A 72089-nucleotide genomic window follows, 5' to 3' on the forward strand; every position below is an offset into this window, starting at 1 on the left:
GATAGAATAATACCTCTGACAAGTTATGATTCCACATAAATTCAAAATACAAAAGCCTTAGTAACTATTTTACACTGAAACTTTAGCACAATTGTCTGTATTTGTTGTCTTTGTAAAACCTTAGCCTCTTGGTAAATGCGCAACTTTATATCGTAAGCCTCCCTGAAGTTCATAAACCTACAATCAAAGTTTTGTCCACAAAGAGCTAAGTGAGCCAAATGAACACCACTGTGTTTACTCTGCTAAACTTGATGGTATCCTATGATTTATATTGGCACAGCAGCAATTGGAACCATGGGTTCTCCCAGGCCCGTTCCAGCATCATTATGTGCCAGCATGTTTCTTCATCCATAGTATTGCCCTTGTATCTGCATTTCTAGGCATAAACATGGGCAATAATATCAGGCATAATCATACTGGATCTCTTTATCCACAAACAAACACAATCACAGCTGGAACCAAAGTGGTATTGGTCAAAGATCATCAATCAATATTCATATTTACAAGCAAGGAACTCCACTTAATTTTTTTTCTTTGACAATAACACTTTTAATTTCCACTGAAATAATTTTGACTGAGGCATGTTCAACACATTTCTTTGGTCCAGTTTGGTCTATTATTTGATTTGTCATATCATCATCATCATCATCATATTTAATTATTTATTTATCGCCCTCCATCCGAGAATGCTCTAGACGATTTACAGCTAAATTGTAAAAGATAAAATACATATATACAGAAATTAAAAATTAACAGAGATCGAATGCTCTAGTAAAAAAGCCAGGTCTTAAGTGCGAGAGTAAAAGGTCCTAAGTCACGCATGGCTCTCATATAGGGTGGCAAGGAATTCCATATGGCAGAGGCAGAAATAGAAAAAGCCCTGCGTCTGGTACTTTCCAAGTGCACTTCTCTAGGACCCAGTATATAGAGTAAGTGACACTGAAAACTATACATTTTTTTCTAGAATGTGATTGACAATAGAATGTATATATTTTAAATCATGGATGCTGATGTTTCCATGCATATACTAGAGTTGGTTAGATCCAATCTGCTTCTAGTGGAATTTTTGGAAATTTCTTCTACCTGTTGCCTTCATTACTCCATTGGAAAATCTGCTCTAGGGAACTTCTTAAGTAACACAAGGGCATATTTGAGGATATAGAATAAAGCATAGTTGAGAGATGGGAATTATTCTTTGTTCCAATTGATTTTGTTGTTTCAATAGCAATTTTTTATTCTTGGATCCAGTCCTCTGTAAATGATTTTGAAATATTTTCAGGATCACATGTATTTCTGGAACATCTGAATCTTGATTGAACATAACATTTAAATCTGTAGAAATTACAACGTTGTCTTCCATCCAAGAATTATATTTTGAGATTAAAATTCTATAGAATTTGGTTTGTCCTAAGTTAGTATTAAAGAAGTTTTGACATGGGTCAGATGGTAAACTCCACTGAAACTTGGGCCAGAAGAATGATCATGAGCAGTCACACAATGTGTACATTTTTCTACCCTCAGACACTTGTTTCAACATTCTTCTCAGTTAATTCCCAGCCTTGACATTTAAACTAAAATTGTAGGTGAATCTAAATATGTGTGGACTATTGCCTGCATTTTTGAATAGATCTGAGTATTTACTAGGATCAAAAATATGGAACTCTGCCCAGAAGCTAAAATTAGTCAATAACATTTCAATCAGAAATCATAATAAAATGTATACACAATGTATATTCTAAGCAAGAAAATTGTATTTTACAGCCCATCGCTGAGAAATCTGACCATTCCCACAGTTGTATGTGTGTGTTTTGGGGAGTGGGGTGGGCAGGAAATCACCCACAGCCTCAGGGATAACAGCTTTTTTGAGCTTCAGTCCCTGTGAGAATTAATTAAATTGATTTAAGAAGGCCTTGTTTTATAATTTCCTGATTTTTATTAGTCTATATTCTACAATTTAGCATTAAATCTATTTTTAGCCTTGTAACATAAATTAATACACGTATATCACAAGACCTAATTTAATGCATCTGTAATGTGCATACATTCCTCACACCATAAGGTATTTCAATTTCACATTCATCAGTGCAGTATAATGCATCTGACAGAAAAATTCATTCTTGACAAGTTAAGGTTTTCTTAGACAAGATCCCCCTTTCCTAGAAACATGTTGTAACTGATTTATGTCTCAGCATATTTTGAAAATGGTACCTCTCTCAGAACCTTCTTAAATATATTGCTGCAATCTAGAGTGTTATTCCAGATGGTTATATCATAAACAAAATGAGATCGGAGAGTTTGGGCCCTATATCATTGAAGCCCTCTATAAATGGGACATGTTCCATAGGCCAGAGTTTCTCAATTTGTACTACTCCAGATGTTTTCAACTTCAGTTCCCACCATTCCTAACAGCTGGTAAGCTAGCTGGGAGTCCTGGGAGTTGAAGTCCAAAACATCCGGAGAAGCAGAGTTTGAGAAATACTGCCATAGGCCATTGCTCAAGAGATCACAAGCAACTCATGGCTTTCTTCCCCATCCCGTTCTTTTTTGTGAAATCTAACAGAGTAATACTACAACCTATTTCTCATGCTAGCTATGATAATAGTTCCAAACTTCCTTGTAGGCCAAGCTGAATAATCCTTGCAGATCCTGCAGGCAATTTCCTACTCCAGGATTCTCCACATATTCTCCAACTGTCCCCATGAAATATTTAGAGCAGAGGTTCTCAACTTATGCATCCCCAGATGTTTTGGCCTTCAACTCCCAGAAATCTTAACAGCTGGTAAACTGGCTAGGATTTATGGGAGTTGCAGGCCAAAACACCCTGCGACCCTCAGGTTGAGAGTCACTGATTTAGAGGTTTTCTCTCCAGAGACTTCACAACCTGACAAAAATGAACAAACAAAACCAGCAATGACCAATAGGCCATGGGCACATCTGCATTAACCACTTAGACCAGTGTGAAACTGGCCAAGAAGGAAGTAATTTACTGTGAAAATTGTTTCATGCGAATTCTAGGAACCAGTTTGAGGCCTGGATGATGTTTATATGTGCACTGCAGAGGCTAGCCTCAAACCAGTTCCAGGATCTATAGCATCTATAGCAGCTTTGCAGTTGGGGAGGAATTTGGGGGGCGGGGGCACCTTTTTCTTGCTGCAATGTGCATGTGTGGGTTATCAAAGCACCTATCCCTTAGTTGGGTTGCCATGTGAGGTTCTGTAGCCTAAGGTGTACTGATGTGCATCATGTGCTCCATGTAAGAGTATCAATTTTGCTTATCCCTTTTAAATCCTTTAATGTGCATTGCTGCCCATGTTCATGGCATGCATCATCCAAATACTGCACTGTCAACCTGGTCAGTGTAGATGTGCCCTGAATTTGTATTGAAAAATATATTTTGAGGTTAAATAATAAATGAGGGGGCAGCCTATTTAAGGGTCCTTCTATACTGATGTAGGCCTGATCTGGCATTGCAGACATCAGATAGGGCCCACATGGAGTCTTGAAAGGACCTCCCAAAAGTGCTTCAAATGTGGGAGGGAGTCTCTAATGCTCAGACACACCTAACACGGTGTGCTTGGGCATTAAAGACTCCAACCCTTCATGTTGCACCAGTTTCCAGATCTGACATGCCACCAACCTTATCATTGGTGCTCTGGTTGATATTAGCCAGAATGCCACCATGCTAATTGAGCTGGGAGATCTTCTCCTTCCATCACCCTTGGCATGGTGGAGAAGTGAGGCACCGCCAAGAAGCAGATAGTAGTGGGGTACCACCATGAAATGGGAGGACAGCAAGAGACTGCCATCCCATATCTCCAGGTCTCCTGAGACCAGGGACCGTAGTATGTCGGATAAAACTATTACAGCCGGTTCTGCTTGAGAACTGGTCCAGCTGTCCCCAATAGCCCTAAGTCAGGGAAAACCCAAATTCTGGTAACACACTGACCTGTTATGGTCAATTTAGTTGAGCACTAAAAGATGGATTGCTCTTTCTTGATTCTACCAGGAGAGGCCATTTTCTCTTCATTTCAGCCAAAAAAAGGCCAACCAAGGAGTCAACAGCAGCGAAAGGCCATAAAAACAACCCTGGGGAAAATCCCAAGAAAATATCTTGTCCATCCCTGCTGAAAACCCAAACATGGTGACCACTTCAATGTGTCGATCAGTGATCTCTTAATGTTAGAGGAGAACTGTTACTCATCTGGGAAGAACTGTTGCATAGGAACACACTATTGTACTATGAGAACAGCACACAAAAAATCCACATCAAGATATTTCTGTGATTAAGTAGGAACTATTTCTGTCTTACAACATTCTGGAATGCCCAGGACAAATCCTAGGAGTGATTCAATCAAACAAAAAAAATTCCTATCCCAGATCTAAGCCTAATGGACTCACTGACCTTGAAAAGAGGAAGCAACAATTGCTGCCTTTACTATTTGTATTGAGTCCAAGTTTTGTAAAACTGCTTGAACTCAGTACTGCTGGCATGATGCACACCGTTAAAAAATCAGTAAAATACATACCTAACATGGTGGAACATGCTCACTAAACATTCACAGTAGAGAGCCCACTTTGGCTTAGCATATTAGTCAGTACTCAATACACAATAAATGCAGTCTTCCTATAACTCAAAGTCCAAGCAATTGATATTACTTTTTACCTAATTTGCTAATCCTCTTCCTGACCAAATTTTGTGCAACTTCAATTTTAAAAAATCCATATAATTGATATCATTTTTAAATTTATTATGAATGTCCTGGCACATATATGGGATATGAAATTAGAGCACAACAAATGTATAAGTTCTGAACAGTTACCTTCAATAAATATATGAAATTTAAAATATAATTTGCCACAGACAGTGTCATTCCTGTCTAGTTAATGCAAGTTGTACATATTAGCACCATAGTGAACAATACTTCACCTATCTCAGAGATTACTATTTCATGCTCCAAAAGGTTAAGGAGTATGAACTGCTGGTAGAACTTGGATTTTTGTGTCAGTTTTTATTCTCAGCAATTTCTTTTCAGCAATAAATACACCAGAAATACATACAAACACACTGACAAGGCCATGTATTATACTGTATAAGAAACATATGTCTAATTGGATAAGCCTAGCAGAGTTGGCTGACACGGGAGTTGGCTGACATGGGGATGTTGGCAATGGAGACTCACCTGGTTTCCAGAAAAGGGTTTACACCAGCAAACACAGATTCCAGGAGGGAATTTCTCCTCTTAACACTAACTCACCTGATAGAGCTTCCATCTCAAGACAATAAAAGTGTTTGTTCTCAGTTTGGCTATGGTGCTGGCTTGTGAATCAATACAGAAACTTGTCCTTAACAGCGCTGGGGAAAAATACTTTTTGTAATACAACTTCCAGAATACCTCAGCCAACAGGGCCACTGCTCATGGATTCTGGGAACTGTAGCCAAAAATTAAGCTTTCAAAGTTTTACTACTTGGCAAGCACAATGTAAATACCACGTTACTATTAAAGAGAACAAATCTAGACCTTTGGCCATCAGCCTTTTGTACATTTATCCAACCATAGGTATTCCAATCTATTTGTCATCCATGGTTGGCCATTGAATTTGACCTGAATGCATCATTTGAGATTGTCACTACAGCCAAGGTGCAAATCTAAAATACTGCTTGAATCTCCTCAAAAAGTAATCCCAGTTCATTTGATCAGAGCAAGTAAATGTACAACCAAATTATATCGTTCCACTTTATTGTAGAATCAATGGATACTAACATAAATAGTCATCCCCATAGCAATTCATTGTTTTATTTTTATCATATCTTTCTCTCAAGTAGGGATACGAGGCAGCTGGAAATATAAATTGATATTAAGGACAGTAAGACCCTCTGATCTATGGCTTCATTTTCTGTGGGTTTCAGTTAACCATAGCCACCACTACTTGAACTGTTTGTAGTTTGTAGTCTTCCAGTGCAATTCTGTGGCATGCTTCTGCCTTTATCTTGTGCATCTGTTGAGGAAGTGATAAGAGAAAGGTTGAGAGTGGGTCGATTCCCTGTTGGAGCAGCGGAGACTCCTCCTGGCCATGGGAACTGAAAATATAGGCATTTGGTATGAGCATCCGTAGGGACTATTGAAACATATTTCTCATAGGTAAGACAGTGTAATGACCTCATCAGATGGAGCATACATCAGTTCAGCCATAGTTTATCCACAGAGCCTGCCAGCTCCAATCCCGCGATGCAGAGGAACTTCTGAAGGGGCACTGTGGGCAAATTATAACGGAACTGGCATTTTTCATTGCAGTGGCAACACAGGAGGCTTCCTATGTTGTACTAGAAGTGATGGCAGGAAGCCGCACAGTTGATGCCTCCAGCCATGGAATTGGCATGCTGGAACGCCAGGTGGTGGGTTCCCCATGCCCCCCGATGGGCACCGGCAGCCATTATGATAAGGTGCTGTTCAGCCATTATGATAAGGTGCTGTGGCGATTCTGGCAGCCATTATGATAAGGTGCTGTTCAGCTAAAAACTTACCATATTAGCAACAAAAATGTAATCCTTCACTCTATGCTTAACTGCTTTAAAAATTCTGACACTTTGTGCCCTTAACCTTATATCCTCACACAATAGCAAAGGTCAGCGGCCAGATTGTTAACTGGAGCAAGCTACAGGGAGTAGTCAAGCCCCCAGTTTAAACAGCTCAACTGGCTGTCAGTAAGTTTCTGGTCCCAATTCAAGGTGAAGGTTATCACCTATAAAGCTCTAAATAGTTCAGGGCCTGCCTATCTTTGTGACCATATCTTCCCCTATGAGCCCACGTGGTTTCTAAGATCTTCTGGGGAGATTCTTCTCTCGCTCCCACCCCTCTTTCAGGTGCGGTTGGTGGGGATGAGGGAAAGGGCATTCTCGGTGGTGGCCCCTCATCTCTGGAACTCCCTCCCCAGGGAGATCAGGCTGGCACCCTCCCTATCCACATTCCATAAGGAATTGAAGACATGGATGTTCCGTTGTGCATTCAATTGATGATTCCTTTGATAGATGGTGCCTAACCATGACCTAAATTCAAGTTCCTGTATCTGATTACTACACTTTTAAGTTAAGTTAAAATGATCCTGTCATAACTGCTCTATTCCTATGCTGCTATATGTTCTACCCACCTTATTGACCAGCCTATCCTCTAACTTGTTTGCACACTGACCCCCCCCCCATGAAACTAGAAGTATTTCTATTGTTGCTTATGATGTTTGTTTATTATTGTTTATGATGCTGTTTTTTATTCTGTTTTAATATTTTATTTGTTTTGTTTTAAACTGTATGTTACTTTGGGCTTGGCCCCGTATAAGCCGCCCCAAGTCCCTTCGGGGAGAGGGAGGTGGGTATAAAGATAACCTCCTTCTTCTTATACCACCTTACCTCATGATAACAACCCACAATATCATATTATTTCAGGGATTTAGGTTGTGTCAAACAGGGAGGGGGTCAGGTGACTGCTTGCTAGGGAAGAAGGGCTTTAGCTACCATATCATTCTAACCTAGCAGTCTGAATCACAACTATGGGAAAATTCAGAAGTTTGGAAATTATGACTTGGCACTTTGTATGTTTTTAATCTGTATTGCTGTTTTATTTTTCTTAACTGTTTTTATTTTTTAAACTGTTTTATAAATTTATATGATATGATATGTTCATTGTTATGTGCGCAATGTGGCATTTAATTTTTGACATAGTTGGTAAGCCACCCTGAGTCCACTTCAAGGTGAGAAGGCCAGGGTAGAAATATAGTAAATAAATAAATAAATAATCCCCATCAAATAGTACAATGATGATGGGGGGCATATGTTCCACCACCTCAGATATCTTGGACTGGCCCTAGTGTGTGTGTCTTCGTGCATGTGTGTGTGACTTCAAGTTGCCTGTTGACCTATGGTGACCTCATAGGGCAGTGGTTCTCAACCTGTGGTTCTCCAGATGTTTTGGCCTACAACTCCCAGAAATCCCAGCTAGTTTACCAACTGTTAGGACTTCTGGAAGTTGAAGGCCAAAACACCTGGGGACCCATAGGTTGAGAACCACTGCCATAGGGTGTTCTTGGGCAAGTAATACTCAGAGGTAATTGTATCAATTCCTTCATCTGCAATACAGCCTAACATTCATTGGTGATCTCCTATACAAGTACTAACCTAGATTGACTCTGCTTAGCTTCCAAGTTCAAATGGGACTTGGTGCCTTTAGGGTATTTAAGTAACTAATATTCTTTACTGGTAAAAGTGCAGGGTTCATGGAAAATTAAACTAAACCCCTTCCAGATCAAATAGCTTGTGAGTAAGGATTTGTCTATTTGTTCCATTAATATTGTCCAAAAAGAGCTGTCGTTTTTATATACAATGTACACAATAAAACTTGTTTATGAGCTGTCTTTTCAGAATAATTGCACATTGTTTTATTAAATACATGATATGGATTTTAAACAACGAACTATACATGACTCTCATCTCAAAAGCCATAGCTGCTTAGCCCAAATAAAAAGTAATTTGAATAATAGCTGACTGGGGGGATTTACATTTACAGCTACCCAATGGCTTATATAAAGCTTGCATTAAACATTATGCATCTGAACATTTGACCTATTGCATGCCATCTATAAATAGAAATGAAATAGATTTAAAGGTTTAAACCCAATTAACCCTGTATTATCACCAGGAAGAGAAAAAAGGCCTAACATATAAGACAGCAAAGAAGGCACTATAATTTCGTGGTCAGCAGTGAACAACCTGAGTTATGTTAATCCGTTCTACAAGCAGCAGGAAAATACATGTTGCCTATTTGATGCATTCCTTTTTGATTAAAGCGTATTGGGATAACTTAGCTATTCATTATCCCTCTAACAAATTGTTCTCATTCCAAAGCAAAATGATAACCTCATTGCCCAGAAAGGGATTAATGCTTACTTTTTGCCTCCTAGAAGTCAACAAACCATTTCTGCTATTTTCAGCTGAATAGCATAGCAAGCAATATCTTATTCATATGTTTTATGTTCAATTGCCACTTCATTGATTGACCATTAATGACTGGAAATGTTAACATGGAATAATGACATTCTCCAACTTGATCAATAATGTGCATTTTAAAAGATTAACTTGAGTGTATTTTCCCCTTGTTGAACATTAATTGCCCCGGGGATCTTAAAAGCTTAATGTCTAGGGTGCTGTTTGGGCAATCTGCATTAATTCCCAGTTGGCTTCACAAACCAGAGAAATTCTGTTCCTCGTGTTGAATTCAAATGTCAAAGAAAGAAGATCACTGAGCTCATGGGATCTACTAGGCCATCCTCCTCATGCAACCCCTCACATTTGTTGGGCTACAACACCTGTCTTACCAACCAACATGGTCAATTGATTTTCATTAGGTTTTTAATAATAATATTTATTTCTTTTCATCCTTCCTCTCTCTCAACTGGGAACCAATATGATTTCAAAGAAAGCTAAAACAAAATAAAACTAGATGCTTTCTGATAAAAAAATAAACACTATCATATGAAAATAGCATTAGTTTTTAAAATATGGCTGAGATTCTAGATTTTCAAAGGAATCATCTACATAGGCCATATACCCTGAAATGGGCGAGAATCTACTCCATGACATTTACATAACACACAGGGCCATCTTACCATGTATGCAGGAGCGGCTCAACCCATTACGCAAAGTAAGCATTTGCAGTATAGCTGATTTTGCCCAGGGGCACTCTTGGGGGAAAATAGACCTTGACATATGTGAGTTGTAGTTACTTGGATGTATAGTTCACCTACAATCAAAGAGCATTCTGAACTCCACTAATGATGGAATTGATCCAAATATGGCACACAGAATTCCCACGATGAACAGAAAATATATATCAGTGATTGGCTGGAGGGAAGGGCACCAAAATACTGTTTGCTTACCATTGAAAATTACCTAGGGCCACCTCTGCCTGTATGTGGGGCACAACCACTTAATGCAGTTGGTTTTGCACTTTGAGATGTTGTGAACAGGCACTGGTTCCAGTTTAGAACAAGGCTCAGTGCTCACATGAGCCAGTCCTGCCATCCCACTTTCCCCATTCTCCCCACATGAGAAAAACAAAGTGACACTTACCTGTGTCACCTTTCTTTCGTCATGGAGTTCCCAAGCTGTCATCAAAGGCACTCATACAACTTGGAGAGGGAAGGGAAATTGCAACAAAGGTTGAAAGGAATCAAATAGATTTCTCTAAGGGTGGTTCCAGACAGTGGAAAAGTCCATGCTGACCCAGGTTTCAAGAAGGCATAATTTGAAACCGAAATTCAAATTAATTTGCCAAAAAGCAGGGTTTTTCTGCTTTGTAATGAATGCAGTTATTTTTACATGGGGTGTCGCACTTCTAAGGGGCTGCCTGGATGGGTCCCAAGAAACCTTTTTTGTCTGCAAAACACAAATGCCTTAAGTTAGGCAGATGAGGACCAACTATGGTATTATTGGAGTAAACAAGAGTAAACAAAAGCAACAGCTCAGGAAGGTCAGCTATGCTGTGTAGGAGTTAATTATCCAAAGATCAGAGCACACAGAAGGACATCAAATAACACTCAATTTACAAAGTGTTTCAATCAATTCATATTGGACCACTAGGAACATCCTGTAAGAGGCCTGCTTTTAGATTGCGTGACAAGTCATTTTTAAAGAAAGGATTACTGGATGTCAGATGAGTAGCAGTTTCTTTGTTTTGAACTCTTTGACAGTCTTTGAGGCAAATGTGGTTTTAACAACCAGAGTGGACAAAGAGCTTCAAATATATTTGCACCAATTATATCCCAGCATTAACTTCCAATCAGAATGGGTGTTCTTAGCTCACTGATTAAATTGTACATTTTATTTGTTTCCCATCAGTATCCAAAAGATATGGCTAGATGTCCTACTCAAAGTGCCTTGTTCAAAGATCAATAGAATGAATTCAGAAAGGTTTGCAATATTCTCATTCAATGTAGTGCTGAAAAGCAGATGGTGTGGGCAGAAATGCTGAGCAAAGTAAACTGATTCACACTGAATACAGGAGCATGTGTTTATATGATCAGAAGAAGCTGAGCTCCATTAATGATGGATGTCACAGCAGGATAGGGTCACTCACTGGATTGACACAAATTCACCACCCAGTTCATTTCCACCAGATGGTCCAAGTGGCCTCGTTAAAGTCACATATCTCCACCACTGCCAAACTTTAAAAAAAAAACTGATTGTCTTCAAAATACTACAAAAGAAAAAGAACTATAACAACTTCCCACAGGATTGGGCAATCAACAAATAATCACAGTCAGAAAACAAATAAATTCAACTCATATCAATATATGGTAAAGTGAAAAAATGTATTTGCAGTGAATCCACATAGGAAGTCAATGATTTATAATAAATACTTGATGCATACAATGTGTAATAACAGTAAAGGCACACTACTATTCATAAAAGGTCAGATTATCATAAATCTTTGCACAGGTAGAAAACTGATGACCTTTGGTGTAAACAAAGGCTAGATGCTTTTGACACAACTGGCTTCCCCACTGGCCTTTATTTCCAAAAGTCATTTATTTCCAGAAACCTTCTAATTCTTTTCTCAAAACAGGAAAACATTGATCTGAAACTTATTGCATAACAGGACTAAGACCATCAACAGGCCCAACTTTTAGATCAAGCCAGTCATTTTCTGCCAGACACAACCAAACACGGTGAAGACATCTGCTCTTGCGCTTGGCTACTCTGCTGCTGAATACGTATGCCCAGTGTGGAATACATCTCATCATGTTAAAACACTGGATATGGTGCTTAATGAAACATGCTGCATTACCACAGGATTTCTATGCCCTACACCACTGGAGAAATTATACTGTTTAGCGGTAGCCAGTATTGCACCATCTGACATTCGTCAGGAAGTAGCAGCCTGTAATGAAAGAACCAAGGCATTGACATCTCCTGCCGATCCTCTGTTCGGATATCAACCAACAAGCCAACCCCCTAGATCAAGAAATAGCTTTCTAAGATCTGTGGAGATATTTGCAGGATATCTGCACAACACCTCAGCAAGTGAGAGTTCAAAAGTGGCATCTTAAATCCCAGAACCTCAATCAGTGGCTGATACTGGATGAGACACTTCCTCCTGGGCACACAGAAAACTAGGAGATTTGGAAGGCGCTGAACAGACTGTGCTCTGGCGCCACGAGATGCCAGAGCACAGTCTGTTTCCTTCAGAAATGGGACTACAAAATGAAGTCCGCAACATGTGAATGTGAAGAGCAAACCACAGATCACTTACTACAATGAAGTCTGAGCCCTGCCACCTGCACAATGGAGGACCTTCTTACAGCAACAGAATAGGAATCCCCATCCCAAGTCCTAGATGCACTTTAGCACAACTATTGTTGCTGCACACCGCACTTTTAATCTTATGTTCCTCCTCCCATCTCAGCACTTTTAACCCTGAACCCCATTGCGCTGGCCGAACCAGTTTTAATAGTGTTTTGATGTATTGTCATTGTGGTTATTTTGCTTGATTGTTTGATTTGCTTTGTTTATTGTTGTGTTATGTTTCTATTGTATTGTATTTGAGGCTTCGGCCCGTGTAAGCCGCATCGAGTCCTTCGGGAGATGCTAGCGGGGTACAAATAAAGTTAATAATAATAATAATAATAATAACACAGAGGCACTCAAAGTGGGCAGTTTCTGGTCAAAGGAAATTTATTATAATGGCAAGTTTTAAACTTTGTGTTTTTTCTATACATTATAGCTGTATTCTCAATTTACTTCTGACATGATAAATAAATAAATTTGCAACTCATTTAATAATCAACACTTGCACTAAATAATGAGCTCTTTCACTTAATCTACTGCATACTATCCATCTTCCTTCAAAGGTGTTTCCATTCTAAACAAGTTGACTATAGAGTCAAGCCAGAGATTTCTTGAGAAGTGTTCTCTCAGTTAAAAAAGAAAATTGCATTTTTGGGGGCTTTTTTATTTTTGTAAAAAAAAACCTCAGAAAAAGTGGAGGGCCTATTGCACTGGTATTTTTGGCTGCCTCACTATATGATCTCAAGAAGAAAGAATGCTTGCCTAACATTCTCAGCTGAGATGGTCTCTATGCTATGTACATTGGCTTTTGCTGGCCAAGGCTTTACTGGCCAATCGCCTCCCTTCTCCATGCCAATGCAAATCATAAAATGCTAGTAGTGAGGCTGCTGCACTGCAGATACAAGAGAAGGTGCCTCTCCCTGTTCCCACAGAAAGTAATAGCAAATAAATACAGAAATTTAAGTGCACCAGCCAGATTTGAACCATGCTTGCTTTATTTCCTCTAGCAGTGTGTGTCAAGAACAGTTTAAAGGCTACAGCGTTGTTGTGACAGATTAAACAAAATAAGACAAGGGCATTTGGTATATGGGATTGTTGGATCTGTCCAGACCTATTATTGTAGTAATGGACAATATGGGTTTGTTAATAAAATCTTCAACTTGGGTGCACAATCCTATCTGAACAACAAAAAACAGCTGTTACAATATCCTTTCCCAGGCGAACCAGATGTCCAAGACAGTCTGGGAAATGGGATATATTGTCCCATCTGCTCTCTTCTCTTAACATTGCCCTGTCTCTACAAAATATGTCTTGAACTTCACACTTTCTTATTTTGTTTCTAAACATTAGAGATATGGTTCTCAGGTAGAGGGTTAGTGATACCAGACTTCTTGTATGTGAATATAGTAAGGATTCTTGAATTTGCTATCAATACTAATCTTGAGCTGATTTATACCAAGTGAGAGAGATGCCATAGAACAGGGGTCGGGACCCTTGGGGGGAGAGGCATGAGGTGGTGTCACAGGGGTTGCCAAAGACCATCAGAAAATGCAGTATTTTCTGTTGGTCATGCAGATTCTGTGAGGGATGTTTGGCCCAATTCTATCATCAGTGGGGTTCAGAACACTCCATCATTGTAGGTGAACTATAAATCCCAGCAATGTCAAGGTCTATTTTCTCCAAACTCCATCCGTGATCACATTTGGGCATATTGAGTATTTGTGCCAAGTTTGGTCCAGATCCATCATTGTTTGAATTCTCTGGATGTAGATGAACTACAACTCCAAAACTCAAGGTCAATGCCCACCAAACCCTTCAAGTATTTTCTGTTGGTCTTGGGAGTTTTGTGTGCCAAGTTTGGTTCAGTTCCATCATTGGTGGAGTTTAGAATGCTCTTTTATTTTAGGTGAAGTATAAATGCCAACAACTACTACTCCCAAATGAGAAAATCTCTGCCAAATTTGGTCCAGTGAATGAAAATACATTCTGCATATCATATATTTACATTATGATTCATAACAGTAGCAAAATTACAGTTAGGAAGTAGGAATGAAAATAATGTTTTGTTTGTGGGTCACCACAACATGAGGGACTGTATTAAGGGGTTGCGGCATTAGGAAGTTGAGAACTTCTGGAATAATCACCCCTGGTTAAGGCACATTTCAAATTGAGGACTTATTAGACAAACTACAGCTCTCATGATTCCATAGCACTGAGCCATACCAATTAAAGTGGTATCAAACTGCATTAATTCCACAGTGTATATGCACTCGAGGTTTTGATTTACTAAGCTATTAATTGTTTACACTGCTCTGTCCCGACTAACAATCCAAAATCAGGACTAGCACCAATTTTTCTGCTCCATTTAACAGAGATAATATGCTCACCAGAATACCCTTTATGATGATTATTATTGAAATTAACATTTGACTTGTCAGAAACAATCTAATATTAAAGCAATTAATATTAAGAATGAAGAGCAAGCAACAGCCCTTTCCCTTATTCTGACCATTCTTTAATTCCAGTAATGTTGATTTGTAAAAGCATTAATGTTGCAATCTGAATGTAGACCCTTAATTTCTGTACTCTGGCAGAATGTGTTCTTATTAGCTATTACTGGCCCAAAGAAAGTTAAGGATTTGGAAAATGGCATGAAAGAACATATTTTGGTTGGCAAAAGAAATAATGTGGTATACAAAGTTATTATAAGTGGGCATTGGGTTTACCGAATATAAATCTAGCTATAACACAGTAATCAGAAATATTTTCTCCTTTAGTTTTCCAATACAAAAATTTAAGTTCAAATTCTTAGGCTCAGCATTAGTGGTTAACACATTGAGGAAACTGACTGCCACCAATGGTCTTAGAAAAGGCTAGTCTTAGAGATACCTAAAATGGTGGGAAGCAGGCAGGAGTCAAGCACCAATATGGCTATTTCCTTAAAGCTCTGCTAGAGAAAGAACGACTCATTCTTTCATCACTCTGAAAAGCTTCTCCAGGAGTTAGGGAGCATCAGTGTTTTTGAACAGAAGTCAATCTGGCCCTTCAAACTGGGCATCTTAGATCAACCAAAACATAAAGACTTTGATGGTGGGAGATAGGCAGTAGCATCACCGCATCCAAGAGCTTCTGAAGTTTGCAACCAGCCCTGGCCATCTTTCAACCATTTGCTTGACATTGTTGTGGAACTAAAAACATGGTTGTTCCAATGTGCTTTTGAGTAATTGGTTCACTAAATTAATCAGCCTTTCTAACCATAATTCCCAACCTTTCTAGCCATAACCCATTCTCAACTCTTTCACTTTACTATTGTCCCTGCCCTTGAGTTGTACTGTATTAATCTGACTTGACCTTTTCAGCCTTAATTGATCACCTATCTCTCATACTTTACCATCAGCCCTTGTTTGGGCAGTCATATTGCACAAGCCTTCCCTTGCCCCTCAACTTGGGGACATCCATTGTGCTCAGCTTCCGGTTGTTGTATGGTGAATTATGTTTTCAATTATGTGTTATAACGTCTGTATATGTATTTTATTTTGTATATTTTAACTCTCTTTGACTGGGCTTAGACCCTATGTGAGCCACCCTGAGTCCCTTCGGGGAGATGGTGGCAGGATACAAAAATAAAGTTGTTGTTGTTGTTGCACACTAGGGATTCAACTGATCAGAGCATCATGCTAAAACTGTTTGATTGGATGATGCTGATAATGTTGATTTAAAATGAACCAAATTGGTACCATACACTTTACAGCACATACCCAGTTATTTAAAACAATATATAAATAAATAACAAAACATAGCAATATCAGTCAAGACATGTAAGAGATTATTAATTTCTTGTAGGGGCCCCCTCCCTCTATTTCCCCACCCAAAAAAAAAACTCAAGAGATTGAAATAATCTGTGCACAGACATCAGTCTGCCACCAAATTCCAGCTGTTCGAAAGGAAGATTAAGAGAGATACTAGTGCTATTTAATAACTGTCACTGTTGGTGGCATAACAATGCACATATTTAAGTACAATATCAAGTGTATTGACCTTGTCCCAGCATCCCTGGGACTTGGGAAGCAATATGTAAATGTATATATCAGTGTTTCTTGTGAGAGAAACACCAAACCACTGAAATCTTTTGTTAGATAATGCGCCCTCCATTTTCACTTTAACCTGGTTTTTCAACTTGGGGAGGGGAAGAGAAAACAAAATCTGACCAATGTAAATTGAGAACAAGTAAAAATGAACTATAGACCCCTTTAGTCATGAACATATTTAGGATATTCCAGCTGATCTGGGCTCTTCCAACTGATCAGTGTAGACATTTTCCAAATTAAGCTGAAAGAGTCAGAGACTGTTTTTCCATATGCCCCTCGATATTTGTCTATTGTCTCTGCATGGAAAGGAAAGGTCAGTAGGTGTAAATGAGATGGAAAATGGGGTTGGCTGTTATGAAGCACAGCTCTGTATATAATGTTATAATGTTAGGACCAGCAACTGAATATTTTTAATGCTGTGTTGAAATTCTGCATCCTTGAAATTGCTTGTTCTTAGTTTCTTGCTAGGCCATGATGGCTTTTCCTGTTAAGGTTCATCCTGCTTTGCGGAATGTTTTTTAAACATGTGTGCATAAGGACGCTTACTTACATTTTGTTGTTGGTTATTAGTAGCCTGGTCTCACTGCAGAGTTTGGAAAAGTTATGTTTTGGATGATAGCTCCCACTGACCATGCAGGCTAGGGATTAAAGGGAGTTAATTTTTCCGAACTCTGCCTCATTGTGCCTGAAATAATAGAAAAAGTTTCCTGCAAAACAATAGAAACAGAATAGGGAGGGAGATAGATAAGGATGAATGTGAATAAATCTGGCTACACAGATCTAGGTTTCGCTGTAATTAGGTAAGAAAATTAAGAATATGCTAGGAAATGTGGCATCAAAAACACATCTACACTGACCATATAATTCAGTTTGAAGTCAGTGTCAAACTGTGGTGGCTACAAAGCACACGTTGTCAAAGCACACTGTGGTGCAAATTTAAGTTTTTTAAAGCTCATCAAGCAAAATTGGAGAGGAAGTCTGAACAAAGCCCCTTACTGCATTTTGATCAGGCCCAAATGTGAACCACATTGCACAACAAAATTGGTTGTGCAGAATGCAAAGTGCATTGTAGACACCAGCCCATGTGGAAGTGCATCAGGGGGCTAGTTGACCTTCTGAGACAGGTAATTGATTATCTCCACTACTAACCGCCACTACCCACACCTCATATGCATCCAGAGCACTGGTGTGCATCTTAACAAGGAAATGGAAAAAACTGCTATCAAGCAAAATATACTGTGTATTCTGAAACCAATTTGAGGTCATTCAAGGTTATGTAAATCACCTTCCTGGCCTCAAACCTGTTACAGACATGTCAATTTAATCACCCAAACAACAAAATCAGTTTCTGCCAAATCAGCTCCAAACTGACCTGAGTGATCATGTAAATGAGCCCAAAATGACAGTGATTGGTCAGAATCCAATAGGGCACAGCTGACCATACAATGCCCCCTGGCTTTTTGTAGAGTCAACACAGCCCCCATTTACTGCCATTCTGTGCCAGTTGGAAAGCAAAGGGAAAGTAGAAAAGCATTGACTGTGTCCCTATAGCAAGACATTAAATTCCTCACTCATTCACTAGCATCCACTCATCTCCCCTGGAGTTTTCAGCAGATGAGATAATAATTTCATATTTCATTACAGGGATATAGTTTTTCCATAACAAAACAACAAGGGGTGCAGGAAAACACCAGAGTGGCTGTTGATGCAGCAGAGCTTTGGGGCATAGCCACATTGGTGCTTGATTCCCCTTCATGCCTGCTTCCCACCATTTTAGGTATATTGGTAAAGCCCATTGGTTCCAATCAGTTTGTCATTTGTTGTTGTTTATTCATTCAGTTGCTTCATCCATCTTGCCCTTGGTCGGCCCCTCTCCCTTTTTCCTTCCATTTTCCCCAGCATCATTGTTTTCTCTAAGCTTTCCTGTCTTCTCATTATGTGGCCAAAGTACTTCATCTTGGCCTCTAATATCCTTCCCTCCAATGAGTAGTCGGACTTTATTTCCTGAAGTATGGACTAATTGGATCTTCTTGCGGTCCAAGACATTCTCAGAATTTTTCTCCAGCACCACAGTTCAAAAGCGTCTATCTTCCTTCGCTCAGCCTCAGCGCTCACTTCCTTCGTTTCCCTTTATTGTCCAGCTCTCACATCCATAGGTTACTATGGGGAATACCATTGTTTTAACTATGTGGATCTTCATTGTCAGTGTGATGTCTCTACTCTTCACTATTCATCAAGCTTGGTCATTGCTCTTCTCCCAAGAGGTAAACATATTCTGATTTCCTGGCTGCAGTCTGCATCTGCAGTAATCTTTGCATCTAGAAATACAAAGTCTGTCACTGCCTCCATGTTTTCTCCCTCTATTTGCCAGTTATCAGTAACTCTTGTTGACATAATCTTGGGTTTTTTTATGTTTAACTGCAACCAGTTTTTACACTTTCTTCTTTCATCTTGGTTAGAAGACTCCTCAGCTCCTCCTTGCTTTTGGCCATAAAAGTGGTATTATCTGCATATCTAAGGTTGTTAATGTTTCTTCCAGCAATTTTAACTCCACCCTTGGATTCATCAAGCCCCACACATCGCATGATGTGTTCTGCATACAGGTCTAATAGATTGGGTGAGAGTATACAACCCTGCCATATGCTTTTCCCATCTTGAAACAGCCTGTTGTTTCGTGGTCAGCTCTTACTGTTGTTACTTGGTCATTATACAGATTCCTCAGGAGACAGACAAAGTGATTTGGTATCCCCCATACCACCAAGAACTTGCCACAATTTGTTATGATCCATGTAACAGAGCAAGGTTATTGCTTTTAAAAAAATATTCTTTATTGAGATTTTAATAAAAAGACACCAACAATGCAAAAGGAAAAAAAGAAAAGAAGAGGGGGAAAAAAGAAAAAAAAAGAGACATAAAAATACTAAAAGTTGACCTCCTGGTATCCTTTTATGCATGCTCACACTGGTCATTTTGAGACGTGTGTGAGCCAATCCTAACTATGGCATTCTACGGGCCTATACTTTTTGCTCTCAGTCATACTCATGTTTCATTAAAATTACCTCATTTTACAGACGATGAAGCAGTGTGTTATAAAAGGTGCAGAGGTTTTCATGTCTCCAGAGAAGCATGTTATCTACTGACTAATGAATACCATGCTTTTGCTAATATACTCACCAGAATACCACATTTATTACATATTATTTGTTGCCAAACAGATTAAAATGGTCCCAGAAGGACATAGATTTATTGTCTTCTATAAAGTCAGGTCTATTCTACTTTAGTGGATATTGGTGGCAGTGGCTTTCCAAGGTATCACGTAGAGAGGGGACTTGAAGCAGTTCAACCTAAAAATGAAGCAGAATAAACTAAGAGCCTTTAGCAGACAAGGCACTTTCTCTTCTGATGAGCCATAGGCCTTTCCCAAGTTGCAGGACGCAAACATCTTTAAGGATGCTTGAAGAATCTGAACCAAATGTAAAAGCAAACTTAACTGATCTGCCAATTATGGTTGCAACTGAGTTAGATCACCTTTAGAACATCATGAAATCACTGCACTTCCAGTCCCAGCAATTCATACAGTTTCATTGGAGGGATTAGAATTTCTAGAGTGTTATCCTCTCTAGGAATCTGCCAGGTCATAGAATCATAGAATCAAAGAGTTGGAAGAGACCTCATGGGCCATCCAGTCCAACCCCCTGCCAAGAAGCAGGAATATTGCATTCAAATCACCCCTGACAGATGGCCATCCAACCTCTGTTTAAAAGCTTCCAAAGAAGGAGCCTCCACCATATTCCAGGCCAGAAAGTTCCAATGCTGAACAGCTCTCACAGTCAGGAAGTTCTTCCTCATGTTCAGATGGAATCTCCTTTCTTGTAGTTTCTTGTAGAATCTTTCCTTTCTTGTAGGTCCTCCAATACAACTCTGTGATAACTTCCAGCAGAAGTGTATCTTAAAATCATCCAGGGAATCTAGAAAATGCCTAGAGAGTCAATTTTCACAGATGCAGGTAAATGAAACTTTGGATATGGGTTCCATAGTTATGGTGCATAATTGTGTAGTGTGAAGGAGCCTCTGAATGAGTAATCAGATGGCTAACCCCTGACATGAACCATGTTAGCATACCACGCCTTCACTTTGGATTCTCTTTTATATGGGCAACAAAACTTGGGACCCTTTGTGAAGGAAAAGGTACACTGAGGTTCAAAGAGAAATGAACACTGGTGATAAAGAATTGCCCCAGCATTTTCTACATGTCCTTCCTTTCCATGTTCTTGTAGTTAGTACAGAAATGCCTGGAGAGGAGTGAACTCAGAACACTGGAGCCTCCTTTGTCTGGCCTTCAGCAACCTCCTGACTCTGATGGCAGTCTAATCAAAACAGGAGCCACATTTGATGTGCATGTGCATAAGATTAAAATATTTGTCCTATCCTGCCTCAAACCCTCCCCCCCCCCCCCCCCCCCGTGTAAAGGCCAGCTACCTTGGCACATTCTATCCCCTTGACGTGTAGCTGCCTCCTCCACCCTTTAACATGACCACAGGATCTAAACTCCACAAATGCTTAAAAATAAGCAGAGCAATAACAACCTCCTGCCTTCCATTCAGAGCCAAATGAAAGACACTGTTTAATTAGTCGATCATATGTTTTCCTTTGCATGTGGGATGTGGGGTGTCTAGATGTCTTTGAAGAATTTTAGGGAGGGAAAGATAGATCAAAGAAATACACGTTCTTTTTGAAGGTTGAGAAGAGGTTGTCCTTTCCACTAAAGGAAAACATCAAGTCTCTCCATCAGCTACTAGTGAATTACCCAGAAGGGAAGGCTGACCTGATAGGGCATAATCCCATGTCTCTAATCTATTAGGTTTTTATTAACTTCATATGAAGTTAATTTCCTGGGTTACTGTAAGACATTAAGAGGCTGCACTTTGATGTGTCTCCCACAAACCCTCCTAGCTATGACCACACCTTTTTCCTCTCTACTCCTCGCTCCAGGATTTCAATCCACAGAGCGATGTCAGGCTGCGTGCCTTTCCAGTCACATTAAGTTGCTGGAGAATATGAATCCAAAAGAAACAGCCAATAAAATCAGAAACAGCTGTAACAATTTTACATGGCATGGTTCTGATTTCCTTCATTTCTGGGTCTTCCCTTACATGCATAATACACAAGATCTTTTCTCCTTCCCCCATCCCAGTGGCTTTTTTCTTATTCTATCTTTAGAGATCTTGCTTTTCAAAATATAGTGGGTGGAGAGGAAACGCGTTGATTTCCACCTTCCCAGTTACCTTCTGATTTTAGAAACTGGCCTTAGCTTATCAGAGGTGGGGGCAGCCCACCAAACAAAGAAGAAATGGGAGAAATAATAGGAAAAGGAAAAGAGAGAGGGGCAGTAAAAATAAAGGCAGGAAAGCAATGATAGAGGAGGGTGGGGAAAAGTTACTTTGACTCCCATGCACAGGTGCAGGATTTTAGGTTTACTTAATAAAGGGCTCTCTTTTCCCAACCTTTTCAGATTTCTCTCTCCCCAACATATAATGGATAGCTGTATTTTCATTTTCTTTGGCCACCGCAAAAAACTAACTTTTGTTAAAGATATATGATCAAGCATTTTTTGCAGTTTTCAGTATCATTGTTGAAATGTATTAGCCAAAAGGATCCTTTACTTGCATGTTATTCAGCATTGAGCTGTCAAAGGAGAAACAGTGTCAAAGTGCCAAGTTGCAAGGAAGAACAGTAATGGCTACAAAATAAGGAATGGCTGTAGATTGTGTAATCAACTCAATTCAGTTGATTTTGGGGAAGTTCTCATGTATATGGTGGGTACTTGCTTTTTCAGTGCCTAAGTGACAAATTATATTAATGCTTTCCTGGAAGCAAAACTTATTAAACAGAGTAGGGCATGCTTGAAGGAGGCATACATTAACTTGTGCTGCACATGATTTGCTGCTTAATATGAGAACTGATTCTACTGAAAAGCATTGCTTAAAAGGTGATATGTCTCCCAGATGTTTGATGTCTTATGATGCGTATGCAAGTAATCACTGAGAGACCTTTTCACTTTTGTAGTATGAAAGAGGTGCCATATATACTGTTGGTGAAAAATCGACACCCACCCCCACCCCCCGTCCAAAATAAACACAATATCAGCTCCAAAGTCAAAAATGAATTTTGTTGTATATTTTTTACATTATATGAAGTTTCACAATATCAAAACAGTATCATTTCCCTGGTCTGCAGTAGACTTTCCTGTGGTCCAACTAGGAAACTACACATTCCAGGGGAGATTACAACAACAACAACAACAACAACACTTTATTTATATACCGCTTTATCTCCCCAAGGGGACTCACAGTGGTTTCCAAGTAAACATAAACAGTACATACAAGAAAAAACGGCAGTGTGGGTACAACCTATGTCTCCATTGCAAGTGAAATAGTTATTTTATGGGAGTGGATACATGTGCTACCTAAAATATTTTTTGCATGATTATAACAATTTCCTTCCCAATCATAAAGTCCTACTAAATCCCCCCTCCCCATCTCTTGACAGTAATATGGCCACTGCTGACATAGCACTGAAATAGAAGAGAAGGCACACTGAAGTGTTTGCAGAATGAAATCTGGGCTCTTCAATCTATCCTATGTATTTTTAAAAAATCATACTCAGAACTTTAAAATCACCCAGGGTTACTATTGGATTAAAATCAATAGTAAACTTAAACAAGATGGGAAGCGCCAGTTGTGCATAAATATCTGATATCGCATTCCGTTTTGGAACAACTGCTCATAAATACAGCAGGTTTCTTTTGTGGTTAAGAATCTATTAAATAAACACTACACATTCCTCTCTCCTTAGTGTGCTAAAATAACTTTGTTCAGACCATTTGTTCATTAAAGCACGCTATATATTACTAGGGGAGATTCCCAAACTCAGTGTTCAGTGATAAAATCCACTAAAGGCCAAGAGAATGAATGTTTACCATGGAAAACATGAAAATGATGGAGATATTGAGCAGCTAGGCCAGTCATATGTCTTGTAGGATCTGTATGTTCCAGTCTCATGTAAAGGAAAAGATGAACTGACATGATGTACTTCCAAACTGATGTTAGTTCCTAAATTATATTGTTAGTCCTGAGTAAGTAGACCTATGGAGTCAATTGGATATACCTAGGCATTGATTTACCATTCAGCAATTAATTCAGTCCATTTACTCTATTTGGAATTAACCAACAGAATTCGAACCATAAAAAAGCTAGTGAGAAAAGAACAGCATCCTATTCCTAGAAGTCCTTTTTATGCTCTGTAATGGCAACCCCACCTTCTGGCAATGCTGACATAAAGTTACATTTCATAAAGATTGGCTACAACAGAAACTGGTAAAACTCACCTGGAGATCCAAACTAAATTTTACACAAACTCTGCAGCTTCTACCTAAATATGCCCCAAAAGGCTCTCTTCTTTCCTCCCCATAAAATGCTTCCTTTCCTTCTTTGCTGCTAATACTCAAGTCTTGCCATCATAGTACCCCATATTTCCCTGTTCCAACCCAACAGCTTGTGGCAGCTGTTCAAAAACATGCTTATTCACTTATCTGTTTAAGTTACATGTCCTAATTCTCCTATTATGGATCCCATGGTAGCTAAAAATACACACTGAAACAACACATCATTGAAATGGTATAATATATATATAACACTTTTAAAAATAAACAGCAAACTAATTAAAATATTCGAAACTGTTAAAACGTATATAAGGTGTAGTAATTTTTTAAAAAACACAGCACACATTTGCTACCATCAGTTTAAAAGTTGAAAATCTGTTTAAATATAAAGATATTTGCAAAATAAAAAAATAGGACAAAGGTGGAGCCAAGTAAGCCTCTTACAGGAAAGAATTCTTCAGTACATAAATGCCTATGGTCACTGAAAAATTGTGATGAAGTTAGAAAAGCTACCTGAATTCAACAAGAGCAATGGGCCTTGTTCATTAAAGAGTGTGTATTATTATTATTATTAGTAGTAGTAGTAGTATTATTAGTATTATTATTATTATTATTATTTGAAACACAACAAGATGAGACCACAGTGGACAAGATCACTCTGCTGGCTGTTGTATTGGATCATACGTCAGACACTTCCCAAGTGTCTAGAACTGTGTGATGTATCAGTGAATAATGTGTGCATATCCCAGTAAGGTGGCACTCTGCAGCTGGCAGATGGTAATTTTCTCAGCGCCGATTGTGTTTAAGTGCAGGCCAAGGTCTTTAGGCACTGCACCCAGTGTGCCGATCATAACTGGGACCACCTTTACTGGCTTGTGCCAGAGTCTTTGCAGTTCGATCTTTAAATCCTCATATTGTGTCAGCTTTTCCAGTTGTTTCTCTTCAATCCTGCTGTCACCTCGGATTGCAACAGCAACAATCCATACTTTTTTTATTAACACGATCATGAGGTCAGGAGTATTGTGCCCCAAAACTCTGTCTGTCTGAATTCAGAAGTCCCAGAGAAGTTTGACGTGTTCATTTTCTATAACTTTTTCCAGCTTGGATCCCATCAGTTCTTTGTTGCAGGCAGAAGGCATTTGTGGCACAGGTTCCAATGAATCATCTAAGCAACGGTATTATGCATCTGCTTGTAGTCTATCTGTGTGATCTTCTTGCAGCAGCTGAGGATGTGATCTACTGTTTAATCTGCTTCCTCGCAGAGTCTACATTTTGGATTATTATTATTATATTCTGCTTTATCTCCCCAAAGGGGAGTCAAAGCGGCTTGACATAAAAGCATTAATATACAATTTAAAATATTCAAAAATGCAAACATTAAAATAGAATTAAGCACAAGCAGCATTAAAACATTCAGTTAAAATCCATCAAAACGATTAAAAACCAAAGCACCCCCTGACTAGATCTTAGACAACCTCATCTTTAAATGCATGCCTGAATAAAAAGGTTTTAGTCTGCCATCAGAAGGACAGCAGGGAGGAGGGCATTCTGGCTTTCCTGGACAGGGAGTTCCAGAGTCGAGGGGCAGCCACCGAGAAGGCCCCCTCTCTCGTTCCCACCAAGCAAGCTTTAGATGTAAGTGGGACTGAGAGAAGGGCCTCTCCTGAATATCCCAAGGCCCTGGCACGTTTGTACAAGTTTGATACAGTTTGATACCAATTTAGTTACCATGGCTCAATCAACATTTTTCTGTTTCTACTGTAAGTTTAAAAACATATTCCCTGCAGATACAGGAGTTGTAATGTATTGACAGCTGATCCAATTCCTTTAAAACTGGTTTTATGATTTCTATAAGATATTTTGGCAGCCCACCTACTGTGTAATGTACTCACTACAGCTTCCAGATCATCTTCAAAGGTAATACCACATAGAGTGCACTGCAGAATGCTAATTGGAAAGGTACCAGTGGCTGGACTATCATGGCTCAGGTAAGTCATCCTCAAAAAGGCCACATCTGGCATACTAATCAAAACTTGCCCTTGAAGACCCAAAACATCTTGGGTCTTCAGTGGCAGAACTGGACCAAGGAGTAATCACAAGCTAGTCATCTGTACCTTCAGAAAGATGACATCTCAGGTTGGTCATTTATCCCGTTCCTGAAGAGAACCATCAGTCCACAGATATTCTGTAATATCACAATTCAGCTGCAATTCATTGGTCTTCATTCAGCCTATGACTACTTCCAGACAATCATGTGGCACCCAGTTGATTCTGATGACAAAAAAATAGAACTGGATGTCATAAATATACCTGATACCAGCCAACTGCCAAACTTTACATTTGTGCAATCCTATAATTGACTCTTCAGAGTAAAGTTTCACTGAGTTGAATGGGATGTAGTCTAAGGAACTTGTGTATGTCTATAAAAGTATCTCCAAACTGTAAACGAAGCAAAACAGCTAGAGATAGCCCAAGAGGCCAGGGAGGAAGAGGTTTGTCCTCTCTGAACACAGGGCTGTGGAATCTAAACATAGCTCCCTTGTCTATACTATATAGACCTGACAATGCCAAGTATGTGTGTCACCCACAGCAGTCGCTTGAACTATGGCAGTGATGTCAGATTCCAACCACATCCTGAAAAACATCAGCTGCTTTATGCAAAAAGTTCCACTCATTTTCTGTGCCAGATTCCATGGGCTTTTTAAAAAAAATCAGCTGGGATTTCACACATTTTCCATCAAGCTCAAAACTGTCTAAACTGTCCTCTCACAAGTACTGCAGGATTTCCTTGCTCTACAACACAAAAGATTGCAAGATGTATCACTTACAAAGATATATGACTCTCTCTCGACTGGATGTGGTCAAGCGTGAGAGGATTGCAATGCACTAAGTTTTTCTGCAACCTTTGGCTTTGTACAAATAAATGCCTGGGGCTAAGCTGAAACATTACAGAACAAATAGACCCAATCTCAGTCTCAGGTTTTATATTTTCTATTCTCTGAGTACATCCAGCTAGTTAACAGCAGACGGGTTGCAAATAAACATTGTTTCTCAGAACTGTAATGTCACTTTCCTCAACCTTTTTTCTTATTTCCTAAATGTCTTAGCATTACTGCTAAGATATTTAGCACAAACAATATTTTAAGTTTAAAAATGTGTGTGGACAATTCACGTAGTGAATAGTACATTTTTTAAATCCTTCAGTTTCCAATATTCTCTATGGATGTAGCATATCTACTAGCAATCTTTGAGCAGTAGTAAGGCTGTGATGGCATGAAGACATCATCTTTCCATGGACTGGCATATAATATCAACCTGGGTTAACTATTTGGTAGCTTACATATGCCCATTGTCAGGTTAAGAGAGATATTATTTGAAAGAAAGCTATATCCAAAAACATGACAGAAGGCTCCATTTTAATACCTTTTGGTCTATCTTTCTTTCACTCTCTGCCTCCGAAAGATAAGAGGAAGGGGAGGAAAGGGGAATGGGAGGAAAGGGCCAGGAGGGGGCTTGGGCAGAACCCCCTCCTTTCCTCCCAACCCACTGACCCTGCTCTGGCCCACCATCCGGCCCCCAGGTTAGAAAGTTTGCCCATGCCTGATCTACACTGTAGAATTAATGACATTACTTTAATTGCTATGTGTTAGTTTTATTGATGTCCACAATTTCAGGATCCATTTCTCGGTGTGGCAGCTCCAATCAGTTCCACTAGAGACACACAGAGATTGAGGGAAAGATCAGAGATCATTTATTCCTCCATTGGCCAAAGAAGGACGTCAGGAGAAAGTTTTCCACATCCAACATAAACCACAGTTACAAGCATGGACATTTAACAGATATTTGACAGACATTTGAAAGAACAGACATCTGCTGTGATTGGGGCAAACTATGATCCACAACCTTATAGGTTCAAAAGTACAATCACTTACAGTCTGTGACTTGTGCACAGTATGGCAGGAAACAATATGGCAGGAAACTTAGGACTTCATCAGATCGAGTGAGGGGGAATGGAGAAAAGTGGGGGAAAGTGGAGGAAAATGACTTTCCCCATCGTGTGGGATGGCAGAAGGGAAGGTTCTCTTGATTAGGCAATGGCTGGCCATTCTGACCTGATGGGTTTTAGCTTCTAAGGGAGAGGCCCATTTTGTTGAGAATGGAATCGAGGCATTCTCAGAACTTATTTTTCCAGGGGCTTTAGCTCACCCTTCTCAGAATTCATCAATTGTTGGGAAAGGAATGCAGAGTTGTCAGTGGCTCAGCCTGGGGTCGTTCTCCTGGCTTTCATAGCTAAGAGGGATAACTCTTTCATTTTTGGGCCTCCGTAACTTTTTGGGTCCCTGTTTCAGACAACATTATGGAATCATGAAAATGCTGGTATCTCACCAAACTACAAATTCCACTATTGAGTCATGGCAGCTAAAGTGGAGTCAAACTACTAATGCTATAGTGTTGAGGCACCCTAAGAGAGACCAGTCCAACCAAGAGTAATGTATCCTCCAGAATCTTGCTGGACAGGAAGGGAGTGAAAAGGGGAAAGAAAAGTGAGGGGTGGTGTTCCCAATAAGAAAAAGTTGAAAATGAGTATAGTAGAAAGTCAGAGGGAGGGAGAGAATAAGAAAAGGTGATGTAATCGTTCTTTTTGCATCAGGCTCTTTAGCTATTTTGGTCCCACCCATGGCCAATGAACAATCCCAAAAGATTAGCCCTGCTGGAACTCAACCTCTGCAGAAAAGAGATTTGTCTCTTTAACTGCCTGATTACTATGTTTTATGTAATTAGCCTTTAAATTGTGACTTACTTCTTTTGATACCAAACAGACTGCTTATTTATTACAGCCGGCCAATTGTTTCTATAGGTTCTGCATCCACTGACCAAAAATATTCAAAAAATTCAAAAATAAAAACTTTGTGCCATTCATTATTTCATATAAAGGATTCTATTTCACTATGCAATTGTATATAATGGGACATGAGCATCCACATTTTTGGTATCTATGGTAGATCCTCAGGCTATATTGAGGGCCCATTGTGATGTTAAAGAGATTTTTGGAAAATTACTAACGTTCAGAGCACGACAAATATCAAGGTGGTTCCTAGGAGATAAAATTAAAATGAAAACTCATTTGGCAGGGAAAATCCTTAAACACATACACAATTCATACAGCTTGAAAAGCCATATTCAGTAGAGGTCCTGGCTACCCACTAAAATGTCATTGGAGATGGAGCCTGGGGACTTTTATCATAGTTGTGGTCTTTATTGTGTGCTTTTATTTCAGTTTTTGAAGTCAGCATTTAAAAGTGTTTGTAAGTTCTTTTGAATATTTTTGAAATGAACAGCATATAAATTAGCCGATATATATATATAGAACTGGCTTGCATGGCACTGAAAGAACCAAAACAAAAATTTTCACAGAGAAAAAAGAAATCATACATATTAAATATACTTTCATATAAACAGATTTTCATAAATTTACTTATCTCACTTCTGATATTGATAGCTATGAATAATTCAGATCATTATGACCCAGCCTGCCACCAACACCCAACACTTACATATTGCTGCCTGAGTTTGTCTTTACATCAATATGGCCTAGAAATGTGCTTTAAAACAAAGAATAAAAGTTGTTATCCCAGTTTGTTGATTTCTGAGCCCAATTTCAAATCCTGGGTTTAAATAAAAATGACTTTTTAATGGCCGAAGAGAACCCAATTCTTGATTATGTTGAGAGGCAAAGTACAGAGGGATTTTGGCATTCACTGCAGTTTGGTTCCCCCTGGGATGCCAAAACACCATGTTATATATAATGGTATAGCAATGTGGCATCCCTTTTATAAAATGAGAAAATCAAGAGTTGCTTTATTCATGTTTTTTTTTAAAAAAATAAAAATTAATGCTGATCTGTAAAAAGGAGGCCACCAAGGCTTCCAGAGGAGTATGAGAAACTATTTGTAAGCCACATTGATTGTTTTGAAAAGGAGACTATAGGTAGGGAAGAAAGAAAAAGGAAACAGAGAGTGTACACACCATGTCCACAACCTCCCTTAAAGGTCTGCCCTACAAAGACACAAAACAGAAAAATGTAATTCGGGATAATTTTGCAATAAGCCATTTGGCCTGCAGATAATATGTCAGCTTGATGGAGAGGACACCATTGCATTTCATATAGGTAGCTTTCAAAGAGATTGCCCACTGTGGACAAAATATCCTAGGCAACCAAACCCCCCCCCCCTTTCTCCCCTACCCCTCCAACCCTTTTTCAGAACACAGAAAACCAGATGGGGAAACTTAAGTGCAGTAAATAAGTTAAATGAACATAACAGCAAAGTGCTGAGTCCAGTCATTTCCCCCAAGAGAACAAGAACAGCTCTGTGGCTTTATTGGTGCTTGTAATTAACACCTGGTTCAAACATGTTTATTGGCAAAATAGAAGAAAGATGGAGGAATGGAGGGGAAAGCAGCCTTGAAATTAATTGCCTGCCATTTCTATGGGCTTCTTTAACAATGGGCGTTATTAAAATACAATCTCTCATAATAAAAAGAAGCTTGCACCTCCAAATCTCTGTATTTCTATTGCAAACCACAAATTTTGCATTGAAATAAAGGGTTTTTCTTCCCCAATAGTGTCAAGAATTATTCTACTTCAAATGATGTTCTGTTGAGAAATTATTAGTCATAGCTAACAGTAGCATAGCTCTTTGTTGTCCAAGGAATCACTAAGGCAAATGTTTACATTATGTACTTTTTTTTACTTGTAAAAGTAATGTCCAGACAATTGTATTTTTTAAAGTTTATATTTATTTTAAATTAATTTTAAATACCAGATAAAAGTGTTTTTGAACAGAAATTTATTTTTCTTCCCTTTCTATCTAATGCTAAAGGAGCTTCCTTTTGCGGCTTTATTATTGTTTGATAATAGCTATTTCTAAATTTAAAAATTCATACAGTTTCAATTTCATATATTTTAAATGGCTACATTGTTAAAATCTTAACAAAAGTGTTTTTCGCAGTTTGCTTTTAAAGATATTGCTTGCTTCCCCTCCCTCTCGAGATTTTTTTAAAATTAAAGTTTTTATACAGATATTTGCTGTTTTTATTTCTACCATATTGAACTGTATCTAAACAAGATTAAGACAATAAATACAATCTAACTCCTGTATATATGCAAGATACAGTCAATGGATAATAGTGAAATCTGTACTTTCACTGTACTTGGAATGGAAGCATCCCATAAAATCACACTGGAGGATCTAGTGAGGCTCACAAACAAAAGTATAACTATGGATAGCAAGTCAGTTAAAAAGGACATTGAATTATAATATCTTAGAGATTTTTAATTAGACTCTGAATCAGAACTGTATAGGCAGCATGAAATGTATTTTACAGCATAATAGTCACACTTTCCCCCTCTCCCCTCAAAAAAGGGAGTGTGACTCTTATGTGATAGCGATTATTATGTGATCAAATATAGTTGATTTCTATCCTTGACTATTGAGACTACTGCATGCACTGGTAACTTCAAGGTAACTTCAGAATTGGACTTCTGCAATGTGCTGTACCAAGAACGTCGACTTTTGCAATGTGCTGTACCAAGTTCGGAAACCCCAGCTTGGTTACGGCAACATCCAGGAGTGAGCATATCACCCCTATCCTAAAGCCACTCCACTGGCTTCCAATTAGTTTCCAGGCAAAGTACAAAGTGTTGGTTTTAACCTTTAAACCCCTACATGATTTGGGTCAAGATTATCTACAGGACCGCCTTCTTCCATGCAATCCACCCTGAATACTGAGGTCCTCTGGGGAGCAGTTACTCCAGCCTACAAGAACCTGACTGTCCACCCTTGCCCATAGGACCTTTTTCATCAGCCGCTCCAATGTGAAATGACCTGCTGGTCTAAATCAGCTGTCACAATTTAAGACACAAGTGAAAACCTATCTTTTCCGGCAGGTCTACCCAGACAGTTTTAATGACGAATTTTAAACTTGCATCTTATGTTTAAACTATCTTTTGTGTATTTTAATATCTATCTTGTGGAAATGTGTTTTAATATGTTTATTTTAAAGATAGATAGATATGTTTTATTGATTGGCCTATTGGCCGTATCAAAACATTTAACACACAACACAATTAACACACAGTCATACATAGTCATACATACAACATACAACCCTCGGTATAAAAGAAGTTAAAATAAACAAACTGTCAACAAGATCTTGTTCATTATTTTAAAGAATGTTTTAGCTGATGGTGTGTTTCACAATGTTGTAACTCGCCTCGAGCTGTGAGGACAGGCAGGAAAGAAATGAAAAGCTCTGGCATGGGCTGGTCCATGAGGTCACAAAAAGTCGGAAATGACTGAACGAATAAACAATAACAAATTGCTATTACTATTATTGACACAAAAACACAGTATGTCACAGCAAACTAGATATATATGCTGGATTTCATATCAGAAAATCACAAGTCGAACACTTCCCAAGCATCTAGGACTATGTGATGTATTTTCAAATGATGTGCACAGATCCAAGTCTTTTGCAGTTGACAGATCATGATTTTGTCAATGTTTATGGTTTCCAAATGCCAGCTGAGGTCTTTTGACATGGCACCCAGTGTGCCAATGACCACTGGGACCACCTGTACTGGTTTATGCCAGAGCCTTTGCAGTTCGATTTTGAGGTCTTGATAATGGCTTATTATTGTTATTACTGTAGATGAACAATGATCCTGCAAAAGATGTCTTATTAGCCCTAGTATGAGTGGCCAGTGGTGAAGGATCATGGAAGCTTCAATCCAACAATAGACAGAACAAAAATTGCCTACCTATCACATTAGTTTATTAGTTCATGTCTAATATCACACATAATAAGTGATAAAATCATGTATTGCTGGAATAATAGTGCCTATATCTCATACTTGTAAACAGAAGGAAAACCAAAAGAAGAAACCTTAGTGGAGAAAGCACTCAGGCTGCACCTGTGGCCTGCCTTTCACTGTGTCAACACTTTGTCCAGATTCTCCCGGCCGTTCTGAGGGCATCCTGTTTGTTCCATGGGGCATTGTTTTGTGGAATTTTAAGCACCTGCTCCATGTCTGAAACTTCTTTGTCTGGCTGGCTTTTATTTTTATTTATAATCAGACACGTTCTCATCTTCTCTCCTTGGACTTATTAAGTACATGTAAGTCATAATGGCAAAATATTTCCAAGCAAAACAAACCCAAGAAAAAGGAAGGAAAAAAAAACCACTCCTCGGCCAGCTTTCAATCTGAGTTGACATCAACATCATAATGAATCCCTTCTAAAAGTCTCAAAGACCTTTGAAGCAGTAGGGCAAGCAAAGAATGTTCCTTGGCTCAGATTCCTAAACTATCTCATGTATTGTATTTTATTTATATCCTATCCTAACTTTTCCTAAAATGGACACACGGCAGCATATAGCATAGACTAAAAACAAAGGACAACAAAATACTTGAAGGTATTTAAAAAAGTCTTTAAAAACAAAACAACCAAATCAATGATCCTATTAAAATAGCACTAATTTAATCAGTATAAAACAATTAAATAAAACAAAGTAAAAGGATAGCACGCACAAGCAATTAAGAGGATCATCTGTACAACCTAATGCTTGTTTAAATAAAAAGAGCCTTTACTTGCCAGTAGAAGAACAAATATGAATTCCACAGCCTAGAAGCAGCCACCGAAAAGGCTCTCTCATTGTACCTACCAGATAAGTTGGTGCCAACTGTGGAGCAGAGAGAAAGTTCCTACCATCAGCCTTATAAACATTTGAATTTCCTAAACCAGCAGGTTGCAACCTTTTATTCACAACAGACCCCCTTAAAATATCTTTTGTTGCCATGGACCACCAAGACTTACCTAAAAATTTAAAGCCCTAAAGTGCTAATCTTCAAATTTGGAGAGAAATAAGCAAATGCACATATTCTATCATAATATTATTGCTGGAATAATTCCATACAATTTAAATCATGATGATACTCACAACACTGAACTTATAACCCAAAATTACTTGTTAATTTTAATCAACTAATTAATGAGAAGGCTGATGCTGCCTTTCACTTAACAAGCCTATCAGGCATAATATCTGAAAACTGTATTCTGAGTTGTGATGATACATTTTTCAAAATGTTTGTATTCTTATTTTTAAATAAGTGAAAGCAGGCAATGTTTTTTTTTCACACACGTATATCATTATGAAAGGCATCCAAACTTTCAGAGTCCTATTTAATAGTTCCAGAAATTTTGGACTGTTCCTGGTACTGAAATTTCAGAGCACCAACCATAGATATTTCTATGACCATGTTCTTCTAATTCATACAAATTAACTGAAAATAGATCTCTAACCCAGTTTTTGTTTGCATCAGGAACAAGAAAATAATCACAGAAACTATGCTACAGATCTTTCAAATTTGTGTGATAAATGATGTGTTAAACTTGGATAACTCTTTGAAAGTGCAACTCAGAATTTGTGAGATTTGGAAATGTCTTACAATTGTTATTCTATGAGCAATGATGCCACAATTTCAGTTTTTCCATCATTGCTTTGGTCTTGTTTTCAGCTTGAAAAACTCTTTGAAGATTTAAGGAGCATATTAACATAGGTGAAGACATACTAATTTTATTAACCATGAACTATATGCCTTACTGATGGAATTGCTGCTCTATGAGGAACAATCTTCTCTCTCAATTCCTGAAAGTCTGCTCTGAATAAATCTTGTCCAGAAAAGCCATAAGAAGCGGTGGCTAGAAGCTGCATAACAAAAACTGGTTGTTATACCGGGGCATTGAAACTTTGACCACCTCAGTAGATGACTACTCCCTTGCGAGAATCAAATTGCAGAAAAATAACTGCATTACTGGGCACTTATCAAGATGGAACAAATATACCTGTAGTACTTTGTAGAATGATCAATTTATTGTCCCTTGAGGCTTGTTTGGGAACAGACTACTTTATCATATGCATGAAAGAAACTCTCTAACCTTAGGCATACATCCTCCTATCTGATTCCACAGTAGACATGGGAATGAAACCAAGTTTATGATGTGAATCGCAATCGCAAATCAAGTGTAAAAACCAATATTATGTTTGCTGCAATAAATAGAAAACAACCACAGAATATTTTCAGGCCGCTCTATCCTTAGCAAAGAATTCCAGCATATGAATCAGTTCAGTTGTCAATTTAATTTAGTTGCTGCATGCAACTTTACCTATCATTTTAAATTGACAACATGTTAAGAAATGGTGGGAGAGAAAGGCAGGTGCAAGGGTTCCAATTGCACCATGATACATGGCAGTGGCTGCTCCTACAATTCAAGCCATGACCATACTTGAGAAAGCTGAGTTTCTTTGAGCTTGGTTAATGTTGTTTGGAGGCAATTTGTTCCTTGTCAAAATAGCATGCCATGTATCAATCAGTTCCCCTTTTCTATTTTAGGACCATTTAAAACCAATTTGAATCCACAGATTCTTGTCCAGGAACTGCATTTTCCACTCTAACCCATCTGAAAACAATAGCAAAACTAGAAAGAATGATGAGAATAAATGTCTAGAAAGACCTCGCTTTGTGTTAATTTGTGTTAATGAAAGTTATTTGTATCATGTAAATCCATCTAAGGAAAAGCAAGCAGATTTTTAATGTATATTAGAGCACACTAAGCCTAGTAAGACAAGGGCCAGCATTTGCATTGCCATTAGTTAGCAAGATTAAGGCTGGAAAAATCCTGAATTAATATGCAGGAAGTTCATCTTTTGCACATCAAGCAGCAAATTAAATGTCCTATTTTAACTGAGAAAACCAAGATGACCTCTACCACTCTGAATGCCCCTTTATTTATGATGATTAAATATGGAAAAGCCAGGAGCTTACCAGCTAATCTTGTAGCTTATAACTGGTTTCCTAACAAATGTTTTAAAGAATACTATACAAAATCCATGAATTACCTGTATGTCATAAATCAGAAAGGCAGAAAATGGCCCACCTCAAAAGGGGAGTGGGGAAGCTTACATTTTGGATTTCATCTTCCAGAAATCTATAGTCATCATAGATAGTGACCATACCAGGAGTTGCAGACTAGAAAAGTAATGTTCTCAAGCTCAGTAAAAAATTCTAACTTAAATTAAAAAAATTGTTCAAAAAGGTAGCTACGTTGAAAGAGATAGCCATGTTAGCTTGTTTCAGTTTACAAAGAGATCTTGTAATAAATTTGAGAATACCTGAAAGGAAGAAGTTTACAGCATAAGCTTATGTAAACTGGGTTGATTGGCTAGGGCAATGGTTCTCAACCTGGGTCCCCAGATGTTTTTGGCCTACAACTCCCAGAAATCCCAGCCAGTTTACCAGCTGTTAGGATTTCTGGGAGTCAAAGGCCAAAAACATCTGGGGACCCCAGGTTGAGAACCACTGGGCTAGAGCAAAACCAGTGTACAAATGCTACAAGTGTATTTCTCTTAGTCTCAAAAGTGCTAAAAGATTTCCTCAATATCTTATATGAAGCATGTTAGTAAATATTAGGCAAGTGGGTCAGAGCAGCAGTCTATTGAACAGCATTGTTGAACTATACTGGAAAGTCCTAGTTGTCCATCAAGAGCCTGGAAGTACTGGCCTGTCATGCAAAGATTGCAGCAACAACTCAGTAGGAATGAAGTTGTCTGGGGAGTAGTGAGATATCAGATAAGTTGTAGAGTTGTGAGGTTACTGTTATAGTGACCCTATCACAGTAGAGCATGGATCCACTTTAAATCCATTTTCTGACTCTGCAAAATTCTGGGGTTTGTAGTTTAGGTGAGGGGCCTTTAAATTGCTCAGCCAGACAGTCCTGGGTATCACCGAACTACAAACCCCAGAATTCTTGTTGTTGTTTCTTTTGTTCAGTCACTTCTGACTCTTTGTGACCCCATGGACCAGCGCACACCAGAGCTCCCTGTCAGCCGTCACCACCCCAAACTTCTTCAAGGTCAAGTCATCCATTTTGCCCTTGATCAGCCCCTCTTCCTTTTTCCTTCCATTTCCCCCATCATCATCAACTTCTCCAAGCTTTCCTGTCTTCTTATTCATCTTTGCCTCTAATATCCTTCTTTCCAGGGAGCAGTCAGGCATTATTTGCTGGAGTATGGACTGGTTTGATTTCACAGATCCAAGGCCCGCTCAGAATTTTTCTCCAACACCTCTCTGGCATGACCTTCCCTTCTTGGGTGTCCCTTTGTGGTTTTGCTCATGGTGTCATTGAGGTGCTCAAGCTCCAGCACCACACAAAGTAACAATCCTTTGCAGGAGGCAGAAAATGGATTTCAAGTGGATCCATGCCCTAGTGTGATGAGGTAATTGATCTTTATTTGCCAAAATGTGATGGATTGAACTGATTTTAGTATGGTATCCTCATTATCAGATCTCAGCACTTGGAAATTAACCAGATACTTCATCAGACTCTCTAAGAAGTGTGGTGTCAAGTTCTAAAGGAATATAAGTGACTTTCCCCTTGGAGTGCCTAGCCAATTTGTCACAATCAGCAACTTCCTCTACTTGCCTCTTTGAACCTCATCTGTGCAACATGTCAGAGATGTAATGGTTGACACCTTTTTTGCTAGCCTCAACGCTACATAATAGACACAAGGAAGAGTTTTTGTTAATTACCACTTGTATTCACCCTGTGACCTATTACCAACTGCAGTCTAGCTGCTGTCCAGCCTGTTCATTGCCTATAGATCTTCTGTAAACCAAGGTAAATAATGGACTCCACAGTACTGGTCCAGTTGTATCAGTTCACTTTTTGCATTTCACAATTCCATAGAAACACTAAGTTAAAAAAACAAAAACAGCAGCCCTCTCAACCAGAAAATCCCCCAGGCATTCAAGTACCTTTCTGAACAGCTTTCCGCTTATCTCGATATGATCACACAGCCTTCTCGTCATCTCAATACAGTTACTATCAAGATAAATATTGTGCTCTAAACATTCTGAGCAGACCATAGCAAAGTTTGAAGAAGATTTTTACTAGCAGATTCCTTTTCTTGTTTTCACTTTTCCAGAATAGAATACTATTAAGAAAATTGTGTGTCTGAGGCCTTATTTAACAAGCATTTTGGTCCATTGGTTTAACTTTTTTTCATTACAATTCCATTGGAATTTTGGCCACATAATGCCTTATAGGTTTCCCTGCTTAGTCTTTGAAGAATGCAATATCAGAATATATTAGTTGAGATCCTACACCAAGACATGTATGTCAATCGTGTAGCTGCATCTTTCAATGCTACTCGGAAAAAAACCCTTCTGCATTCCCAATCCATTCCCATGCTGCTGATAATGGAGAGATGCATCTAGCTATTTTCCTGTATGTGGATGCATTGTGACAGGCACCTCCAGAGGTCTCTGCAGATTGACTGAGTAACCTTCCTTCCTCCTCGAATATGATCCAAAGCAATATACAAGCAATTAAAAAACAGGGTATGACTTAAAATTATGTGTACAAAAACACTTAAACTTGTGTTTAATTAAAAACACAAGTTGATTTAAATATAACACAACTCCATTAAAAATCCGATGTGTCATACCAATTATAAAGCAAAGGCCCACATCACTGAAATGCACTTTGCCAGCTAATGGAAGGAAAGAAAGAGACCCGGGGGGGAGGGGTGATGACGACAAACAAGCTTCCTATGGCAGTGAATTCAACGACCTGGAAGCAGCCACTAAGAAGGGACTCACACATATCCTCACCAAACATGACCACGATGAAACTGAGAGAAATCCTGATGATCTTAAAAACTCATACAGGCTCACACATAGAAACACAGTTTTTCAGCATGGACCCAAGTTATCCACATAACATCCCTGCAATCATCTCCAGTTATATGAAAATAGCTGAACATGTCCCCACGCATCTTCCCTGCCGTCAATCTCCAGCACACAGAAGGGGACTGCATTGACCACAATGTCAGTTTGAGGGGTGTGGGGGTGGATTTTGGTTATTGTATGGTTGGAACAGAATAGATCTCTCAAATACCCCCCTCCTCATGAAAATAGTTGCAATGGGCTTGAGCTATAGTATTTTATGAACAAGATGCTAGCCACTGTCCACAAGTGCTCAGACTATTAAATCACATCTGTTCCTAATACAACTATGATAAAGAACATGCCGCTGCCAGTTTTAGAGTCTGAGGTGAAAAAAGTGGAGTGACAAGAAATTCAAGGTACAGCATATGTTGTATATAATATGAGCAGTGTTTCATAGCTTAGCCTTAGCCTTGGCTCTTTCTTATGTGACCAACCATTTCAGGAGTAAAATAAATCAGCAAATAAGCCTTGGGTTTTATTTCACTGCAGCCTTTTAAAATGACCCACTTGGGATAGGTTTCCTTTGCATGCATCTTGCAAAGCTCAGCTTGTAAGCCAAGGGGGGCTCCTATGCCGGTAGTGCTCACTTGATAGCTCCAGCAGCTGGGCGAGAACTGCTTCTGTAGCCGGCTTTCATTAGCCTGCCCACCTGGAGGAGACTGAATTGGAAAAGGGCTTACTTGACACATATGGAGCAGAGAAGAGGGATGTACATTCAGTTCTTTTCAGTTTCTTTCCTTGGTCAGCAGACCTGAAAGCAATTTACATGTGGGGCTATGCTCCCCATCACCCAGACATCTGATCTCAGTCCCCAGTGTGGATTAAATGTGGTTATTGTTTTTTTAAAAAAAACCAAGTCCAGAATATTCCTGTCTCCCCGGTCCCCAACTGTGGGGATTTTGTTCTATAAAGGTGTTTCTATCGGGGCTAGCCTATGATATTGAGTAAAGGCCAAGACTCTGTCATGCTTGTCTAGATACAAACTGGACTGACAAAATAATCTTCAATATTTTACAAGAGATAAACCTTCCTCTCATACCAGAAACAACACATCAGTTTAGGGGACCCAATCTATGCCCACAGACCTCTGTTCTCTATTCTTTAGAAGGGGAATCAAGAAGAACAGCAGGTTAATAATACTGCTCTCAGTACATGTGAATTTAATGGTGTGTGAGTGTCACGCCTCTCTATACATCAGTAAAACTATCCCTAATCTCCATCCCTCAGTGACAGATATTGGGCTGTCTTCCTGAAGCTTTTCAAGAGGCCATTTCAATCTTTGAAAAGGCATTTTATGTAGTTATCAAGATTTTTTATGTACAGTAGGACTACATTCAGTGAAGTCCACATTGCACATTGCACAATTAAAGCTTTGATTCCACTTTAACTGTTGTGAAATTATAGACTTTAGACATGAACAAATTCCAATGCAGACTGCGCACATCCTATCTGAAGTGCAAAAAAAAAAAAAACCATGAAAAAATACAATGTTTAAAATGGGCAATAATTTTAACGAACATAAACATACCATTATTTCAATGGGAAATGTGGGTCTGCTTTTGGTTGACGAGGTAATCAAGTTAATTAGGATTGTTGCTGTTATTGTTGTGTGCCATGAAGCCATTTTATGGTGACCCTATATCTGAAGTTTAGGGCAGAGATGGGTAAATGGCCTTGGAGGGCCACATCCAGCCCACAAGCCTTAATTTGGAGTCCCCTGCTTTAGTGCATTGATTCCCATTCTGTGAAATACCATTCCAACTGCAGCCAGGCCTATGCCTAGATTTCTCTGCTTTTGGTCTCTTTTTAAAGAAGTATGTCTTGATTAAGAAATCCCAGTCGCTGTTTTTATTCATGTATGTTTCATCATACCATTTCAGATTTATTTGCTTCATCCTACTATATACTGCTGAAATCTGCAATATGAAGCAGTCTGTCATGTGAATTCAATAAATACAGTCAAATTCAGTAAATACAGTCAAATTCAGTAAATAAAGACATGAAAACATAACAAAAATCATAAGTGTACATTATGGTGGAAGGTCCTGCCTCTGTTTAAGCCTTCTGGTGGGACGGGGGGGGGGGGCATTTTTTGTAAGGATTCAAGAAAAACAAGCAGCAAAACAGCTCAAGTTACTTTTCCAGATTCACTGCCTTTTATATGCTTACCTCCCTAATTCTCTCATAAAAGCGTGAATCATTTGCATTCCAAAAGCAGGGAAGTGGTAAGCTGTTGTGCACCTCCTCCAGCTTTGCCTTGCCTTTGGTGGTGGTCACAGGTGCAGGCAGTTAACAAATGTAACACAGCAGACTCTCCTTCGCCAAACAGTGATAGAACCTTCTAGAACTCAGCTGGCGTACACACAGAATTAATAGAGGAGAAACCATGAACCTCTTCCTTGCCACCACACTCCCCACTTTTTGCCAGCCCTCATTTTCTTTTGAAATTGAGAACACACATTGAAGTCACTTTGAAGTCAAAGTCATAGAGTCTGCTTGAATGAGATATTATTGATTTCCATACAGCCTCCCCCTTTTTTTCCCACTGCAATGCGGATGTGCATTTTTCAAACATGTTTAAGACGGGGCTTTGATCTGTCTTGTTCACCAGAGCAATCTATAGATTAAAAGCAATTGCTTCATCTGGACTTGGGTTTGTAGAAACGAAGGGTCGGCTTGTTTCCAAAGGGCCACGAACCTGAAAGCTCTTTTCAGCCTCTGTCAGCCTAAACAATTTTCTTGAATGAGGAAGTCAAAGGTCACCCAACTGTCAAAACACACCAATAATTAAACAGTCCTCTTAATGAATTAAACATAGAGAAGATAGTCGTAAGAAATGGACCCCCTGAACTATTTACCAAACACTAAAAGGCTCAATGTTTCTCTGAACAAATTTTTAAAAACTCTATTACAAGACACAGAAAAAACAGAGAAAGATCAATGCATTCACAGAATTCAGGATTTGAAAAAAAAACCCACCCTCAAATCATGAGCTGTCAAATATCAAGCTGTGCAAATGCCAGTTCTCCAGATGGCTTCATAAATCTAGGAACTCATACATCATCCTTTCATGTTTTACATTTTAAGACAGATTTATTTATTTATTCCTTCTTCCATTTGTTTCCTCTTTGGGTAGATTACTGGCAAACTCTTAACTATCTCTTTTTTAGCTTGCAGTATGTGAGCTTCTCTGCACACTTCTGGAAACAACCCATCTAGTCACCAGCAAGCTCCAAGCATGACTTCATCCTTCAGAACCAATTGCTGTGAAAAGAGCTACACAGGAAGGAGGACTGTAGGACTATTTTTAAACACAGGGCCTGCCTCAGAGCTCAACACAGTGGTAAGAAAAGTTCAGTCATTCTGAGCCTCTCAGTGCATCCTCTTTCTCTTGGCTAGGTCTCCAGAAGGCAATTCCTGTTGAAAGAAAAGAAAAAGAAATAACATGGAGCAGAAAGACTTTATTTGTGCTCAGTGGCCATAATCCAACAGAGAGTAAAGCAAGCCGAAAGCCATTGATTGGATCTGCACTTAATTCTCTCTTAGATTAGGCAATTTAAACGTGCAGGTGCTTACATCATACTTTTCTGTCGCTAGTATGCTTTTTCTACATCTGTCTTCACAGTTGGAAGGAGAAAATAAAAAAGTTTTGTTACATAGAAAATATCTACTTTACATATACCCATAGAGGCCTTCTACAGCAAAGGATTACACAGTGTCCATTTTTACAGGAGTCACCAAAAACTGATAGAATTTGCACAGTTTACAACATTTCCAGCATATGCTTGGGGGAAGGTAAACTGCCTGAAAAGCTTATTCTTAGGCTGGATTGTTTCAGCTGACATTTGTCCAATGTTTCTAAAATCTGCAGATATACTCCAGTATGTGAGAGTCCAAAAGTGGCAGGCTCAAACCCAGAACCTCAACCAATGGCTGATACCAAATGAGAGACTCCCCCCATGGCACATAGAAAATTGGGCAACTTGGAAGGCGCTGAACAGACTGCGCTCTGGCACCACAAGATGCAGAGCCAACCTTAAGATATGGGGCTACAAAGTGGAATCCACGACATGCGAGTGTGGAGAAGAGCAAACTACAGACCCCTTGCTGCAATGCAACCTGCGCCCTTCCACATGCACAATGGAGGACCTTCTGGCAGCAACACCAGAGGCACTCCAAGTGGCCAGCTACTGTTCAAAGGACATTTAATCAACTACCAAGCTTGCAAACTTTGTGTTTTGTTTGTTAAAAAACAGTCTGCCCCTGACACGATAAATACATGCCCAGTGTTATGCTTTAGTGCAGCAATGTTTAAAGCAAATGGCATAATTTAAGATCAAAGATAGCTAGCAAGAGAATGATACCAGCTTGGCCAAAACTTCTCTATATTGGAAGTGCCCCAGTATGCAGGCACACACACACACAAATTTCAATTCTGCACATATTCTCAAGTTGCATTTTCATGCATTCTTCTATACATTCTACAAGGCATTTGCAAAAGAACTGTTAAATGAAGCCCCTTCAAAGTTGTTTCTGTTGCCCTTAATTCCCTCTTTTTCTCATTAAAAAGAGTGGGTTGGTAGGTGAAGTGCCTATCCTGGAAACCTTGAGAAGCAGTAAGCATCCTGCACAGAAAGAAAAGTACAGTAAGCACCTGTTGAGGAATGCTTATTGGATGTATTGGAACAGATATTTCTAGCATAGTTGGGATAGAATGAACAGTAGCAGAAAAATCCACTGGTGTGGTTGTGTCAAACGCAGTGGCACAAAAGGGTTATGGTGATGGTGGTGATGTGTGTGTGCTCATGTGAGAGATGACCAAAGATCTGCAACCACATCCTTGCAAATCTGGACCACCTGGAGAACTAGCATAGTAAATGCCCTGGTATTGGAAACATTAAAGCAGTGGATCTCAACTTGTGAGTCCCCAGGTGTTTTGGCCTACAACTCCCAGAAATCCCAGCCAGTTTATCAGCTGTTAGAATTTATGGGAGTTGAAGGCCAAAACATCTAGGGACCCAGAGGTTGAGAAGCACTGCATTACAGTCTTCCTTTCTCCTTGTTTAAGTATAGTAGTAGGGCACCATGAATCTCCTTTCGCTGTAGTCTAACAGGAAAACTTTGTTTATTAGGAATAAGATCTAATGTTTCTAATACTATTTCTGTGAGAAGAACAATCTCTGGACTGAACTTTCATTGTTGATGAATAGCAAATAGAATTCACCATCACACAAAACTCAAAAATTATAGTTTTGCAAAGGGCAGTTTATGGAAAGGGAAAGCACACAAGTTCAGTGAGCTTTGTAAAAAAAAAAGACATTCTATACATGCATGATGGTTCATCTGTTAACAGTGGAAAAGAGATAAAGAAGGAGGATTAAACAGGGTTTAAAAAGTATAAAACACTTAATGGACCGAGATCTTTGTTAGGGTCTAAAATGGTAGTGAGGATGATCCTTGGGGATATAGGAGGCTTGGGGAAAAATCTATTCTGGACAACTTCCTGATTCTTAAAGGAGATACCAAATGCATCTTTTCCTACTCCCACCATTAACTTACTCCACAACTATTGATAAGATTTCTACTTTTTATTGTGGATAATACTGTCAGTGGTATTGCATGTCCTCTACAATACCATTTGTAATATTACAAATCTGTCTTTACCAGTTCTCAGTAAAGGAAATTCAGCCTACATTAAAGCACAGTGCAACAGTAACAACCCAAAGTTTGATCAGATGCAAATACATTCATTAGAACAGTGGCTGAAGATGATGACATCCACTATTTAATGCATTTTTAAATTCAAAACTATTAAACAACAATCCCTTTAATATAATTGACCTTTAAAAGAGCAGCAGTACTGGGTTATGGTTTTGCTAAAAGGACATTGTAGACTCGTTTCTCTCTCTCTTTAGGTGTAAATGTGGGAATGTTGCCTTACACAAAAAAATTGTGGGTCTGCTAAAATGGATGGTGAAGTATAATGGGGGCTATATTCTCACATATGTAGAGGGCATAAGTTTAAGGAACCACACTGTTTTGAGGGTTTACCCTGTGGAATAGTGCAGTAATTATTACTGTTAGCATTACACATTGATTAATTAAAAACTACTTCCTTTGGGGAGTTCAAGGCAGAGAAAGATCAAGAAAAAAACCATAAAGCATAATTTTTAAAACTTGCAATATAACAATAAACAAAAAGAGCAGAAAACAACATTGTACATCAATAATTCATATATCAGAAAGACTATAAAATAAAAAGGGGAAGATAGCAATCTCCTATCCAATCAGTTTCTTATAAGCGACAGCTATTTCTTACCAGACAATCTTGAACCATCACTATCTATCTCACCAATGTGTTAGAAGGAAGGAGGAGTGTGGATGATGAGAAGTATTTAGTTGTCTATTGGAACTTAATGATTTTATTTTTATTTTTATTCTTATACTTATACTGTAAGAGTCCCATATCTGTAGTTTGGTGAAAATTGCAGAAAATAGCAAACTCTTTTGAATGAATAATTTCTGGCAGAAGTATATCATAGAGTTGTATCCAAAGACCTTGGAAATGCCTAGAGATGACGCCTTTTTAAATAGCACTAGGCCCTCCAACACAACTCTATTGTCAGGAAATTCCTGGAGAGAACAAATTTTGTCAGATGTCAGCAAATTGATGTGGGAGTCATGCTTGCAAAGCTATTTGTTTCCATTGGTTTTATTGGTATCAAAATGGTACAGTCACCCCAATCTCTTAAAAGGTGAAACCTTAGAGACATGGTCAGCAAAGTAACCAGGCATTTTTTGGTCTCAAATAGACAGTTTTATTTTGACAAAACTAAAAAAGAAGTAGAAAAAATACAGAGAGCAGGTGCTCCCAAAATGGAAAAGGAATTAGAAGTGATGATGCAGGCTGGATAGTCCTATCATTAATATCTGCTTCTTTGATCTATGGTCAATTTTAAAAAGGGAAAAGTAAGCGGGGCATTTGCTTTGCCAAGCAGGCTAAGTGTTGCCTCTTTCCCAGTTATATGTAACCAAAGGTCTCCATTATCTTGGAAGTTCTTTCTTTGTGAGTAGATATCCCCCAATGTAGTGTTCAGAACAAGAAATGATTTGGGTTCCCAGCCAATCAGCATTCATAGGTAATACTGCCATTCCACTTATTGGTTGGTTAACATGAGCAAATCCTTTTCTTCTTGTTTAGGAATGAGGAACTGCTCTTCCATAGATTCCAAATGTAGAATCTACTGCAGGCTGCAGAATTGCATGTATGCAAAACAGCTTCATGCACAACCACAATGGACCACTGAACGCTTGACCACAGTTTCCAGTTTGTGTTCTCAAAGGGTCAAGAAGAGACAAGATAACTACTTTTAATGCTCATGCTAATGCTAGTTCTTTATTTTACTTTTCACTGTATTGATGTGCAGTGTATTACACAGAAGACTGTTACATCTCCAAATGTCAGCACATATTCTTATAATAATTTTCAACCAGAAAGAAAGAGTAGGTGGATATATCTCCACACTTCCATGCTTTTAGCTATGTTATAACACTGAGTTGTGTATAGAGCAGCTAAGTATTTGTTTATTCTCTGTCTGTCCATTTAATGACAATCGTTTTGAGAAGTATTTTAAAATGTCAAGATCTTTTATCAGGACAAGGGAAGTAAGAGCCACTTGCATTATTTACCAACAGATACCCACGAACTCAAGCTATGGTTTCCTCCATTCATTTTTTATGAAAGCTCCAAATCTCAGAGATTATAGCAAGCAATTAGAATGGAAGAAATAGACATGGCACAGCTGGAGCTGCTTAAGATAAAAGCAGAGCAAAACTCTATTATCTATTATATACCAGTTCAAAGTCTACTTATATTTCTATAGATTACATGCAGGATTTTTAAGATTAGTTCCTGTTCTTCATTGAATTATTTTGCATTTTTAAAACTATGGGGGAAGTTAGCCTTCTTGACACAATAAGTAAACCAATGACCTTTCAGAAGTTTATTATAGTTATATTTCTGGTAGTAGTGTTCAGTAATATTTCAAAATTGTTTCAATTATATAGAAATGAATAACATTTCTCTGTTGTCTGTATGTCATTTGTTAAAATTCAATAAAACGTTTTAGTAAAGAAATAGAAATAAAAATAGTTTTTTTGTATTTCTTTTCTTACTCAGATGCAGTAAGCACACAAAATATACACAATAGTCACCTGTAGGTGTACAGTAGGAACTGGGGAAGTTCTCCATTTAACAATATAACATATTCTCATTACTAGCATATCCATCAGGTTGGGCAACACATGGATCCTCTCTGACTGTATTTGCATCACCATAAGACCCTCTTATCTTTGCAAATGAATCTACGATGGTGTAGATACTATCCTATTTTGTCACATATGCAAAATATAGATGTGGAAGGGCTGTGTGGCCTGTTTGCAGTGGATCACAGTCCTTATAGTTCTGTGAAGGATGATCCTCCTTAAAAACAAGGCATATGTTTCAGTACACCTTGTTCATATCTGTTCAAAAATATAAATTCTTCTTCAACAGTAAACATTTTGCTGTTGTCAGCAAAATCAACTTAAAATACCAATCTCTTTTTGTTAAGATGGATATTTTTAACATGACAAAAGCAAAGAAACTGCTGTTGATAGCAGTGCAGCAACAACATTTGGGTGTAGTGAGGTAGAATATCGTTTCCAGGATAGATGGTGGGGAGAGGGTTTTATTGTGGCCCTCCTGGAAACTGCCCACCTTCAAAAATTAATTAATTAAAATATTCATATTTAATTCTATACCAAGATATCTCAGAGTAGCTTACAATAGTATTAAAATAGATAAAATAGACAAAAAAGTATTTATTTATTTATTTATCTATCTCCCACTTTTCTCCCATGAGTGGGACTTGAAGCGGTGAACAGTGGTTAAAACAACAGAAATTACATGACACAAAGCAAAATGAAATAAACAAATAACACAATTACAGTAATATTGTTTAAATAATCTAAAAGCATATTAAAGCAATAAATAACAATCTGGATTGAATTAATGAGGCATAAAGACACTGGTGAACATATCAGTCAGGCCCCCAGAGAGGGTGTATACCATAATTGAGGTGCCAAAACTGAGAAGGCCCATGTCCAACACAGTGTATTGACCTCACTAGTAGGACACAGAGGAGGTCCCCATCGCTAGTCTTGATCTGTAAGCAGGCACATATTGGGAGACGTGCTGCATAGTCATTTGTTTCACAACATAAAACAAAATAGTAAGTGGTTCATTTCAGTTTTAATGAGTTATTGGTTCTATCTTGTCTCTGATATTTTGAGAACCAGCCTGGTGTGTGTGTGTGTTTGGTGCATGTTGCAAAAAATTCTCGCTCAACCATGGAGAGTCACTGCAGGACAATGTTGGGTTGGCTCTGTCCCGTGGCAGCTAAACACCGAACAGAACTGATACGGGGTAATTCATGGCAAGGTCACTTTAACAAAGTCTTAACATCAACCAAAGTCAGCAGATATTCCAAAATCTGGCCCAGAATTTGGACTGTCCCCTGACTGGGCATATCAGAGCAATTGGCCATAACTGCCATCCCATGTTTCCTGAGCTTCAGAAGGCAAAGCAGATATAGCTGGTCATCACTGTGTTGTGGAAGTCTCTAGTCATGACACAGGTCCTACCTGTCTGCTGTTGCCAGGGGTGGTGCGGTGTTCTGGGAAGGGAGGGGGACAAGAAGGGAGAATTTCTCTTCTTCCCCTCTCCGCTACCTTGTTGCCTCATCTGATGTCACTGCAGGCTATGACCGACTTGTAGGACCCTTGTTGTGGTTGGAGACAGCCACAACATGGAGGGTGGTAGGGGACAGTTAGGGTAGCAATTCGGTAGCATCAAACCATGTTCATTGTCACTGGCAGGCCAGGACTCCCTTCCATGTCCACAGTGGCTGGGAAAGTCCCTGTGTGACCCATGCAAGAACGGATCCAGCATGTACTATGCTGGATTGGCCCCAGATTTGGTGGTCAGTGCAGATCTGCACTCAGTATCAGAAGAAGACAATGACAAATCCTCCTCTGAACAAATCATGCCCAGAAAATCTTGTGTACCTTAAAGTTGCCATTTGCCAGAAATGACCTGAAAGCAAACAACTATTACAGCAAGTTTCTTATTGTTGGCCAATATATCCTTGTTTGTTCACATTTCCATCACAGATGACGCATCTATCATTTTCCTATTTCAGATTTCATCCAATATTTTCACCTTTTGACCTGTTCATCTTCAGTGCTTCTGCTTCACAAACAGTTGCAAAAGAATTAACATAGGGGTTCCATGTGTACGTCAGTTACAGGGGAATATTCATCATATTATCTGGTGGGGGGAAAACCCAATCATTTAAATGATTCCTTATTCATTTAATTTTCAAAGCTCTTTCATAAATATTGGTGCTACACCTTACGTGTGCAACAAGGTGATGTTTGTAATTATGAACGTTAATCAGTAATGGGCAAGGTGACCCTAACCTGCTTAAATCTGCTACATCTATGCAAAAAGGTGCACCGAATTGTATATAAAGATGGAACCTAAGGTGCAAAGAGGGAAAACGCCCATCTTTTGTTTGATAAAGCAAGTCAGGAGAGAAGTTTTCCACCATGGCAAACAAGAAGGCTTCATTGAAAGGTATGTCTCTTACAATTCAGAGAATTTAAAAGTTTTATTCTACTTTGCAAGAAATGTACAATCATCTCTCCATATTTAGGGTTTGACTTTTGCAAATTTGATTATTCACAGATTTGATTTTAAACAGTCCTTCTAGGCTCTCCAGTGTGACTCTATGGTTAACTTCTCCAGTCCTGCTGGAGGACCTAGAGATTTCTAATAAGAACAATGAAATTTTACGATCAGATTCTAGGAGAAGTTGACCATAGAGTCATGCTGGACAAACTTTTAGAAAGATGTTCTCTTAGGATTTTTTTTTTTTAAAATGCAGGGTTTTAAAAATTTTCACTGGGATCCTGTGCCTCTAGCCCCAGAAAATGCAGAAGGATAACTTATATTCCTGAAAAGAAACATTTTGAGTGAAAATGTTGCCAAAACATTTATAGAAGTCCTACTAAAACAATGAAAATGAAAAAAAAATGTATACTCAACTTAATTTTGTGTCTTGCTGTGCTACTTTGGTTCAGAGCATTAGCAGCTATGAAAAACTACTTGTCTCTTAAATCAGTATTACCTACTTGGATAGATTACGGCTCTTCAGAAAGACTGCAAATAGAAGCTTTCTTATCACCTCTACCTGATGCTTCTAACTGGGGTTGCTAGAGACTGAATCTGGACTTTGTTCATGCAAAGCATGTGCTCTGTCCCTAGGACATAGCATTCCCCAATAATAATGCCCCCGGCTATTATTACATCTAATTGAAACTATTCATTATAAAAAAAGCTTCTTCTTGGAGCATGATTGATGTTTCAAGCAAATATTGAAATAAATATGTCTAGCTAATATATGTATTTCGCTGGTCAGTTATTTTTGATTTTTTTCTAATACGGCCAAATATAATGGGCCAATTTACAAGTGGGTACAGAATTATCAAGTGCTAATTTTAAAGATCATGTCATATAAATTTTAAAGTATGAGACCTTTTTGCAACACTGCACACTTGACACATTCAGAAGCCCCCTTGAAGGAATCACAGCATGCTTTTTAAAAAATGTAAGCACTTAAGACTTACACATGCAGAAGAGTTTAAATAGCCCAGCTGCAGAAAACTTGCAGACTGAATCCCAAGACAATCAACATCTTGAGAGTGACCTAGCCACCTTCCTTCAATTTTAATTTAAATGCCATATGCTTGTAGAGAATTAAGTCGCCCCTGGGAGAAGACAGAGAGGGAAAGGGCTCAACCTATTTTTGCACACTCCTGACATTTATGCAAATACAATTATATATCTATGTTTACACAGTGAAAAAGCTGGTTTTCTCACATATAGTAGTTCAATGTAATCAAATCAAGTATTAAAGTAAGAAGTAGAAAAACAGAGAATACTGTTTGTTCTTCTCTTGAATTGCTTTGTTTTCCAGATACCAGTTTCATTTGTTTTTATACCTGAACAGGTGCCCTGCTGGCTATCCTGATGATGACTAACATGTTCTTGTCAAGGAAATGTGTAACTTCTTCACCTATCTGTCCCAATGAGTCTGATAGTTGCCAGGTGTCTCTTGGGGATCTTTTTGACCGTGCTGTCAAACTCTCACACTACATCCACTCCCTTTCTGCAGAAATATTTAATGAATTTGTAAGTACTCAATCCTTTCACAGAATGTAACTTTTAATAAAATGTATTCTAAACCAAAACAAGAAAGTATGGTACCGGACAGCAAATTTTGGCAGGGGCTGATGCAGTTCATCAATATCTGGAAGGTCACATGTATCCCTTATAATAGGGATATATTTGGGATATATATGTGTGTGTGTGTGTGTGTGTGTGTGTGTGTGTGTGTGTGTAGAGAGAGAGAGAGAGAGTACATGTGACCTTCCATATATAAAATCATTGGTAGCTAGCTACAGCAAAGAGATAGCTAATTTATTATTTCTGTTTCAATAGAATAGGAAACAATTTCAGTATAGGAAACAGCACAAGTAAAGGGCTAAATTGTTGATTTGTTGTTTTCCTTCTTATCGCCATTATTACCTGAATGGTATCAAAAGTTCAACTACAACTACATGTGCTTTACTTTACTTATGAATCAATCATCAAATAGAATATTTCACTAAAATTTCTTGTATCTTAATTAGAAATCTTTAATTTTTCTAAAACTATAATTAGTATTAACACAACTGCTATTTCTTATAATATGAGAAGATTGCTAGAATTAATGTTCAAGGTTTCGGTTTTAGGTTGGGAATAAAAAAATGACCTTCAGAACACCAGATGAATTGAACATTCTTCTCAGCAAAGAAACAATCACACATCATATCATAGTATGGAGACATTAAGTACATGATTTTTAAGGCACAAGTTTAGGATAGAAGAGCAGATTGTTAGGTCTCATTAATAGTCCAAGAGTACTGAAGGGTTCGTCTCACAGAAGTCTCCCCTTAGGAATCACAACAGTGACAGATGGAGTGGTGTGAAGGAAAACACAGAAGGAATACATAGAAGCCTTTTAAAGTAACAAGTAAAAAGGAGCAGAACCAAGCAGCAAAGAGCAATCTGAACAGACTGCTTTATAGAAGAAAAAATTAAAAAGTTATTTAAAAAGTGCATGCTATGGAGTCACTTTGAAGTTTGGCAGAGGAAAATTTTCATAGTAGACTATTTACTGGGGTCACAGACTGTGAACCACTTTGCAAAATAAGCCAGATCTCATTTATAAGGAGATTATGCAGAAACCTGATCCCGAAAAGTGATTTTCACCCCAGTACAGTTTAAAGGAAATTATATTTGACTCAGTCATAGAGATGCACATAATAAAGCTGATACAAAATGAATGATATGCACAACTAAAAAATAGAAAGAAAATGTGAATTAATAGTGTTTCTTTTCTTCTATACTAACTGCAATAAAGGTAATATATGCTTATCTTCAGGATGAACGTTACACTCAAGGCCGGGGTTTTATTGCAAAGGCCGTTAACAGCTGCCATACTTCTTCCCTCACCACTCCTGAAGACAAGGAGCAAGCCCAACAGATTCATGTAAGTTGTGCCCATTTATATAAAGAGAAAGTAAACCAGAAGCACATGAGCAGACTGAAGACAAGAACACTTACAGATATCATTCTAAAAATAAAAAGGCAGAAAGACAGGCTCTTAATGATCTTAGACAACCTAGGGACACCTCTAGAATTTAGAAGATGCTGCATATAAAAGGTTCATAGCAAAGAGTGCCACTGATGCTTTCTAGTGGTGGAAAACAAGAAAAAAGAAGAAGGGGGGGGGGATCAAAGGAGGCAGAAGGACAAGGGAAAGTAGATCTGGAAAACGCCAACTCTGACTTATATGAATAAGTTTCCTAAGGAGACAATGAAAAGATATTCATTTATTTATTTAGAAACTTCAGATTCCAGGCCATGGTAGCATAGTAGGGTTTTGTATTAGAGTCACTGAAATTGTGAACCATATCAGGCTTACTCAGAAGTTTAAGGGATGGCCAAAGCAAAACAAGTCTCCTCCAAAGTAGAATAAATCTGAATATAAACTTTATTAGTCATTGGGATTTCTCCCCTTTATTAGTCATTAGGATTTCTCCCCAGTTTCTCTGTATAATCTATATAAGACAGCAGGGAGAAGAGGAAATAAAGGGGTATAGTTTTGTGACTAACAACTACAGCTTCTGTTTACAGTAAATGGCTTTATTGGGGCTCTCCAATTGCAGAGATTGGGGAAAGGATGTTGAAATAATGCACTGCAGGACTGTTCCATCTTTAGTGCTCTTTCCTAGTTCTGTTTCCAATGAGACTGAGATCCCAGATTGACTGGGAAACATAAAATCATTTTAAAATGATTCCGGAGGTTCACAATCCATGGTCCAAATAGGATCTTGGGTTCATATATACCCCCAGTGACAACTAATACCACAATGACTCATTATTGGAAGGATAAAAATACTTTTTTAGAAATGGCCCAGTTCCATGTGTAACCTCATACATACTAATTACAATGCTATCTTCTTTGGTTCTGTCACTGCAAGGGTTGAATGAATCAAATTTCAGGGAGCAATTAGAACAACAAGCATATTTTTAGATATCCATGTTTTTGTAACATCTAGTCATTACTTTTCTAGCAGAAGTGCAGTAGCAAACCTATACTACAGAAATAGCAATAACTTGCCTACTTGACTCTTAATGGTTCTCCCCAGCAGGAAACCTCCTGCTAAGATAGCTCTGGGGAAATTATGTCAGATTCAAGTACTCATAAATAAACAGGAGAATCAAAGATTTTTTTTTCCTAACAGGAAGGTCTCTTTGGAACATGTAACAATCATTCATGCACATATTAAAATAAGGGTTACTTAAAATACAAAAACCAAGAATGTCAGTGCAGGACTGCTAAAATCATCACTATTCCAATTATAGAAGTAGAGACCATAGCTTTCTCTTTATCATTCTTTTGTTTGTTCTGAAAGGGATGTCATATCTAGCAAGGACAGGGAAAATGGAACTGAAAGAAACAAAGCTATTTATTTATGTATTTATTATTTACTTCATTTATATACCGCTTTTCTCAGCCCTCGGGCGACTCAAAGCGGTTAACAATAGCAAAAATTCAATGCTTGACATCATAGAAAACCAGTTAAAAACGATTAAAAATAGTAACATAATAAACAGTTAAACATCAATATAACATCTCATTAGTGTCTCAAACAAAATCAAGATCCAATTTCATCATCCGTTGCTCCATATTCCTACGTTCATTGCACTGCCTATTCAAACGCCTGCTCGAACAACCAGGTCTTCACTTTCCTCCGAAATGCCAATAGGGAGGGGGCTGATCTAATTTCTGTAGGACGGGCGTTCCACAGCTAGAACTCTGTCTACACTGTATGTTGTGTCATATAACCCAATGTGCCAGCTTTTGACATATTGAATATATTATTGATATTTGCTTTAATTTATTGAATGAATCTAAATTTTAGAATACATTTCTAGTACCCATGGTTGTAAAGGAAATTGAAACTCCTCTGAAAGTATTTAAAATATTCAGAGCTCCAATTCTTATTGACTCCTTGGCAAAATGGATTTCATTTTGAGTGCTACTGCTACACTGAATAATCAGACTTCTTGGAAATCAAAACATGGGATGCAGTCCTCTCTCTATTTGTTTTGGCTAGAAAAGTGGTGTTTGAGCATTTGGACTTAGCAGGATGGCAGTTCTTGCAGTATAAGAAGCAGGGAAAGGTTGTGCCGCAGGGTAGGTGTATTTTGCCACACTAAGCAAAGTGAAAAAGAGTTGGTGTCAACATTAGAGAGGTCTCAAGGGCAGGAAAATGGCTAGGAGGGTCCCTGGAAAGCAAAAGGCCCTTTGATCTTCCTGTTCACCCCAAGCAGTGGCAAAGTTTCAAAAGAAAAGAAATCTTCCCAGAAGCAAAACACTTCAAAGGCAAATCAGACCCGTGCCTGGGCATGTTTGCCGTACTATATGTAGACATTAGAAATGCTTTGGATGAAATATTAAGTGGCCTACCACAGATTGCATCTTCCATTATGTGTTTAAATATTTTCCAGATCTCATATTTTCTTTTATTTAAGTTTTATTAATGCTCTCACTGATCATCAGATTAAACAGTACTCTGTCAACTGGACTAACCACTGTGGCTTTTTTTACCAGCAGCATAAAATAGCATCTCATAATTCTAGAAAAATGTATCTATACTATGTATTAATTTTAAAATACTTGTGAAATTCTGGTTGATTCATTTCAAAACAGTCTCAAGTTCTATCTGATAAATAAATGAATTCAAGACTGTAGCAAAAAAAATTACAACAGTGTCCATCAGATTTTGCTACTTACTTCAAGTATAAAGTTTGTGTGGCAGTATTTAACAGCGTTATCTTGTGTGAATGAGCAGCACGAAGACTTGCTAAATCTAGTGTTGAGTGTACTCCGCTCCTGGAATGACCCTCTACTCCATCTGGCCTCTGAGGTACGAAGAATCAAGGAAGCTCCAGATACCATTCTCTGGAAGGCTGTGGAGATTGAGGCACAGAACAAACGGCTTCTGGAAGGAATGGAGAGAATAGTTGGACGAGTGAGTAACAAGATTCCCAAAATCCTTCTTGCTACATAGTACTCTTCCAAATTCACACACACACACACACACACACACACATAACTTTGGTTAAAACTTTGCCTTTTGCTTACGGGGAAAACCTTTTTATTCATGTATAGCTAAGGCCAACATATATCATAGACATCCAGTTGTCTGACTTTCTGATTACATCAGAAGATAGAAGATGTAAAATAGATTCAGAAGCGATATCTTACAGCCAGCAAAGAGTAAAGCATATACAAAGAATAAAGGGTATCTGGCAGACCTTTTTTTTTTAAAGATAACGTATCCAAAATCTTACTTCATGCATGTATTAGAACCATTGTTTCTGAGCTATACTTTGTGCTATTATCTCAATGTTCTTTAAAATAATGGGGAAAGAGAACATTGAAAACAAAGGAAAGCAGATACGACAGCAGTCTGATCATTGTGTGGATGTTTATTCATAATAATATCCCACTAAGTACAATAGGGATAATTCCCAGAGAAAGTGTACAGAGGATTGCATCCACTTTCTCTAATTTCCGATGTGGGATGAATGCCAATTATCTTTAATTAGAGTCAAGGGTATATATCATATGGTCTGTAGAAACTTCACCATGTGACAATGGATAATCTACTCAGTATTAGAAGCCCTCCCTAGCTCAGTATTAGAAGCCCTCCCTAGCATGTACATTACAAATTTTAAAAAAATGCATTGCAATATTTCCTTTAAAATATCATTTTGAGGACCTGAACTTTCTCTTTCCCCATTTCATTCATCCAATAAGTAGACACATATAACCACAGTTGAGACATCAATTTTATGAAATAGACTAGAGCACTGGTATCTCAAAAACTCTGCATGTGAACCCCTCATGCTGTAATAAACTGGCAATGTATCACCAGTTTACATAATCTCTGGATTGCTAAAGCCCCAAATTTACGCTTGAAATGTCATTGTGACCAGTTCTGTTGTTGGTGAATCATAAGTCTTGTCAACTTTCCCATGTTTCCCATGCTCCTGAATCAATTGCAGAATATTTGGTGCAGCTCTACAGCAATAATATTTCATTGGAATATAGATATATCCCTAACAGCCCAGCAAATGGAGAATTGTGGAATCATAGAATCAGAGTTGGAAGACAACACATGGGCCATGTAGTCCAACACCTGCCATACAGAAAAAGCACAAATAATTAATGCAGTTTTTCTAAAATTATTTTTTATGGTTTCCAATAATCTTCCAGTGATTTATAGTTAAATTGACTTTACTGAAACAATATAAGGTGAATAGGTCAGGTTTCCACAATTTGGTACCTTCTAAAGGCATTGACTTAAATATCCATCAACCCTTCCATTGAGAAACATTGGTCCCTGATGGTCCCAGAGACAGGAAAAAAGGTTCTCAGCTTTTTCATACAGCCGATATTGGTTACAATCTAAGCTAAAGCTTTCAGGAAAGCTATAAACCTTGGTGTTAATATAGGAGCTGTTTGAGGAAAAAAGAAGCCTTTTTAGAACAACCAGATATGTTTTGGAGAAGAGTGGATGAAGAAGTTCAATCTTAAGTGCTGCACACATTTTGTATCAAAATATTCCACTCTGATACATGAGCAGTTCCATTTCACCCAAGGGAGTTCTGTTTCATAATGTAACCTAATAGCAAGACATTCTCTTTCTATATATAAAAATAATTTGATAGCACTTTGCTCATTAGAGATGCAATGTAATTGAGTAATAATCAGGATGAAAATTAATTCAAGCTCTTGAAGTACAAGATTGTTCAACCTACTTTCTCCATCTGAAAGCTTTCATTATTAGGAAGTGCAAATATGATGTTCTCCTTCTCAATTTGCATGTTTTTTCTCAATTACTTTTTTGGTGTTCTGGAAATAAAACCCCTTTAAGCCAGGATTCTCTCATGTTTCAAGCTACTTGATTAATCTTCAGTGCTAATATTACAGAGCTACGATAGACACGCCCCAGGGACTGTTAAATCTGCTAAATTAACATTTTTTTCTGCTCTTCCATAGGTTCATCCAAGTGATTTGGGCAATGAAGTCTATTCTCAGTGGCCAGGGCTCCCATCTCTCCAGCTGGCTGATGAGGATTCTCGGCTCTTTGCTTTCTACAACCTGCTACATTGTTTGCGTAGGGACTCCAACAAAATTGACAACTACCTGAAACTCTTGAAATGCCGCCTCATCCATGATAGCAATTGTTGAGTAGTTTTGATTTCACATCATTGAAATGACAACACCAGACTAAATAACTTGCCTTTAGCTTTGTCACTTACCAATGTACAGGATACACTTGATGGAAATCTCATCCTGTAGTTCATGATTTACAGCCATATCATACCACTTTTGTCTTTTGGATGCCAACAATCACTATAGTATCAATTATGATTCTTATTTTAGTGCCTCTGTAACTAGTGTCATAGCAATATTCAGATTAAGCAATAAAAACTAAGAAAAATGTCTTAATACATCAAAATGTGTTTGTGCAAAACTGGGATTGGTTTAAAATCTTTAGAATTTTGACTCTTTTGGTTATCAACCTAACGAGGCATGTAGCTAGAGCTTGAAGGCAACTGATGCTCCCACAGGGTTTGTCCAAGACTGGGTGGATCATCAGGTATGGACTGGCAACTAGGGGCATGTCTTTATTCACTATATCTGATTGCAAACTGGCACACATTTTGCTTTGGGGGAAAAACCTCCTCTGAAAATAAAAGGTTAAAGTATGTTAATAGTGGCTAATGTTCTTACATCTGCCATATCATATCTACATCCAACTTCAAATATACATGTGAAACTTGAAAATGGAAATTAACAGTTGAACACAAATATTACTGACATGGAAGCACCAGCAAAATACTACTCTGATACACTTCTGATTTACAAGCTAAGCAGGATCAGGTCTGGACTGGAAGCCACCAGCTAATATCAGCAACCTCCAAGTGGAATGAGAAAGGAATTCTGCTCGAAACTCTGAAAAGCCATTATTGCCAGTCAAAATAGCCAGTATTCTGTTAAATGGGCTTGGATTTGATCCAGTTACGATGCATCTTACATTACAATTGCATTAGGAAACATTGTCTGGCAAACACTGTCTACAGAAGTGATTACAGTATTCCTTGCATACAGTATTTGATGGATTAGTGACCAGGATGCTGTAAAAAAAGGGGGGGGGGGTTAAAAAGTTGAACTCAGTGTTTTTAAGCTTACAAATGCAAGACTGAACACTAGATGATGGTGAATTGATGTAAATGTAGAGAGAAAAACTATGCTTAGTAAACCAAGAGAAAATAAAGGCAGAATGTGACTGAATAAGCAAACAAGAGGTTGAAAATGAGATACATGGCTATAATTAGATCTATAGAACTAGCGGGACATTGATGAAACAAGTTTTTGAAAAGCAGGGAATTCTTGCATCCTAAACAGATTGGGAATCTGGCCCAGGACTAGGAACCAAAGTTCACCGTTTTACTTCATAGGTCAGGTCCCAATGGGGAGTAATTTTCTTTAGGTTCCATTTCTGCATGGACATAATAGGGTGTTAACATAATTCTCTTTTCAAAAAGAGTGCAAAAAATAAAGACTTGCCACTGATCCTGTGTCTTACTTTCACATTCAAAACACAACAGGATATGTGGTTACATTTACTGGATGGTGGCTGGAGCATTTTGCTCCCCAAAGATTCTCTGCAGATCTGATCAATACTACTGTGCAAGTACTTCATCTAGTCTTTTGGACACTTCAATGAAGGAAGGAGGATTGGCAGAAAATATTTTGCATGAAGTACCGGCTTCTGATTCTATGAATAAGGCTGTGTTGTATTTTGTATAACTAACCTAATATACAATTAAGGCTGGTGTGTGCCATTTTACTGAAAAAATACATACAAAACTGCTTCAGTCATGTGCAAGAAACAGATTTACTATAAAATGAGCAAAATTTAGTCCCTGCTCTAAAGCAGCTTAACATATGCAAGCATTCTAAATTATTCTTAAGATCATTATAAAGGCCTTTTGTCTACACATAAATTATCAAGCTCTGATAAAGTTGAAAAATAGCTTAAATATGTTGAAACGTCCTCTCTTAAATACCAGTTTGGCAGACTTTCCAAATTCTGCACATCCTCCTGGTGTTACAGAAGTGCTAAGAGTTCAATAAAAACTTAGGAGTATATGGTGCTTCTGTCAGGGCCAAAAACTGGATGTCCTATTACAGTGTGTCTCTGTTCTGGGGAAATCTCTGACCTATTTGTGCAGACAAAAGGGCTTAAGGTAACTAGACCAAATGTCTAGGTGCTTAATCATCCCACTTTGACCCTTTGAATAACTTTGAAATGCATGCGTCATTTCAAAGTGGCATGTGCCATTATGCACCATGAAGGTTGATTAATTAATTTGCCTGCCTGTGGCCCTTCTAGCAGAAACAGTAGGAGACAAGACAGTCTCATCCCCTGTGCCATGACTACTGGTAACAGAGCATTGCAGAAAGTCTTTTTGAAAAGCAGATTCAGTAGCTTTTACATTTGGTGTTGCTGATGACTTTGTTCCCTGCTGGATCAAAAAGATGAAACAGACATTTTTAGACATTAAATTTCATTCTTTGTAATATTAAAATAGGGGATTTTGTCCCTTCACCTTTCAAAACCACTATTTTTCAACTAAAAAAATGAGGACAGAGACAATGTAAAGAACATACGGCAATTTCTAAGAAATTACTGCTTTTTTCATGGATGGAATTAGAGAAAGCATATAGCAAATACTTCAATCATTTATGTAGGACTGGATTTCATTTTCTTTTATCCCAGTATTCTCCTAACAAAGTCCTGTCAAATTCATGGGGTTGTCATAAGTCGACAGATGACTTGAAGGCACATATACACATAGTCAAGGTATGCGGGATGGGGGCAGATAAAGGGGGAAAGTTCAAATACACTTATTTTTAATCACTGCTAGACAACAATATGATCCTGGTAATCATGCCATTCATGTGTCTGAGAAGACAGTTGGAGCTTGCATTGACCTGGGTGTGTCACATGATATTCTGAAACTTTTAACTTAAAATCAGTCACACAGTTCGTGTCCCAAGAAATAATGAATTTAAAAGATCCCATGAAATTCAAAGCAATGAATTTAAAACATTGCATGAAGCTTCTCCTATTTTCTACAAATGAAGAAAGCACACGATTTGGTGCATTATAAACTGTCTTCTCAGCTATACTGATCTTTGATGAAAAGTTTATCCAGATAGCTAATTCCATAGTTTTGAAGTAAAACTCCCATCAGCCCCACAAAGCAAGGCCAAAGGAAATAAGATTTGTAGCACCAGGGCTATTCCATGATGCCTCCATAGGGATTGTTATAAGTTTTAAAACTTTGGATATATTTATTATATTTGTGTCTGTCCCATTTTTCTTGTAAAAAGTGCAAAAGCATTTTTACATAGAAAGGTTAATTCCAGAATCAGTACTTATTAAATTAATCCAGAACAGATTATGCCTCGAAATATGGGACTCTTTCACATCAAATTTTAAGCACTATGATTCCACATAAACTGCCATGGATTTACAGTTTAGGGAGGCACATATATGATTGTAGCTCTAGAAGAGCTGTCTGGAAGACAATTACAGTTTCCAGGATTCCATAGGATGAGACTATGATCATTCATCTGTGTAGTAAGAAAATGAATACCCAAACTTGGGTGTGCGAATCAACTAACAATGAGTTCCCATTGACATTTTTTTTAACTTAGCGTTCTCATGCTTAAGACCACATTTCAACTACCCTACAAATGCTCTCTGTGCATAGGACCTACAGGGAGAGCAAGGTGGCATGAAAAATTATTGGCATTCAAAATTTTGCACAGAACAGTACTTCCCAAAAAACTTTTCTTGGCCCTAAAGTCTTGTGAGCATGGAAAGTCTTCATACAGAGATGCTGAAAGACTGCAGAAAATGGAACAGCCCAACTACATCTTCAAGAAGTGGCCCATTCCGGAGGAGGAAAGTCTAAACAGGTTGCCTCACTCCATTCAACCTTTTTCTCAAGAGCTAGATAATACCATGCACATTTCATAAAGACATGTCTAAACAAAACTACCAATGCCACTTTGCCAAAAACAAGCAGTAACATGATCTTTTGTATTGTAATTTCTCATTATTATATTCTTGTCATCTCTGTCCAGATAAATAAATTACAACCTCTTGCATGTTTGGTGCTCTGGATTCCCAAGTATTCCTGATTATGAACAAGTAGTGCTGAAGAAATGCACTTCCTTATTCTAGGAGGCAATGCTACATGCAACAGTGCAATCTCCTAAAACCACCTTGAATTCCTTTTAGGGGAAAGTCAAGTGTACTTAATCTCAATGCTCATTTGTTTCATAAATATTATCATTTCCATGCATGTTTCGGCTGATTTTGCCAAGAAATGAAGGCTTCCAACTAGGACAGCTAGGAACAAAGTTTGTTTTAAACACACCATAGCTCAGGCATGGGCAAATGTTGGTCCTCCGGGTGTTTTGGACTTCAATTCCCACAATTCCTAACAGCTTGTAAACTGACTGGGATTTCTGGGAGCTGTAGCCCTAAATACCTGGAGGGCTGAAGTGTACCCATGATTCCACACAAGGTCTTCTGACTCATCCATTCATTTTATTAACACTATATCACATCCTTTATCATCAAATTTCAGGGAGCCATATAATATAAATAATTTAAAACACTTTCAGGATAAAACCATAATAATTTAAACAAGAGATGATCTTTTAAACAAGATAACAGCTTAACTAATATATACATTAAAACTATATATATTTCAAATTAAATTAGTCTCCAAAGTCTTTAATGAAAAAAAACCCAATTTTTGGCTTGGTGCTGGAAAGACACCAACTTTAGCATTAGCTGGACTTCCAAGAGAGGACTTTCTACAATTGTGGTACCACAACTGAGAAGGCCCTCTCCCATGTCCTCCCTCTTGCTCTTGCTCCCACTTTTAGAGAACAGAGACAGGCCCTCATGCCACCAACTACAATTTATCCAATTCAATAACAAAGCACCTCTCTTTTGGAGATAAGGCAGAATTCCACAGTTGAATAATATAAACAACACTCTAGAAAATATGCATAGCATAGCATGGTTTATGGGTCCTCAAAATAACTGGACCTTTAACTACTCAAGAGGTAAGTTCCTAGTCAACATACAGAGCTTCTTTGTATTTTTGGCTTTCAGCATGAAAAAGGTGAGTGGCTACCTCCCTAGAGCCCAAATCTCCTCTTCATGTGTACATTTTACATATGAGGAGATCACTTGAACAGTGCTGCAGTCATTTTCTTTATTTCCTCTCTCCTCGATGGCACCATTTTGATTAGGAAAGTAAATATTGAATTGAGGCATAACTTAAATATAGGAGTGCTCAATTATTTTAACTGTCCGTTTGCGAGATTGCTTAAGATCTAGCATCATAACACAAACTTGCTTCATCTGATCTTCTTAACTCCGTATTTATTAACACAACTCTTCCCCATAACTCACCCCTAAAAGGCAAAGTGCAAGATATTTGAAATGAATGTTCACAACTTTGTTTCAAAATGAACAGGAGATATATTTGCTTATTCTATTTCTATCCCACCTTTATCCCAGCACAGGATCCAAGGCAAAGTAAAGTAAAGTTATTACTTAAGGGTGTCACTTAGAAAAGTACAGTTTGAAGGAAACCGACAAAGGTGAGTGACCCAATAACCATGTCACCACTGAATACTGTGTTTTATATTATTTTATTATGTATAACATGTTAAATGGTTTAAAGTGTACATTATGGCATTTTTTCAAGTCAACTGAACATTTTATTTAAACAGACCAAAATCTTGTATCAATATAACAGTCTAAGAAAGACAGATGAGAGGGCACCTAGTTCTACGGGCAGGAGTATCACAACCTGGGAGCAGCCAAGAAGCCTTCCTTTACATTACTTCTGCACCATCTTCTGGCAAGATCCACAAAGGAAGTAGCTGCTAAATAAGTTACCCTGGAGAATACTGCTGCACTCAGCTACTAGAACCAAGAGATTTTGACAGTTCCTAAAGCCTGACAGCACAGACAGATAAAATTCCTGCACAGCCTTCTGGTATATGAACCTACCAATGCTCTGCATAGTGTGGTTGGTTCCAGTTCAAGGAACCTGAAACACTGGGATAGACTCCCTGGGGAGCTCTATCAGCTTTTGGCCTTATCTACACTTAGGGAAGCATTGAAATCACACTTTCTAGACACTACTGTTTGATGGAGTGTTTTTCAAGGTTCCTAATTTATATTTTTAAGATACCAAAATGTGTATTTTCATGTTTCATAAGCTGTTCGTATTTGCTGTCTTAACTTTTGTAAAGCTATTGAGGGAAAATGTCTTATAACATTCAAGAGTCAAAGTAGGGTTGCTGTTGTTGTTCTTATTTTGGTTAAAACTTGGTCATAAGTGCACCAATACAAAATAAAAGAAAATAAAAGAGAATCTACTGGCATGGCTCCATTCATTCTCATTATGCCCTGCTTGCATGTCATAAATAAATCAAAACGAAAAGTAACTTAAGTGTCACTTCTGTTTCCAAAGGAACCTAAAAGTGCAATTCTATATGAATTAACCTGGGAATTGCTCTGTTAAATTTAATGGAAATTCCTTCTGAGTAGATTTATAAAGAATTGCACTGTAATTCCTATAGTACTGCTCTTAGTCTCCTTTGTGGTTAAAGAAAGAAGAGAATACAGTGCTACAATGATGAATGCTAACATGATGCAAATGTCATCTTGAATCCAAGTGTTTTTGTACTGCTGCTCAAATACTTCTCTGGTTAATTTCAAACGCACATGTGAGCAAAATGCACAGGTACAATTGCTTTGAAATGAAAATGCTGTGATGACAATATTTCTGTGATAGCTGTCATGCTGGAATACTAAAAGGTTAAAGGTAAAGTTACAAGAGTTCAAAAGTGTCAAAGTCCTGTGTCATGTCCCTGTTGTACAGCTAACAACTAACATTTGATGCTGCACTGAATCTGTGAAAGTAGGTACCAAACTGAAAGACTAGCAAGTTCTGTGTAGGATACTGCAACTGAAAAGTCTTGTTCATATTATCGTACAACTCACACTGAGTGAGGGCTCAGGAGAAGCTCTTCTTGTTGGGACTTGCCCAGATTTATGGTTTGAAGATGAAAGCTAGTCTCTTAAACACTTTCCAAAAGTCTGCTGTTCTATCTGCATGTCTCTTTGAACACTGGCTGGTCATGCAAATAATTTATTCTTACTTGGGTGACCAGATTTAAAACTGGCAAGGATTGCTATACCACAAATGCTTGTGTAGAAGAGGGAATTTCAGTTATTTATTTATCGTGTCATCCCCAACCAGAACATTGTATTACATTTCTAACAGAACAAAACAAACAGACAGATTAAAAAAACACAAATTTTGCAGACTTGGTAGCTGATTAAATGTCCTTTGACCAGTATCTGGCCACTTGGAGTGCCTCTGGTGTTGCCGCAAGAAGGTCCTCCATCGTGCATGTGGCAGGGTTCAGGTTGCATTGCAGCAGATGGTCAGTGGTTTGCTCTTCTCCGCACTCGCATGTTGTGGATTCCACTTTGTAACCCCATTTCTTAAGATTGGCTCTGCATCTCGTGGTGCCAGAGCGCAGTCTGTTCAGCACCTTCCAAGTCGCCCAGTCTTCTGTGTGCCCAGGGAGGAGTCTCTCATCTGGTATCACCCACGGATTGAGGTGCTGGGTTTGAGCCTGCCACTTTTGAACTCTTGCTTGCTGAGGTGTTCCAGCGAGTGTCTCTGTAGATCTAAGAAAACTATTTCTTGATTTAAGTCATTGACGTGCTGGCTGATACCCAAACAAGAGATGAGCTGGAGATGTCTCTGCCTTGGTCCTTTCACTATTGGCTGCAACTTCCCGGCAGATGTCAGGTGGTGCAATACCAGCTAAGCAGTGTAATTTCTCCAGTGGTGTAGGGCACAGACACCCTGTGCTAATGCGGCATGTCTCATTAAGAGCCACATCCACTGTTTTAGTGTGGTGAGATGTGTTCCACACTGGGCATGCGTACTGAGCAGCAGAGTAGCATAGCGCAAGGGCAGATGTCTTCACTGTATCTGGTTGTGATCCCCAGGTTGTGCCAGTCAGCTTTCGTATGATATTGTTTCTAGCACCCACTTTTTGTTTGATGTTCAGGCAGTGCTTCTTGTAGGTCAGAGAACAGTCCAGAGTGACTCCCAGGTATTTGGGTGAGCTGCAATGCTCCAGTGGGATTCAGTGATATGACTTGTCATGCAACCAGGTAACAAGCAACTCCTGCTGGAATTCCCTCTGGCAACACTTAAAAAAGCATAGCTAGTGATGTGCCTTTTTTGCTTTAATTTTGGGATATTATGAGAGATCTAGTATTGTTGATTTCCCCGTGTCCCCGCATTCCAGTAAGATGGAAGGCAAGTCATCAATATGCCTTTATGTTTCTACTCATTTACATATAAACTGCAAGTGCACAAGCTTGATGTTCATCCCTTTGCCTTGTCATGTGCATTTACTTTTTCCAGAAATTGTACCCTACATTTTAAGAGGCTTATATGAATGACCTCAATTTTCCTTAAAAACCAAGTTCTCATGGTGGGGTCATTGTAGGAGAAGAAAACAATTACATTAAACACTCCTAATGAGTTCACAGACTACTCTTCTATCTCATTACCCCATAGTTTTTGATTTTGAGTTGATACCATATTTCAAATTGAGACCATTAAGACCAGAATCTCAGCAAGTGTAATGATACTTGGGATATTTTATATTGGGAAGTCCAAAAATTGACAACTCCATTTAGACTCAAAAGATTTTATTCTACACCTATTTTTATGGTAACTACTTATTTGCAGGGCCGGACTTTAGCACAGTGGGTTATATCGCCAGCTATAGAAAATCAAAAGGTTGACAGTTCAAGCCCAGGTCAGGGTGAACTCCCGCTGTGTGCCAAGTTTTTGCTCACCTATAAGACCAAAAACAGCAATGTAAGTAGATAAAATAGGTACTGCTTTAAGGTGGGAGATAATAAAAAGACGATAAGGACATGCCAGTGATTCAATCGGGAAGACGTCTACAGACAACAAAAGCTCTTTAGGAATGGAAGATGAAGCAACAGCACCTTCCCATGGCCAGAGTCAAGCACAGCCTCCAGATGCTGAAGATGTAAAAAGATGGGAAAGCCTATATACACCTCAGTTTATGTATTGTCTGTTCTTGTTAATTGTATAACGGCATTGAATGTTTGCCATATATGTGTTCTGTAATCCGCTGTGAGTCCCCTTGGGGAGATAGAGCATTATATAAATAAAGTATATTATTTTTATTTGAAACACAAGATTAGTACACAGCAAACAAGATCACTATGCTGGCTATTGTATTGGATAATATATTGGACACTTCCCAAGTGTTTAGGACTGTGTGATGTATCGGTGAATTATGCATGGAGATCTGAGAAGGGTGACCTTTTGCAATGGACAGATGATCATTTTGTCAGCACCAATTGTGTTTAAGTGCAGGCCAAGGTCTTTAGGCACTGCACCCAGTGTGCCTATCAACACTGGGACCACCTTTACTGGCTTGTGTCAGAGTCTTTGCAGTTCAGTCTTTAAATCCTTGTATTGTGTCAGCTTTTCTAATTGTTTTTTCTTCAATCCTGCTGTCATCTGGGATTGCAACATTGACAATCCATACTTTGTTTTTTAACACAACCGTGAAGTCATTATTATTATTATTATTATTATTATTATTATTATTATTATTATTTGAAACACAACAAAATTAGTACACCACAAACAAGATCACCATGCTGGCTGTTGTATTGGATCACACATCGGACATGTCCCAGGTGTCTAGGACTGTGTGATATATCGGCAAATAATGTGTGCAGATCCCAGTAGGGTGGCCTTTTACAGCTGACAGATGGTAATTTTGTCAGTGCCGATTGTGGTTAAGTGCAGGCCAAGGTCTTTAGGCACTGCACCCAGTGTGCCGATCACCACTGGGATCATCTTAACTTATTATTATTATTATTATTATTATTATTATTATTATTATCACAGTATGTCACAGAAAATGAGATCTATATGCTGGATTTCGTACCACAAAATCACAAGTCGAACACTTCCCAAGTGTCTAGGGCTGTGTGATGTATTTTCAAATGATGTGCACAGATCCAAGGAAGGTGGCCTTTTGCAGTTGACAGATCGTGATTTTGTCAATGTTTATTGTTTCCAAATGCCGGCTGAGTTCTTTTGGCATGGCACGCAGTGTGCCGAAGACCACTGGGGCCACCTGTACTGGTTTATGCCAGAGCCTTTACAGTTCAATTTTGAGATCTTGATAACGGCTGAGTTTTTCTTATTGTTTTTCCTCAATGTGACTGTCACCTGGTATGGTGACATCAATAATTCAAACTTTTTCATGATGTCTGGCGTATTGTGTTCCAAAACTTTGTCAGTCTGGATTCAAAAGTTCCACAGTATATTTGCATGCTCATTTTCTACTTTCTATGAGCTCTCGGTGGCGCAGTGGGTTAAACCCCTGTGCCGGCAGGACTGAAGACCGACAGGTCGCAGGTTTGAATCCAGGGAGAGGCAGATGAGTTCCCTCTATCAGCTCCAGCTCCTCATGCGGGGACATGAGAGAAGCCTCCCACAAGGATGATAAAAACATCAAAATCATCCGGGCGTCCCCTGGGCAACGCCCTTGCAGACAGCCAATTCTCTCACACCAGAAGCGACTTGCAGTTTCTCAAGTCACTCCTGACATGCCAAAAAAAATATACAAATTTTCTACTACCTTTGCAGGTTTATGATCCCACCAGTTTTCTACTACTGGCAGGTAGTACTTGTGGCATAAATTCCAATGAATCATTTGGGCCACAGAGTTGAGCCTCTGTTTGTAGTCCATCTTTCATTTTTATTATTATTATTATTATTATTATTATTATTACATGTAAAAGATGTCCTCTGTAAATAAATAATCTCCATAAATTTTTAAAAATTGGGATTTTTTTTGAATAATTAAATAAAAAATGAAATTAATTTGGTTTTTTGGAAGAAGCTTTAATGGAGTGGATAATTTTTTTTAATTTATTTTAAAAACAACCACAGAGAGACTGTTCTGCTATATGTATGAATCTGGGAGGCAAAGAGCTGTGTGTCAGCCGCAGCAACCACTGTTCTTAACAGGGAAATATTTTGCATGCAACTGTCAGAATATGTCATGGTAAGGTGAGGGTAAGAAGGTACAATTATAAACCTTCCCAAGTTCCTTATTCTTCAAACATTTAACAATTGCCCTAATACTAGATGCCTTAGGGACAAAACGGAGCACAAGCTATGCACTAAAGATGAAAATACAACATTTAAAAGTCTGGTTAAAGATTAACGCACACAGCTATAAGGAGATTCTGAGGAAGGAAATCAGGGCAGCTGCTGCTGTATCTCTGCTACCTGCTGAGGGTTGCTAGGCAACTCAGGCCTACCACTGCCCCAAGGGCCTTTTATTTTACAATTAGGATATTTGAGGGTATGGGTTTAAAAAAAAGATTGTACTCAGACTATTGAGATGTGAATATACATTTCTTTGTTTAAAAAATTCCAAGGGGAGACAAATGGTACCATCCTAGACTCACTAATGTCAAACATTTGCTGTGTATGGGGTTTTCTTACCAGCCTGACACAATCAGGAGACCACGTACACGTTTAAATGGTGACACTTTGACTCTATGGGAGGAATTATTTGCTATTTGTTTTGAACACAGCCTTAGTTCATGTCAGGGAGGAACCTCAAGACAATCATTAGTTTAAACTGGCTGCGATGTGTTCAAAATTTTCAGTCAATTTAAAACAGATCTGAATTGCAAATGCGATGGTAATAAGCCATTAGGGAACAAGCAACATCTCTCTTTTCTCACACTTGCAACTATTTTCTTTAAGGGGTCTTTGGTGCATTGAAATATGGAAGTGCCAGCAAAGCCATGCAGATTGTCAACAAACATGGGAATGAGTGTATGTTTGTGAGGACAGGGCATGTGTGGCAAATGGATAAACAACAACACTGAGATGAAAAGACACTGGAAGATGCAATATGAGAACAGAACAAGTGCATCCATTCTGAAAACAATTTGCACGTGCTTGTAATAAAAATTAAGAGCAATTTCTAGACTCTCCTTATAGTCTTCTAACCTTATTACAGGTACAAAGGAATAGTTTAGGTCACATGTGTCAAACTCAAGGCCTGTGGGCCAAATTTAGTCCGCCATGTCATTTTATGTGGGCCCCCAGATGCTGAACTACACAGCTTGTATTCATCATCATTAGCCGTCCTGACTGGAACTGATGGGAGTTGCAATACAGTAACATCTGGAAGACTGCGGTTTGTTCTGTGTAGTCAGGATAGTGGGTTTGAATTTAGACACAAGGCCTGTGGATATGATGTCTGACTTTAAAATGCCCTTTAACTTTTCTCTAACCTCAGAGCCACAAGTGCTGTTGGGCTGCAATTCCCATTATCCCCAGTCTGTATGGTGGATAATTAAAAGTGATGGGAATTGTTGTTCCAATAACATCTGGAGATTGAAATTGGGTAAAAACTAAAGAGCAGCAGCCACTATGTAAAAAAATTATAGTTGGTGTGCTGTCACGTGCTGGGCCTGTGAAAGAGACAGGACGTGTTTTCTGAATGCCCAACAGGATGCCAGGGGTGCCTCGGCTGAGAGGCCCCACACAAAGTTCTTTTAAAGACTTAGAAAGTTTAACAAAGTTTTTATTGTTGCTTAAATCTTCAATAAATCAAACAAATACTTCAAGGCTATGAATCAACTGGTGGCTTGCTTAAATTTTGCCCACAAGGGACAGGCAACTCAATAGAAAGGAAAAGAAGTTGGAGCTCCTGATACAGCCGTACCAGCACAGTTGGCTCTCTGTATCCATGGATTCTTCATTCATGGATTCAATGGCCCTTTGAAGGCAACCCATAAGGTTGATGTGACCCGCAATGTAAACTAATGTGACACTCGTGGTTTAGATGAAACATTAGAGTTTATCTGCATCACAACACACTTGTAGCAGTCTAATCCCACTTTAGCTGCTATGGCAACATCTTACAGAAACCTGGGGCTTAAATCTCAGTGGATGCTTGGAATTACCTACTGTGATTTCATAAAGCGTATTAGAAACCTCTGGCAAAAAAAATGTAAGTACCTTAACCAAACTGCACATCCAGAATGTCACAGAATGGTGCCAGAATTCCTTACAATTCCTTACAATTAGTTATGCTGGCTAAGGTAACTGTGACTTGCAATAACCTTGCCCTAGAAGACCTTCCGGTGATGTGTCTGCAACTGAGACATGCACTGAACCAGAACAGTAGAAGCTACAAAAACTTCATTTCCAGGGTACAAAGCCCGTTGAAGGTAATCTAAATTCCTCTTCTGACTTGCCCTTTTGTGTCTCAAATCTGGACTCTAAATGACCTTGCTCCCTACACAATTTTCTTTATCCCCATCAGGTTAAATCAGGCTTGAATACTGGGTGGCTGTTAAATTTGACTTCTGGACCCTTGTCAGTGGATTCACTTGCTCTCTTGTAAGCTAGTTTGGCACCCTTTACTGCTTTTTTGGCTTTACCTTTTTCAGATGTGCCTTCATCTAGATGCCTACTTTCTGTTCACATACTGTTTAGACCAGGGGTCCTCAAACTTTTTAAACAGAGGGCCAGTTTATAGTCCCTCAAACTGTTGGAGGGCCAGATTATAATTTGAAAAAAAAAACATGAATGAATTCCTAGGCACACTACACATATCTTATTTGTAGTGCAAAAAACATTTAAAAACAATATAATAATTAAAATGAAGAACAATTTTAACAAATATAAACTAATTAGTATTTATATGGGAAGTGTGGGTCTGCTTTTGGCAGATGAGATAGGATTGTTGTTGTTATTGTTGTTGTGTGCTTTCAAGTTGTTTCATACTTAGATTGACCCTGAGCAAGAGCCAGGTAAATGACCTCAGAGGGCCGTATCCAGCCCTTGGCCCTCAGTTTGAGAACCCCTGGTTTAGACCTTTTGTCTATATTAACTTTGCATCCAGACACCATTCAGACTTAAATTCTTTCCTCAACAAACTACCAATGATGGGAGTTCTGCCCTGTTTTGAGCAGATTTATCCAAAATATGTGAACAATGCTGACATGAAGACACAGGTGGGCAACTGATGGAGAACTTAGAGGGTCACTATCATTATTGCACTGTGCTACAAAAATAATTGTTCACACTTAAAATGCCTACAAAATGATCGTTAAAACCCAAAAAATTAAACATCTAAGAATAAAAGAAATACAAAAGAAAATAATTTCAAAAAAGTATAGGACCCCCTCTCAATTGGCTCACATTATGAAAAACACTTCTAACAAATGCTGGCATAAATACAGGGAGATTGGTACTTTTTCACACAAGTGGCGGGACTGCTCTGAAATCCAAAAATACTATAATACTGTTAGAGAAGTAATAGAGGAAATAACAGAGCAAAAACTACATTGTAATAA

At 38.5% G+C, this 72089-nt stretch overlaps 1 protein-coding gene and 1 long non-coding RNA gene across 2 annotated transcripts; one reads left to right on the top strand and one right to left on the bottom strand.

Annotated features, from left to right (window-relative positions):
* Window positions 1-5778: 5778 nt before the first annotated feature.
* On the bottom strand, window positions 5779-30113 carry LOC137096932 (uncharacterized). Its single transcript, XR_010909815.1, has 3 exons — window positions 25978-30113; window positions 16973-17129; window positions 5779-5997 (listed from the first exon to the last, which is right to left on the bottom strand). It is a non-coding gene; the product is annotated as an uncharacterized lncRNA (long non-coding RNA).
* A 20716-nt stretch (window positions 30114-50829) lies between these two features.
* PRL (prolactin) lies at window positions 50830-57866 on the top strand. The gene is made up of 4 exons (XM_060774899.2): window positions 50830-51006; window positions 52301-52408; window positions 55281-55460; window positions 57497-57866. The coding sequence occupies exons 1-4, from the start codon at window positions 50845-50847 to the stop codon at window positions 57686-57688; spliced, it is 642 nt and encodes a 213-aa protein (XP_060630882.2). The 5' UTR covers window positions 50830-50844; the 3' UTR covers window positions 57689-57866.
* Window positions 57867-72089: the final 14223 nt, after the last annotated feature.

The sequence above is a fragment of the Anolis sagrei genome, chromosome 4, assembly GCF_037176765.1.
Source record: "Anolis sagrei isolate rAnoSag1 chromosome 4, rAnoSag1.mat, whole genome shotgun sequence".
Taxonomy (NCBI): domain Eukaryota; kingdom Metazoa; phylum Chordata; class Lepidosauria; order Squamata; family Dactyloidae; genus Anolis; species Anolis sagrei.

What these genes read in the sequence shown, in the direction of transcription:
- PRL (XM_060774899.2), top strand. Translation starts at nt 50,845, where the DNA reads ATGATGACTAACATGTTCTTGTCAAGGAAATGTGTAACTTCTTCACCT. An exon ending in AGCAAGCCCAACAGATTCAT is followed by an intron (nt 52,409 to 55,280) that starts GTAAGTTGTGCC and finishes GTGAATGAGCAG; the next exon opens with CACGAAGACTTGCTAAATCT. An exon ending in TGGAGAGAATAGTTGGACGA is followed by an intron (nt 55,461 to 57,496) that starts GTGAGTAACAAG and finishes GCTCTTCCATAG; the next exon opens with GTTCATCCAAGTGATTTGGG.